The sequence below is a fragment of the Salmo salar genome, chromosome ssa16 (genome assembly GCF_905237065.1).
Source record: "Salmo salar chromosome ssa16, Ssal_v3.1, whole genome shotgun sequence".
Taxonomy (NCBI): domain Eukaryota; kingdom Metazoa; phylum Chordata; class Actinopteri; order Salmoniformes; family Salmonidae; genus Salmo; species Salmo salar.
This window is the reverse complement of record NC_059457.1, coordinates 87458618-87526036: the sequence shown is the minus strand read 5'-3', so window position 1 is coordinate 87526036 and position 67419 is coordinate 87458618. Positions and strand designations below refer to the sequence as shown.

Below are 67419 nucleotides of genomic sequence, written 5' to 3'. Positions count from 1 at the left end.
TCTGACTGTGGGGCGAGTTTCTCTCAACTGGGCACCTTAAAACGACATGAACGTGTACACACAGGAGAGAAGCCTTACTCCTGCTCTGACTGTGGAAAGAGTTTCTCTCGACCCGATGACTTAGAAACACATGAACGTATACATACCGGAGTGAAGCCTTACTCCTGCTCTGACTGTGGAAAGAGTTTTTCTCGACTGGGCCACTTAAAAACACATGAACGTATGCATACAGCAGTGAAGCCTTACTCCTGCTCTGACTGTGGAAAGAGTTTCTCTCAACTGGGTGAATTAAAAATACATGACCGTATACATATAGGATTGAAGCCTTACTCCTGCTCTGACTGGAAAGAGTTTCTCTCAACTGGACAGTGTGAAAACACATGAACATATACATACAGGAGTGAAGCCTTACTCCTGCTCTGACTGTGGAAAGAGTTTCTCTCGACTGGGCCACTTAAAAACACATGAACGTATACATCCAGGAGTGAAGCCTTAAAATGCTTCACTTCAACTCACCTAAAAGTTAATCAGAGAACACAGACGGGAGAGAAGCCTTACTGCTGCTCTGACTGTTGAAAGAGTTTATTTTGAATGTGCCAGTTAAAGAGACACCAAGGTAAACATAAAGGAGAGAAGACTTACCACTGAGCTAAAAGTTCATCAGAGAACACACACAGGAGAGAAGCCTTACTTCTGCTCTGACTGTGGCAAGAGTTTCTCCGGATTGGCAATTTAAAGACACACCACCTGATACACACAGGAGAGAAGACTTATCACTGCACTGACAGTGAGAAGAGATTCTACAATTTGGGCAATTTAAAAAGACACCAATGTTTACATAAAGGAGAGAAGCCTCATCAGTTCTCTCCGACCAGCTAAGATTAGACACTCCACTTAATTATCATCTCATAAAATAATTGGCGATGTTGAATTGGATCAAATGAAAGTGTAGAACACTCTATTGTAATCCTATAGTTTCTCACTGTGAGAGAACTGTGCAGAGGAAAGGGAGCGTTATAGAATGTTATCCTCTCTTTACTCTACTGATCAGTATGCACCTTGTCAGTTTTGGTGTGTTTTGTTAGCTTCTACTGGAAAGATATTGAGATGATCTTGGATTTGCCCTTAGGGTTGAATATCCTCTGTGAGGCGTCTCACAATGGAGTCTGATGGTTGACTGGGTGGTACTGCTTCCCTCTGCAGTTTTCTATGGGAAAGAGCTGATAGACACAACATGCACTGAGTGTACAAAACATGAAGGATGCCTGCTCTTTCCATGATATAGACTGACCAGGTGAACCCAGGTGAAAGATATCATCCTTAATAGTGTAGTTGTTGTGTATTTATTATGGATCCCCATTAGCTTTCACTAGAAAACAAGAAACTGCGGTTGCAGTGGAATGAAAACACTGGACACTGGAAAGTTGGAATATATTGCCTGGTCTGATGAATCCTGGTTCCTGCTGTTTCACACTGATGGGATGACTATGGTATGGAGGAAACCACGAGTACATGCATCCTGTGGTGGAAAAAGTAACTAACTGTTGTCATGACTGTCCTGATCAGGTCAGGGTACAGGAGACCACCACCCTACAGATTATCTCCCAAACCCCAACAGAGGAGGAGAGATCTAGGGGTCTGAAGATGTGGGGGGTTTTATGACACCTCACGCCCAAAATAAACCTTAGGCCACTGAGAAATTCCTTTGTCCTCTCACTATGGAGAACTGGCCTCAGAACATTAAACATGCAATAAAGGGACTTTGGAACAATGGTTTCCGTCAGCCACAATGGTGGTCATGACGAGAGGTGGAATATGAAAATGTATGTAACTTTTGAATTGTTATTAAAGGTTAAGAGATGACGTTATTATGAAAACATTGTACCTTTAAGAGTTTTCCCAGTATATGCCTGATGTTTATACATTGTACGTTGTGTGGAAAATATCCAAATCAAAGAGAATGTTTTGGTAAAGATGAGATGTGAAGGTAGTGTCTAAAATAGGATTTTAGTCAAAATCTAGGCCTTGCCCCTTTACTTGGTCCGCCCAGAGAATTGCCCTAAAGGCGGTTACGCCCACTTCTGACCCGAGACTATAAGACAGGAGAGTGAAGAATTAACATATGAGACTAATTGACCCCAAGCTGCAGCGAAGGTCTAACAAAGTCAACGAACCCCAAAACGAAACACAAGGTTGAAGACAAAGAAATATTTTTCTACACGAGCTACGGACGAGTAGCTGTGTCTAAGCGGGTGAATTCAAGCCGAACCACCCAGCCTCCACTCTCCATTGAATCGTGGTATATACACCGTTCGAGTCCGAAGCTGTGAGCTCTGAGCTACAGAGCTGTCTGTCCTCAGAAGACCCCTTTCAGATCAAGGGCGAGGGATCAGACCACTTAGCCAAGAAGGACACTGACATCGTGAGGACAACCAGAGAGTTGCGCCGGAGAAGTGCGTCATTGAGAAGCCTAAACGACACACGCGGAGCTTCCCACCTGAGACCTCCAACACGTAATTACATCATTATATTCTGACCCATAAGAGCGGCAGTTCGGGGCAAGGCTAGGTTTAAATAAGCATAGCTGACAAATTAACCCAAATGTATATTTCTCTCGTGTACTTCCTTTGTTTCTCTCTCTTTTAAATCCCCATTTTGGGTAACACGCGCCATAGTGTGTTGGCCCGTTATACTAAGTCCTAATCAATAGCTAGACTGTGTTTTGTGTATGTGTATTTTTATCATCATTTTAGCTTGCTAGTAAATAAATAATCAACTAAGATTGGTGTGGTAAACTCATTGGTGAAGCCCGGGTCCGTGCAGATTCCCGGATTATGCGACGTTCAGAATGAGACCGTAGAGGAAATTGATTAATTTACCGACTGTTGTAAAATCGATATTCTGATATCCTTTGAGTTAATTTGGGAAATAGAAACTCAATCAAAATACTGTTCCCATGGTGCCCCAGGTTGATGAGTTAATAATTGCTTGATTCATTGCTTAATTCATTTAATCACGCAATTATAAACCGTTAATCATTCGATGAGCAACAGTCGTCACATTAACTAATACAACGTCACGACATAGTCATACTTGAGTAAAAGTAATGATACCTTAATAGAAAATTCCTCAAGTAAAAGTCACCCATTAAAATACTACTTGAGTAAAAGTATTTGGTTGTAAGTATACTTAAGTATCAAAAGTTAAAGTATGAATAATTTCAAATTCCTTAAATTAAGCAAACCAGATCGCACAATTGTCTTGTTTTTTATATATTACGGATAGCCAGGGGCACATTCCAACACTCAGACATCATTTACAAACAGAGCATTTGTGTTTAGTGAGTCTGCCAGATCAGAGGCAGTAGGGATGACCCGGGATGTTATCTTGATAAGTGCGTGAATTGGATCATTTTCTGTCCTGCTAATCACAAAAAATGTAAGGAGTACTTTTGGGTGTCAGGGAAAATGTATGGAGTAAAAAGTACATTATTTACTTTAGGAATGTAGTGAAGTAAAAGTTGTCAACAAAATACGTAGTAAAGTACAGATACCCCCAAAAAACGACTAAAGTAAAAATGATTTAAATAACAACTGCCGTGTGTCAGCATTGCAGGCTGGTGGTGTGATGGCGTGGGGTGTGTTTTCAGGGCACACATTGGGCCCCTTGATAAAAGATGAACAATGTTTGAATGCTACAGGATGTCTAAAGAATCATTGCCAATCAGGTGCATCCCTTCACGGCAGCAGTGTATCCATCTGCAAATAGATTTCTTCAGCAGGATTATGCCCCATGCCACAAGGCTTGTCCAGGAATGGTTCCAAGAACATGACAGTGAATTCAGCTTACTGCAGTGGCCTGCCGAGTCACCAGATCTCAATCCAATTGTGCATCTGTGGCAGGAGATGGAACAAGCTATTCAGAGTAGAGATCCACTCCCAGCCGACTTGACACAATTGTGGGAAGCTTTGGAGTCAACATGGACCAGCATCCCTGTGGAACGCTCTCAACACCTTGGACACTCTATGCCCCAACGAATTGAGGCTGTTCTGAGGATAAAGGGTGGTGCAACTCAATATTAGGAAGGTGTTTGTAATGTTTTGTACACTCAGTGTATATCAGATAAAGATGGTGTGATCAGTTTTTAGCATTAGTTTGGGTGGATTATTTTATATTACTAAACAACTTTTGTTTAATGATAAACAGACTATGAACTGTATTTTAATACTGGATGTATTATTTTAGTCATTGATGAATGTATTTGAATAACTGTATTGAAGGTAATTGATCTGGCGGCAGGTAGCCTAGTGGTTAAGAGTGTTGGCCCAGTAACTGAAAGGTCGCTGTTCACCGAATCGGCTCGGGACCAATCTGTCATTGTGCCCTTTAGCAAGGCAATTAACTATTTTTTGTCCTGTAAGTCTCTCTGGATAAGAGAGATATATTATATCCATGACTTATAAACAGAGAGAAACATATTATATCCATGACTTACAACCAGAGAGAGCCATATTATATCCATGACTTATAAACAGAGGGACATATTATATCTATGACTTACAAACAGAGAGAGACATATTATATCCATGACTTACAGAGAGAGACATATTATATCTATGACTTACAAACAGAGAGAGACATATTATATCTATGACTTACAAAGAGAGAGACATATTATATCTATGACTTACAAACAGAGAGAGACATATTATATCTATGACTTACAAAGAGAGAGACATATTATATCTATGACTTACAAACAGAGAGAGACATATTATATCCATGACTTATAAACAGAGAGAGACATATTATATCTATGACTTACAAACAGAGAGAGACATATTATATCTATGACTTATAAACAGAGAGACATATTATATCCATGACTTACAGAGAGAGACATATTATATCCATGACTTATAAACAGACAGAGACATATTATATCTATGACTTACAAAGAGAGAGACATATTATATCTATGACTTACAAACAGAGAGAGACATATTATATCTATGACTTACAAAGAGAGAGACATATTATATCTATGACTTACAAACAGAGAGAGACATTATATCCATGACTTATAAACAGAGAGAGACATATTATATCCATGACTTATAAACAGAGAGACATATTATATCCATGACTTATAAACAGAGACATATTATATCCATGACTTATAAACAGAGAGAGACATATTATATCCATGACTTACAAACAGAGAGAGCCATATTATATCCATGACTTATAAACAGAGAGAGACATATTATATCCATGACTTACAAAGAGAGAGCCATATTATATCTATGACTTACAAACAGAGACATATTATATCCATGACTTACAGACAGAGACATATTATATCTATGACTTACAAAGAGAGAGACATATTATATCCATGACTTATAAACAGAGAGAGGCATATTATATCTATGACTTACAAACAGAGAGAGACATATTATATCCATGACTTATAAACAGAGACATATTATATCTATGACTTACAACCAGAGAGAGACATATTATATCTATGACTTACAAAGAGAGAGACATATTATATCCATGACTTATAAACAGAGAGAGACATATTATATCCATGACTTACAAACAGAGAGAGACATATTATATCCATGACTTATAAACAGAGAGAGACATATTATATCCATGACTTACAAACAGAGAGAGACATATTATATCTATGACTTACAAAGAGAGAGACATATTATATCTATGACTTACAAACAGAGAGAGACATATTATATCCATGACTTACAGAGAGAGACATATTATATCCATGACTTATAAACAGACAGAGACATATTATATCCATGACTTATAAACAGACAGAGACATATTATATCCATGACTTATAAACAGAGAGAGACATATTATATCCAAGACTTACAGAGAGAGACAAATTATATCCATGACTTATAAACAGAGACATATTATATCCATGACTTATAAACAGAGAGAGACATATTATATCCATGACCTATAAACAGAGAGAGACATATTATATCCATGACTTATAAACAGAGACATATTATATCCATGACTTATAAACAGAGAGAGACATATTATATCCATGACTTACAGAGAGAGACATATTATATCCATGACTTACAAACAGAGACATATTATATCCATGACTTATAAACAGAGAGAGACATATTATATCCATGACTTACAAACAGAGACATATTATATCCATGACTTATAAACAGAGAGAGACATATTATATCCATGACTTACAGAGAGAGACATATTATATCCATGACTTACAAACAGAGACATATTATATCCATGACTTATAAACAGAGAGAGACATATTATATCCATGACTTATAAACAGAGAGAGACATATTATATCCATGACTTACAGAGAGAGACATATTATATCCATGACTTATAAACAGAGAGAGACATATTATATCTATGACTTATAAACAGAGAGAGACATATTATATCCATGACTTATAAACAGAGAGAGCCATATTATATCTATGACTTACAAACAGAGAGAGACATATTATATCCATGACTTACAAACAGAGAGAGCCATATTATATCCATGACTTATAAACAGAGAGAGACATATTATATCCATGACTTACAAAGAGAGAGCCATATTATATCTATGACTTACAAACAGAGAGCATATTATATCCATGACTTACAGACAGAGAGCATATTATATCCATGACTTACAAAGAGAGAGACATATTATATCCATGACTTATAAACAGAGAGAGGCATATTATATCTATGACTTACAAACAGAGAGAGACATATTATATCCATGACTTATAAACAGAGACATATTATATCTATGACTTACAACCAGAGAGAGACATATTATATCTATGACTTACAAAGAGAGAGACATATTATATCCATGACTTATAAACAGAGAGAGACATATTATATCCATGACTTACAAACAGAGAGAGACATATTATATCCATGACTTATAAACAGAGAGAGACATATTATATCCATGACTTACAAACAGAGAGAGACATATTATATCTATGACTTACAAAGAGAGAGACATATTATATCTATGACTTACAAACAGAGAGAGACATATTATATCCATGACTTACAGAGAGAGACATATTATATCCATGACTTATAAACAGACAGAGACATATTATATCCATGACTTATAAACAGACAGAGACATATTATATCCATGACTTATAAACAGAGAGAGACATATTATATCCAAGACTTACAGAGAGAGACAAATTATATCCATGACTTATAAACAGAGACATATTATATCCATGACTTATAAACAGAGAGAGACATATTATATCCATGACCTATAAACAGAGAGAGACATATTATATCCATGACTTATAAACAGAGACATATTATATCCATGACTTATAAACAGAGAGAGACATATTATATCCATGACTTACAGAGAGAGACATATTATATCCATGACTTACAAACAGAGACATATTATATCCATGACTTATAAACAGAGAGAGACATATTATATCCATGACTTACAAACAGAGACATATTATATCCATGACTTATAAACAGAGAGAGACATATTATATCCATGACTTACAGAGAGAGACATATTATATCCATGACTTACAAACAGAGACATATTATATCCATGACTTATAAACAGAGAGAGACATATTATATCCATGACTTATAAACAGAGAGAGACATATTATATCCATGACTTACAGAGAGAGACATATTATATCCATGACTTATAAACAGAGAGAGACATATTATATCTATGACTTATAAACAGAGAGAGACATATTATATCCATGACTTATAAACAGAGAGAGCCATATTATATCTATGACTTACAAACAGAGAGAGACATATTATATCCATGACTTACAGAGAGAGACATATTATATCCATGACTTATAAACAGAGAGAGACATATTATATCCATGACTTACAAACAGAGAGAGACATATTATATCTATGACTTATAAACAGAGCGGGACATATTATATCCATGACTTATAAACAGAGAGAGACATATTATATCTATGACTTATAAACAGAGACATATTATATCCATGACTTACAAACAGAGACATATTATATCCATGACTTACAAACAGAGACATATTATATCCATGACTTACAGAGAGAGACATATTATATCCATGACTTATAAACAGAGAGACATATTATATCTATGACTTATAAACAGAGAGAGATATATTATATCCATGACTTACAGAGACATATTATATCCATGACTTACAAACAGAGAGAGACATATTATATCTATGACTTACAACCAGAGAGAGACATATTATATCCATGACTTATAAACAGAGAGACATGTTATATCCATGATTTATAAACAGAGAGGGACATATTATATCCATGACTTATAAACAGAGAGACATATTACATCCATGATTTATAAACAGAGAGGGACATATTATATCCATGACTTACAACCAGAGAGAGACATATTATATCTATGACTTATAAACAGAGAGAGACATATTATATCCATGACTTATAAACAGAGAGAGACATATTATATCCATGACTTATAAACAGAGAGAGCCATATTATATCTATGACTTACAAACAGAGAGAGACATATTATATCCATGACTTATAAACAGAGAGAGACATATTATATCTATGACTTATAAACAGAGAGAGACATATTATATCCATGACTTACAAACAGAGAGAGACATATTATATCTATGACTTATAAACAGAGAGAGCCATATTATATCCATGACTTATAAACAGAGAGACATATTATATCCATGACTTATAAACAGAGAGAGACATATTATATCCATGACTTATAAACAGAGACATATTATATCCGTGACTTACAAACAGAGACATATTATATCCGTGACTTACAAACAGAGACATATTATATCCATGACTTATAAACAGAGAGACATATTATATCCATGACTTATAAACAGAGAGAGACATATTATATCCATGACTTATAAACAGACAGAGACATATTATATCCATGACTTATAAACAGAGAGAGACATATTATATCCATGACTTACAGAGAGAGACAAATTATATCCATGACTTATAAACAGAGAGAGACATATTATATCCATGACTTATAAACAGAGACATATTATATCCATGACTTATAAACAGAGAGAGAGACATATTATATCCATGACCTATAAACAGAGAGAGACATATTATATCCATGACTTATAAACAGAGAGAGACATATTATATCCATGACTTACAGAGAGAGACATATTATATCCATGACTTACAAACAGAGACATATTATATCCATGACTTATAAACAGAGAGAGACATATTATATCCATGACTTACAAACAGAGACATATTATATCCATGACTTATAAACAGAGAGAGACATATTATATCCATGACTTACAGAGAGAGACATATTATATCCATGACTTACAAACAGAGACATATTATATCCATGACTTATAAACAGAGACATATTATATCCATGACTTATAAACAGAGAGAGACATATTATATCCATGACTTATTAACAGAGAGAGACATATTATATCCATGACTTACAGAGAGAGACATATTATATCCATGACTTATAAACAGAGAGAGACATATTATATCCATGACTTATAAACAGAAAGAGACATATTATATCCATGACTTATAAACAGAGAGAGACATATTATATCCATGACTTATAAACAGAGAGAGACATATTATATCCATGACTTACAGAGAGAGACATATTATATCCATGACTTACAGAGAGAGACATATTATATCTATGACTTATAAACAGAGAGAGACATATTATATCCATGACTTATAAACAGAGAGAGACATATTATATCTATGACTTACAAACAGAGAGAGACATATTATATCCATGACTTATAAACAGAGAGAGACATATTATATCCATGACTTACAAACAGAGAGAGACATATTATATCTATGACTTATAAACAGAGCGGGACATATTATATCCATGACTTATAAACAGAGAGAGACATATTATATCTATGACTTATAAACAGAGACATATTATATCCATGACTTACAAACAGAGACATATTATATCCATGACTTACAAACAGAGACATATTATATCCATGACTTACAGAGAGAGACATATTATATCCATGACTTATAAACAGAGAGACATATTATATCTATGACTTATAAACAGAGAGAGATATATTATATCCATGACTTACAGAGACATATTATATCCATGACTTACAAACAGAGAGAGACATATTATATCCATGACTTACAACCAGAGAGAGACATATTATATCCATGACTTATAAACAGAGAGACATATTACATCCATGATTTATAAACAGAGAGGGACATATTATATCCATGACTTACAACCAGAGAGAGACATATTATATCTATGACTTATAAACAGAGAGAGACATATTATATCCATGACTTATAAACAGAGAGAGACATATTATAACCATGACTTATAAACAGAGAGAGCCATATTATATCTATGACTTACAAACAGAGAGAGACATATTATATCCATGACTTACAGAGAGAGACATATTATATCCATGACTTATAAACAGACAGAGACATATTATATCCATGACTTATAAACAGAGAGAGACATATTATATCCAAGACTTACAGAGAGAGACAAATTATATCCATGACGTATAAACAGACAGAGACATATTATATCCATGACTTATAAACAGACAGAGACATATTATATCCATGACTTATAAACAGACAGAGACATATTATATCCATGACTTATAAACAGAGAGAGACATATTATATCCAAGACTTACAGAGAGAGACAAATTATATCCATGACTTATAAACAGAGACATATTATATCCATGACTTATAAACAGAGAGAGACATATTATATCCATGACCTATAAACAGAGAGAGACATATTATATCCATGACTTATAAACAGAGACATATTATATCCATGACTTATAAACAGAGAGAGACATATTATATCCATGACTTACAGAGAGAGACATATTATATCCATGACTTACAAACAGAGACATATTATATCCATGACTTATAAACAGAGAGAGACATATTATATCCATGACTTACAAACAGAGACATATTATATCCATGACTTATAAACAGAGAGAGACATATTATATCCATGACTTATAAACAGAGAGAGACATATTATATCCATGACTTACAGAGAGAGACATATTATATCCATGACTTATAAACAGAGAGAGACATATTATATCTATGACTTATAAACAGAGAGAGACATATTATATCCATGACTTATAAACAGAGAGAGCCATATTATATCTATGACTTACAAACAGAGAGAGACATATTATATCCATGACTTACAGAGAGAGACATATTATATCCATGACTTATAAACAGAGAGAGACATATTATATCCATGACTTACAAACAGAGAGAGACATATTATATCTATGACTTATAAACAGAGCGGGACATATTATATCCATGACTTATAAACAGAGAGAGACATATTATATCTATGACTTATAAACAGAGACATATTATATCCATGACTTACAAACAGAGACATATTATATCCATGACTTACAGAGAGAGACATATTATATCCATGACTTATAAACAGAGAGACATATTATATCTATGACTTATAAACAGAGAGAGATATATTATATCCATGACTTACAGAGACATATTATATCCATGACTTACAAACAGAGAGAGACATATTATATCTATGACTTACAACCAGAGAGAGACATATTATATCCATGACTTATAAACAGAGAGACATGTTATATCCATGATTTATAAACAGAGAGGGACATATTATATCCATGACTTACAACCAGAGAGAGACATATTATATCCATGACTTATAAACAGAGAGACATATTACATCCATGATTTATAAACAGAGAGGGACATATTATATCCATGACTTACAACCAGAGAGAGACATATTATATCCATGACTTATAAACAGAGAGAGACATATTATATCCATGACTTATAAACAGAGAGAGACATATTATATCCATGACTTATAAACAGAGAGAGCCATATTATATCCATGACTTACAAACAGAGAGAGACATATTATATCCATGACTTATCAGAGAGAGACATATTATATCCATGACTTATAAACAGAGAGAGACATATTATATCCATGACTTACAAACTGAGAGAGACATATTATATCCATGACTTAAAAACAGAGAGAGACATATTATATCCATGACTTACAAACAGAGAGAGACATATTATATCCATGACTTATAAACAGAGAGAGACATATTATATCCATGACTTATAAACAGAGAGAGACATATTATATCCATGACTTACAAACAGAGAGAGACATATTATATCCATGACTTACAGAGAGAGACATATTATATCCATGACTTACAAACAGAGACATATTATATCCATGACTTATAAACAGAGAGAGACATATTATATCCATGACTTACAAACAGAGACATATTATATCCATGACTTACAAACAGAGAGAGACATATTATATCCATGACTTACAAGAGAGACATATTATATCCATGACTTACAAACAGAGAGACATATTATATCCATGACTTATAAACAGAGAGAGACATATTATATCCATGACTTATAAACAGAGAGAGACATATTATATCCATGACTTATAAACAGAGAGAGACATATTATATCCATGACTTACAAACAGAGAGAGACATATTATATCCATGACTTACAAACAGAGAGAGACATATTATATCCATGACTTACAAACAGAAAGAGACATATTATATCCATGACTTATAAACAGAGAGAGACATATTATATCCATGACTTATAAACAGAGAGAGACATATTATATCCATGACTTATCAGAGAGAGACATATTATATCCATGACTTACAGAGAGAGACATATTATATCCATGACTTACAAACAGAGAGAGACATATTATATCCATGACTTACAAACAGAGAGAGCCATATTATATCCATGACTTACAAACAGAGAGAGACATATTATATCCATGACTTATAAACAGAGAGAGACATATTATATCCATGACTTACAAACAGAGAGAGACATATTATATCCATGACTTATAAACAGAGCGAGACATATTATATCCATGACTTATAAACAGAGAGAGACATATTATATCCATGACTTATAAACAGAGAGAGACATATTATATCCATGACTTACAAACAGAGACATATTATATCCATGACTTACAAACAGAGAGACATATTATATCCATGACTTACAACGAGAGAGACATATTATATCCATGACTTATAAACAGAGAGAGACATATTATATCCATGACTTATAAACAGAGAGAGACATATTATATCCATGACTTACAAACAGAGAGAGACATATTATATCCATGACTTACAAACAGAGAGAGACATATTATATCCATGACTTATAAACAGAGAGACATATTACATCCATGACTTATAAACAGAGAGAGACATATTATATCCATGACTTACAACCAGAGAGAGACATATTATATCTATGACTTATAAACAGAGAGAGACATATTATATCCATGACTTATAAACAGAGAGAGACATATTATATCCATGACTTATAAACAGAGAGAGCCATATTATATCTATGACTTACAAACAGAGAGAGACATATTATATCCATGACTTACAGAGAGAGACATATTATATCCATGACTTATAAACAGACAGAGACATATTATATCCATGACTTATAAACAGAGAGAGACATATTATATCCATGACTTACAGAGAGAGACATATTATATCCATGACTTATAAACAGAGAGAGACATATTATATCCATGACTTATAAACAGAGAGAGACATATTATATCCATGACTTATAAACAGACAGAGACATATTATATCCATGACTTAGAAACAGAGAGAGACATATTATATCCATGACTTAAACAGAGAGAGACATATTATATCCATGACTTATAAACAGAGAGACATATTATATCCATGACTTATAAACAGAGAGAGACATATTATATCCATGACCTATAAACAGAGAGAGACATATTATATCCATGACTTACAAACAGAGAACATATTATATCCATGACTTATAAACAGAGAGAGACATATTATATCCATGACTTACAGAGAGAGACATATTATATCCATGACTTACAAACAGAGAGAGACATATTATATCCATGACTTATAAACAGAGAGAGACATATTATATCCATGACTTACAAACAGAGACATATTATATCCATGACTTATAAACAGAGAGAGACATATTATATCCATGACTTATAAACAGAGAGAGACATATTATATCCATGACTTACAGAGAGAGACATATTATATCCATGACTTACAAACAGAGAGAGACATATTATATCCATGACTTATAAACAGAGAGAGACATATTATATCCATGACTTATAAACAGAGAGAGACATATTATATCCATGACTTACAAACAGAGAGAGACATATTATATCCATGACTTACAGAGAGAGACATATTATATCCATGACTTATAAACAGAGAGAGACATATTATATCCATGACTTACAAACAGAGAGAGACATATTATATCTATGACTTATAAACAGAGCGAGACATATTATATCCATGACTTATAAACAGAGAGAGACATATTATATCCATGACTTATAAACAGAGAGACATATTATATCCATGACTTACAAACAGAGACATATTATATCCATGACTTACAGAGAGAGACATATTATATCCATGACTTATAAACAGAGAGACATATTATATCCATGACTTATAAACAGAGAGAGACATATTATATCCATGACTTACAGAGACATATTATATCCATGACTTACAAACAGAGAGAGACATATTATATCTATGACTTACAAACAGAGAGAGACATATTATATCCATGACTTACAAACAGAGAGACATATTATATCCATGACTTATAAACAGAGAGAGACATATTATATCCATGACTTACAAACAGAGAGAGACATATTATATCCATGACTTACAAACAGAGAGACATATTACATCCATGACTTATAAACAGAGAGACATATTATATCCATGACTTACAACCAGAGAGAGACATATTATATCCATGACTTACAAACAGAGAGAGACATATTATATCCATGACTTATAAACAGAGAGAGACATATTATATCCATGACTTATAAACAGAGAGAGCCATATTATATCCATGACTTACAAACAGAGAGAGACATATTATATCCATGACTTACAGAGAGAGACATATTATATCCATGACTTATAAACAGAGAGAGACATATTATATCCATGACTTACAAACTGAGAGAGACATATTATATCCATGACTTATAAACAGAGAGAGACATATTATATCCATGACTTACAAACAGAGAGAGACATATTATATCCATGACTTATAAACAGAGAGAGACATATTATATCCATGACTTATAAACAGAGAGAACATATTATATCCATGACTTACAAACAGAGAGAGACATATTATATCCATGACTTACAGAGAGAGACATATTATATCCATGACTTATAAACAGAGAGACATATTATATCCATGACTTATAAACAGAGAGACATATTATATCCATGACTTACAGAGAGACATATTATATCCATGACTTACAAACAGAGAGAGACATATTATATCCATGACTTACAAACAGAGAGAGACATATTATATCCATGACTTATAAACAGAGAGAGACATGTTATATCCATGACTTATAAACAGAGAGGGACATATTATATCCATGACTTACAGAGAGAGACATATTATATCCATGACTTACAAACAGAGACATATTATATCCATGACTTATAAACAGAGAGAGACATATTATATCCATGACTTACAAACAGAGAGAGACATATTATATCCATGACTTATAAACAGAGAGAGACATATTATATCCATGACTTATAAACAGAGAGAGACATATTATATCCATGACTTACAAACAGAGAGAGCCATATTATATCTATGACTTACAAACAGAGAGAGACATATTATATCCATGACTTACAAAGAGAGACATATTATATCCATGACTTATAAACAGAGAGAGACATATTATATCCATGACTTACAAACAGAGAGAGACATATTATATCCATGACTTATAAACAGAGAGGGACATATTATATCCATGACTTACAGACAGAGAGAGACATATTATATCCATGACTTACAAACAGAGAGAGACATATTATATCCATGACTTATAAACAGAGAGAGACATATTATATCCATGACTTACAAACAGAGAGAGACATATTATATCCATGACTTATAAACAGAGAGAGACATATTATATCCATGACTTATAAACAGAGAGACATATTATATCCATGACTTATAAACAGAGAGAGACATATTATATCCATGACTTATAAACAGAGAGAGACATATTATATCCATGACTTACAAACAGAGAGACATATTATATCCATGACTTATAAACAGAGAGAGACATGTTATATCCATGACTTACAGAGAGAGACATATTATATCTATGACTAACAAACAGAGACATATTATATCCATGACTTAAAAACAGAGAGAGACATATTATATCCATGACTTACAAACAGAGACATATTATATCCATGACTTAAAAACAGAGAGAGACATATTATATCCATGACTTACAAACAGAGAGAGACATATTATATCCATGACTTATAAACAGAGAGAGACATATTATATCCATGACTTATAAACAGAGAGAGACACATTATATCCACGACTTATAAACAGAGAGGGACATATTATATCCATGACTTACAAACAGAGAGAGACATATTATATCCATGACTTACAGAGAGAGACATATTATATCCATGACTTATAAACAGACAGAGACATATTATATCCATGACTTATAAACAGAGAGAGACATATTATATCCATGACTTACAGAGAGAGACATATTATATCCATGACTTATAAACAGACAGAGACATATTATATCCATGACTTACAAACAGAGAGAGACATATTATATCCATGACTTATAAACAGAGAGACATATTATATCCATGACTTATAAACAGAGAGAGACATATTATATCCATGACTTACAGAGAGAGACATATTATATCCATGACTTATAAACAGAGAGAGACATATTATATCCATGACTTATAAACAGAGAGAGACATATTATATCCATGACTTATAAACAGAGAGAGACATATTATATCCATGACTTACAAACAGAGAGACATATTATATCCATGACTTACAAACAGAGAGAGACATATTATATCCATGACTTATAAACAGAGAGAGACATATTATATCCATGACTTACAAACAAAGAGACATATTATATCTATGACTTATAAACAGAGAGAGACATATTATATCCATGACTTACAAACAGAGAGACATATTATATCTATGACTTACAAACAGAGAGAGACATATTATATCCATGACTTATAAACAGAGAGAGACATATTATATCCATGACTTATAGATAGAGACATATTATATCCATGACTTATAAACAGAGAGAGACATATTATATCCATGACTTACAAACAGAGAGAACATATTATATCCATGACTTACAAACAGAGAGAGCCATATTATATCCATGACTTACAAACAGAGAGAGACATATTATATCCATGACTTACAAACAGAGAGCATATTATATCCATGACTTAAAAACAGAGAGAGACATATTATATCCATGACTTACAAACAGAGAGAGACATATTATATCCATGACTTATAAACAGAGAGAGACATATTATATCCATGACTTATAAACAGAGAGAGACATATTATATCCATGACTTATAAACAGAGACATATTATATCCATGACTTACAGAGAGACATATTATATCCATGACTTATAACAGAGAGAGACATATTATATCCATGACTTACAAACAGAGAGAGACATATTATATCCATGACTTATAAACAGAGAGAGACATATTATATCCATGACTTACAGAGAGACATATTATATCTATGACTTACAAACAGAGACATATTATATCCATGACTTATAAACAGAGATAGACATATTATATCCATGACTTACAAACAGAGAGAGACATATTATATCCATGACTTATAAACAGAGAGAGACATATTATATCCATGACTTACAAACAGAGAGAGACATATTATATCCATGACTTATAAACAGAGAGAGACATATTATATCCATGACTTATAAACAGAGAGAGACATATTATATCCATGACTTACAAACAGAGAGAGACATATTATATCCATGACTTATAAACAGAGAGAGACATATTATATCCATGACTTATAAACAGAGAGAGACATATTATATCCATGACTTATAAACAGAGAGAGACATATTATATCCATGACTTACAAACAGAGAGAGACATATTATATCCATGACTTACAAACAGAGAGACATATTATATCCATGACTTATAAACAGAGAGAGACATATTATATCCATGACTTACAAACAGAGAGAGACATATTATATCCATGACTTATAAACAGAGAGAGACATATTATATCCATGACTTACAAACAGAGAGAGACATATTATATCCATGACTTACAAACAGAGAGAGACATATTATATCCATGACTTATAAACAGAGAGAGACATATTATATCCATGACTTACAAACAGAGAGAGACATATTATATCCATGACTTACAAACAGAGAGAGACATATTATATCCATGACTTATAAACAGAGAGAGACATATTATATCCATGACTTACAAACAGAGAGAGACATATTATATCCATGACTTACAAACAGAGAGAGACATATTATATCCATGACTTACAAACAGAGAGAGACATATTATATCCATGACTTACAAACAGAGAGAGACATATTATATCCATGACTTACAAACAGAGAGACATATTATATCCATGACTTACAAACAGAGAGAGACATATTATATCCATGACTTATAAACAGAGAGAGACATATTATATCCATGACTTATAAACAGAGAGAGACATATTATATCCATGACTTATAAACAGAGAGAGACATATTATATCCATGACTTATAAACAGAGAGAGACATATTATATCCATGACTTAGCAGAGAGAGACATATTATATCCATGACTTACAAACAGAGAGAGACATATTATATCCATGACTTACAGAGAGAGACATATTATATCCATGACTTATAAACAGAGAGAGACATATTATATCCATGACTTACAAACAGAGAGAGACATATTATATCCATGACTTATAAACAGAGAGAGACATATTATATCCATGACTTACAAACAGAGAGAGACATATTATATCCATGACTTACAAACAGAGAGAGACATATTATATCCATGACTTATAAACAGAGAGAGACATATTATATCCATGACTTACAAACAGAGAGAGACATATTATATCCATGACTTATAAACAGAGAGAGACATATTATATCCATGACTTACAAACAGAGAGAGACATATTATATCCATGACTTACAAACAGAGAGAGACATATTATATCCATGACCTACAAACAGAGAGAGACATATTATATCCATGACTTACAAACAGAGAGACATATTATATCCATGACTTACAAACAGAGAGAGACATATTATATCCATGACTTACAACAGAGAGAGACATATTATATCCATGACTTACAAACAGAGACATATTATATCCATGACTTATAAACAGAGAGAGACATATTATATGCATGACTTACAAACAGAGAGACATAGTATATCCATGACTTACAAACAGAGAGAGACATATTATATCCATGACTTACACGAGAGAGACATATTATATCCATGACTTACAAACAGAGAGACATATTATATCCATGACTTATAACAGAGAGAGACATATTATATCCATGACTTACAAACAGAGAGAGACATATTATATCCATGACTTACAGAGAGAGACATATTATATCCATGACTTATAAACAGAGAGAGACACATTATATCCACGACTTATAAACAGAGAGGGACATATTATATCCATGACTTACAAACAGAGAGAGCCATATTATATCCATGACTTACAAACAGAGAGAGACATATTATATCCATGACTTACACAGAGAGAGACATATTATATCCATGACTTACAAACAGAGAGAGACATATTATATCCATGACTTACAAACAGAGAGAGACATATTATATCCATGACTTATAAACAGAGAGAGACATATTATATCCATGACTTATAAACAGAGAGAGACATATTATATCCATGACTTATAAACAGAGAGAGACATATTATATCCATGACTTACAAACAGAGAGACATATTATATCCATGACTTACAGAGAGAGACATATTATATCCATGACTTATAAACAGAGAGACATATTATATCTATGACTTATAAACAGAGAGAGACATATTATATCCATGACTTATCAGAGAGACATATTATATCCATGACTTACAAACAGAGAGAGACATATTATATCCATGACTTACAAACAGAGAGAGACATATTATATCCATGACTTATAAACAGAGAGAGACATATTATATCCATGACTTATAAACAGAGAGAGACATATTATATCCATGACTTACAAACAGAGAGAGACATATTATATCCATGACTTACAAACAGAGAGAGCATATTATATCCATGACTTATAAACAGAGAGAGACATATTATATCCATGACTTACAAACAGAGAGAGACATATTATATCCATGACTTATAAACAGAGAGAGACATATTATATCCATGACTTATAAACAAGAGAGACATATTATATCCATGACTTACAAACAGAGAGAGCCATATTATATCCATGACTTACAAACAGAGAGAGACATATTATATCCATGACTTACAGAGAGAGACATATTATATCCATGACTTATAAACAGAGAGAGACATATTATATCCATGACTTACAAACTGAGAGAGACATATTATATCCATGACTTATAAACAGAGAGGGACATATTATATCCATGACTTACAGACAGAGAGAGACATATTATATCCATGACTTACAAACAGAGAGAGACATATTATATCCATGACTTATAAACAGAGAGAGACATATTATATCCATGACTTACAAACAGAGAGAGACATATTATATCCATGACTTATAAACAGAGAGAGCCATATTATATCCATGACTTATAAACAGAGAGACATATTATATCCATGACTTATAAACAGAGAGAGACATATTATATCCATGACTTATAAACAGAGAGACATATTATATCCGTGACTTACAAACAGAGAGACATATTATATCCATGACTTATAAACAGAGAGAACATATTATATCCATGACTTATAAACAGAGAGAGACATATTATATCCATGACTTACAAACAGACAGAGACATATTATATCCATGACTTATAAACAGAGAGAGACATATTATATCCATGACTTACAGAGAGAGACATATTATATCCATGACTTATAAACAGAGAGAGACATATTATATCCATGACTTATAAACAGAGAGACATATTATATCCATGACTTATAAACAGAGAGAGAGACATATTATATCCATGACCTACAAACAGAGAGAGACATATTATATCCATGACTTATAAACAGAGAGAGACATATTATATCCATGACTTACAGAGAGAGACATATTATATCCATGACTTACAAACAGAGAGGACATATTATATCCATGACTTATAAACAGAGAGAGACATATTATATCCATGACTTACAAACAGAGAACATATTATATCCATGACTTACAAACAGAGAGAGACATATTATATCCATGACTTACAGAGAGAGACATATTATATCCATGACTTACAAACAGAGAGACATATTATATCCATGACTTACAAACAGAGAGAGACATATTATATCCATGACTTATAAACAGAGAGAGACATATTATATCCATGACTTACAAACAGGAGACATATTATATCCATGACTTATTAACAGAGAGAGACATATTATATCCATGACTTACAAACAGAGAGAGCATATTATATCCATGACTTACAAACAGAGAGAGACATATTATATCCATGACTTATAAACAGAGAGAGACATATTATATCCATGACTTACAAACAGAGAGAGACATATTATATCCATGACTTATAAACAGAGAGAGACATATTATATCCATGACTTACAAACAGAGAGACATATTATATCCATGACTTACAAACAGAGAGAGACATATTATATCCATGACTTATAAACAGAGAGAGACATATTATATCCATGACTTATAAACAGAGAGAGACATATTATATCCATGACTTACAAACAGAGAGAGACATATTATATCCATGACTTACAAACAGAGAGAGACATATTATATCCATGACTTACAAACAGAGAGAGACATATTATATCCATGACTTATAAACAGAGAGAGACATATTATATCCATGACTTATAAACAGAGAGAGACATATTATATCCATGACTTACAAACAGAGAGAGACATATTATATCCATGACTTATAAACAGAGAGACATATTATATCTATGACTAACAAACAGAGACTTATTATATCCATGACTTATCAGAGAGAGACATATTATATCCATGACTTATAAACAGAGAGAGACATATTATATCCATGACTTATAAACAGAGAGAGACATATTATATCCATGACTTACAGAGAGAGCATATTATATCCATGACTTACAAACAGAGAAGACATATTATATCCATGACTTACAACCAGAGAGAGACATATTATATCCATGACTTACAAACAGAGAGAGACATATTACATCCATGACTTATAAACAGAGAGGGACATATTATATCCATGACTTACAAACAGAGAGAGACATATTATATCCATGACTTATAAACAGAGAGAGACATATTATATCCATGACTTATAAACAGAGAGAGACATATTATATCCATGACTTATAAACAGAGAGAGCCATATTATATCCATGACTTACAAACAGAGAGAGACATATTATATCCATGACTTACACAGAGAGAGACATATTATATCCATGACTTATAAACAGACAGAGACATATTATATCCATGACTTATAAACAGACAGGACATATTATATCCATGACTTATAAACAGAGAGAGACATATTATATCCATGACTTACAGAGAGAGACATATTATATCCATGACTTATAAACAGAGAGACATATTATATCCATGACTTATAAACAGAGAGAGACATATTATATCCATGACTTACAAACAGAGAGAGACATATTATATCCATGACTTACAAACAGAGACATATTATATCCATGACTTATAAACAGAGAGAGACATATTATATCCATGACTTACAGAGACATATTATATCCATGACTTACAAACAGAGAGACATATTATATCTATGACTTATAAACAGAGAGAGACATATTATATCCATGACTTACAAACAGAGAGACATATTATATCCATGACTTATAAACAGAGAGAGACATATTATATCCATGACTTACAGAGAGAGACATTATATCCATGACTTACAGAGAGACATATTATATCTATGACTTACAAACAGAGAGAGACATATTATATCCATGACTTATAAACAGAAAGAGACATATTATATCCATGACTTACAACCGAGAGAGACATATTATATCCATGACTTACAAACAGAGAGAGACATATTATATCCATGACTTATAAACAGACAGAGACATATTATATCCATGACTTATAAACAGAGAGAGACATATTATATCCATGAATTACAAACAGAGAGAGACATATTATATCCATGACTTACAGAGAGAGACATATTATATCCATGACTTATAAACAGAGAGAGACATATTATATCCATGACTTACAAACAGAGAGAGACATATTATATCCATGACTTACAAACAGAGAGAGACATATTATATCCATGACTTACAAACAGAGAGAGACATATTATATCCATGACTTATAAACAGAGAGAGACATATTATATCCATGACTTATAGATAGAGACATATTATATCCATGACTTATAAACAGAGAGAGACATATTATATCCATGACTTATAAACAGAGAGAGACATATTATATCCATGACTTACAGAGAGACATATTATATCTATGACTAACAAACAGAGACATATTATATCCATGACTTACAAACAGAGAGAGACATATTATATCCATGACTTATAAACAGAGAGAGACATATTATATCCATGACTTATAAACAGAGAGAGACATATTATATCCATGACTTATAAACAGAGAGAGACATATTATATCCATGACTTACAAACAGAGAGAGACATATTATATCCATGACTTACAAACAGAGAGAGACATATTATATCCATGACTTATAAACAGAGAGAGCCATATTATATCTATGACTTACAAACAGAGAGAGACATATTATATCCATGACTTACAAACAGAGACATATTATATCCATGACTTACAAACAGAGAGAGACATATTATATCCATGACTTACAAACTGAGAGAGACATATTATATCCATGACTTATAAACAGAGAGAGACATATTATATCCATGACTTACAAACAGAGAGAGACATATTATATCCATGACTTATAAACAGAGAGAGACATATTATATCCATGACTTACAAACAGAGAGAGACATATTATATCCATGACTTATAAACAGAGAGAGACATATTATATCCATGACTTACAGAGAGAGACATATTATATCCATGACTTACAAACAGAGAGAGACATATTATATCCATGACTTATAAACAGAGAGAGACATATTATATCCATGACTTACAAACAGAGAGAGCCATATTATATCTATGACTTACAAACAGAGAGAGACATATTATATCCATGACTTACAGAGAGAGACATATTATATCCATGACTTATAAACAGAGAGAGACATATTATATCCATGACTTACAAACAGAGAGAGACATATTATATCTATGACTTATAAACAGAGAGAGACATATTATATCCATGACTTACAAACAGAGAGAGACATATTATATCCATGACTTATAAACAGAGAACATATTATATCCATGACTTACAGAGAAAGACATATTATATCCATGACTTATAAACAGAGAGACATATTATATCTATGACTTATAAACAGAGAGAGATATATTATATCCATGACTTACAGAGACAGACATTATATCCATGACTTACAACAGAGAGAGACATATTATATCTATGACTTACAACCAGAGAGAGACATATTATATCCATGACTTATAAACAGAGAGAGCATGTTATATCCATGACTTATAAACAGAGAGGGACATATTATATCCATGACTTACAACCAGAGAGAGACATATTATATCCATGACTTACAAACAGAGAGACATATTACATCCATGACTTATAAACAGAGAGAGACATATTATATCCATGACTTACAAACAGAGAGAGACATATTATATCCATGACTTATAAACAGAGAGAGACATATTATATCCATGACTTATAAACAGAGAGAGACATATTATATCCATGACTTATAAACAGAGAGAGCCATATTATATCTATGACTTACAAACAGAGAGAGACATATTATATCCATGACTTATAACAGAGAGAGACATATTATATCCATGACTTATAAACAGAGAGAGACATATTATATCCATGACTTACAAACTGAGAGAGACATATTATATCCATGACTTATAAACAGAGAGGGACATATTATATCCATGACTTACAGACAGAGAGAGACATATTATATCCATGACTTATAAACAGAGAGAGACATATTATATCCATGACTTACAAACAGAGAGAGACATATTATATCCATGACTTACAAACAGAGAGAGACATATTATATCTATGACTTATAAACAGAGAGAGCCATATTATATCCATGACTTATAAACAGAGAGACATATTATATCCATGACTTATAAACAGAGAGAGACATATTATATCCATGACTTATAAACAGAGACATATTATATCCGTGACTTACAAACAGAGACATATTATATCCATGACTTATAAACAGAGAGACATATTATATCCATGACTTATAAACAGAGAGAGACATATTATATCCATGACTTATAAACAGACAGAGACATATTATATCCATGACTTATAAACAGAGAGAGACATATTATATCCATGACTTACAGAGAGAGACAAATTATATCCATGACTTATAAACAGAGAGAGACATATTATATCCATGACTTATAAACAGAGACATATTATATCCATGACTTATAAACAGAGAGAGAGACATATTATATCCATGACCTATAAACAGAGAGAGACATATTATATCCATGACTTATAAACAGAGAGAGACATATTATATCCATGACTTACAGAGAGAGACATATTATATCCATGACTTACAAACAGAGACATATTATATCCATGACTTATAAACAGAGAGAGACATATTATATCCATGACTTACAAACAGAGACATATTATATCCATGACTTATAAACAGAGAGAGACATATTATATCCATGACTTACAGACAGAGACATATTATATCCTTGACTTACAAACAGAGACATATTATATCCATGACTTACAGAGAGAGACATATTATATCCATGACTTACAAACAGAGAGACATATTATATCTATGACTTATAAACAGAGAGAGATATATTATATCCATGACTTACAGAGACATATTAAATCCATGACTTACAAACAGAGAGAGACATATTATATCCATGACTTACAACCAGAGAGAGACATATTATATCCATGACTTATAAACAGAGAGACATATTACATCCATGATTTATAAACAGAGAGGGACATATTATATCCATGACTTACAACCAGAGAGAGACATATTATATCTATGACTTATAAACAGAGAGAGACATATTATATCCATGACTTATAAACAGAGAGAGACATATTATATCCATGACTTATAAACAGAGAGAGCCATATTATATCTATGACTTACAAACAGAGAGAGACATATTATATCCATGACTTACAGAGAGAGACATATTATATCCATGACTTATAAACAGACAGAGACATATTATATCCATGACTTATAAACAGACAGAGACATATTATATCCATGACTTATAAACAGAGAGAGACATATTATATCCAAGACTTACAGAGAGAGACAAATTATATCCATGACTTATAAACAGAGACATATTATATCCATGACTTATAAACAGAGAGAGACATATTATATCCATGACCTATAAACAGAGAGAGACATATTATATCCATGACTTATAAACAGAGACATATTATATCCATGACTTATAAACAGAGAGAGACATATTATATCCATGACTTACAGAGAGAGACATATTATATCCATGACTTACAAACAGAGACATATTATATCCATGACTTATAAACAGAGAGAGACATATTATATCCATGACTTACAAACAGAGACATATTATATCCATGACTTATAAACAGAGAGAGACATATTATATCCATGACTTACAGAGAGAGACATATTATATCCATGACTTACAAACAGAGACATATTATATCCATGACTTATAAACAGAGAGAGACATATTATATCCATGACTTATAAACAGAGAGAGACATATTATATCCATGACTTACAGAGAGAGACATATTATATCCATGACTTATAAACAGAGAGAGACATATTATATCCATGACTTATAAACAGAGAGAGCCATATTATATCTATGACTTACAAACAGAGAGAGACATATTATATCCATGACTTACAGAGAGAGACATATTATATCCATGACTTATAAACAGAGAGAGACATATTATATCCATGACTTACAAACAGAGAGAGACATATTATATCTATGACTTATAAACAGAGCGGGACATATTATATCCATGACTTATAAACAGAGAGAGACATATTATATCTATGACTTATAAACAGAGACATATTATATCCATGACTTACAGAGAAAGACATATTATATCCATGACTTATAAACAGAGAGACATATTATATCTATGACTTATAAACAGAGAGAGATATATTATATCCATGACTTACAGAGACATATTATATCCATGACTTACAAACAGAGAGAGACATATTATATCTATGACTTACAACCAGAGAGAGACATATTATATCCATGACTTATAAACAGAGAGACATGTTATATCCATGATTTATAAACAGAGAGGGACATATTATATCCATGACTTACAACCAGAGAGAGACATATTATATCCATGACTTATAAACAGAGAGACATATTACATCCATGATTTATAAACAGAGAGGGACATATTATATCCATGACTTACAACCAGAGAGAGACATATTATATCTATGACTTATAAACAGAGAGAGACATATTATATCCATGACTTATAAACAGAGAGAGACATATTATATCCATGACTTATAAACAGAGAGAGCCATATTATATCTATGACTTACAAACAGAGAGAGACATATTATATCCATGACTTACAGAGAGAGACATATTATATCCATGACTTATAAACAGAGAGAGACATATTATATCCATGACTTACAAACTGAGAGAGACATATTATATCTATGACTTATAAACAGAGAGGGACATATTATATCCATGACTTACAGACAGAGAGAGACATATTATATCCATGACTTATAAACAGAGAGAGACATATTATATCTATGACTTATAAACAGAGAGAGACATATTATATCCATGACTTACAAACAGAGAGAGACATATTATATCTATGACTTATAAACAGAGAGAGCCATATTATATCCATGACTTATAAACAGAGAGACATATTATATCCATGACTTATAAACAGAGAGAGACATATTATATCCATGACTTATAAACAGAGACATATTATATCCGTGACTTACAAACAGAGACATATTATATCCATGACTTATAAACAGAGAGACATATTATATCCATGACTTATAAACAGAGAGAGACATATTATATCCATGACTTATAAACAGAGAGAGACATATTATATCCATGACTTATAAACAGAGAGAGACATATTATATCCATGACTTACAGAGAGAGACAAATTATATCCATGACTTATAAACAGAGAGAGACATATTATATCCATGACTTATAAACAGAGACATATTATATCCATGACTTATAAACAGAGAGAGAGACATATTATATCCATGACCTATAAACAGAGAGAGACATATTATATCCATGACTTATAAACAGAGAGAGACATATTATATCCATGACTTACAGAGAGAGACATATTATATCCATGACTTACAAACAGAGACATATTATATCCATGACTTATAAACAGAGAGAGACATATTATATCCATGACTTACAAACAGAGACATATTATATCCATGACTTATAAACAGAGAGAGACATATTATATCCATGACTTACAGAGAGAGACATATTATATCCATGACTTACAAACAGAGACATATTATATCCATGACTTATAAACAGAGAGAGACATATTATATCCATGACTTATAAACAGAGAGAGCCATATTATATCTATGACTTACAAACAGAGAGAGACATATTATATCCATGACTTATAAACAGAGAGAGACATATTATATCCATGACTTACAAACAGAGAGAGACATATTATATCTATGACTTATAAACAGAGCGGGACATATTATATCCATGACTTATAAACAGAGAGAGACATATTATATCTATGACTTATAAACAGAGACATATTATATCCATGACTTACAAACAGAGACATATTATATCCATGACTTACAAACAGAGACATATTATATCCATGACTTACAGAGAGAGACATATTATATCCATGACTTATAAACAGAGAGACATATTATATCTATGACTTATAAACAGAGAGAGATATATTATATCCATGACTTACAGAGACATATTATATCCATGACTTATAAACAGAGAGAGACATATTATATCCATGACTTATAAACAGAGAGAGACATATTATATCCATGACTTATAAACAGAGAGAGCCATATTATATCTATGACTTACAAACAGAGAGAGACATATTATATCCATGACTTACAGAGAGAGACATATTATATCCATGACTTATAAACAGAGAGAGACATATTATATCCATGACTTACAAACAGAGAGAGACATATTATATCTATGACTTATAAACAGAGAGGGACATATTATATCCATGACTTACAGACAGAGAGAGACATATTATATCCATGACTTATAAACAGAGAGAGACATATTATATCTATGACTTATAAACAGAGAGAGACATATTATATCCATGACTTACAAACAGAGACATATTATATCCATGACTTACAAACAGAGACATATTATATCCATGACTTACAGAGAGAGACATATTATATCCATGACTTATAAACAGAGAGACATATTATATCTATGACTTATAAACAGAGAGAGATATATTATATCCATGACTTACAAACAGAGAGAGACATATTATATCCATGACTTATAAACAGAGAGACATATTATATCCATGACTTACAAACAGAGACATATTATATCCATGAGTGTCACGTCCTGACCAGCAGAGGGCGTAATTGTGTTAGTCTTGGTCAGGATGTGGCAGGTGGTTTGTGTTTGTTAAATGTTGGGTTGTTGATTGGGACTTCCAATTGAAGGCAGGTGTGTATAGTTGCCTTTGATTGGAAGTCCTATATAGGTGTGTGTGTGTTTTTCTTTGGGGTTGTGGGTGGTTGTTTTGCACTGCGTTTTTAGCCTGCAAACTGTTGCCGTGTTTATTGTTTCCTGTGGATGCTTTACTCCTTTTGTTGGGTAATTAAATATGAGTATTCACATAACTGCTGCGCCTTGGTTCATTTCTGAAGACAGCCGTTACAATGACTTACAAACAGAGAGAGACATATTATATCCATGACATATAAACAGACAGAGACATATATCTATGACTTACAAACAGAGACATATTATATCCATGACTTACAAACAGAGAGAGACATATTATATCCATGACTTATAAACAGAGAGACATATTATATCCATCACTTATAAACAGAGTAGCCTCGTACGAGCCGTACTGATCTCTTGAGCTTACATTCTGATAAGCTACATGTATCCGTGAGATCAGGATGGTTCCTACGAGGCTACAAACAGAGTCCGAAATAAACCTAGATCAGGCATTTTGCAACTGGCTCAAGAACTATCTAACGGACATAATGTGTGGTTGCTTATGTGACGGTATCAAATCTAGATTCCTCAATATTGCGAAAGGTGTTCCTGCAGGCAACGTTCTCTCTAAACTGTGCGCTGCTGCTCACTTCCTCCAGGACTGCAGTCAGAATAAATTCCATGCCGCACAGAGACGGAAGAGATTGAATTTCACGGAGTTCGCCCCATTAGTTTGCACTATATAGAGCAACGGTTTTTTCTATGATCGAACCGATATTATATCAGCCCCTTTTCAATGCAACAAACCAAAACAAATAATTTTTCAAGATTGAGTCTGTGATTTTGTTGTAGGCAGAGCCAGTCCGAACCGAGTAGAATTGTATTGGCTCGAGTAGCCCACGAGCGGTCTTTCAATCACCAGCGAGTGAATGCGCTGTTCAGATCAGAGCTGCGGGTGTTGACTATCTGTTGATATTCTTTGCTAGTTAGCGAGATATTAAACCAGTTATACATGGGTATAGGTCAGCAATGGGGAATTACTGCTCGTCTACAATTCAAGCTGTCTATGAAAAGGCTACATTTCAAACGGTCTTTGAAAAGTCAGTCTGGGAAAAAGCGTGTCTTAATTAAAAGGGCAGTGTTCTATTTTGAGACAGGCTTGAATATGCAAATAAGCCAATAAGTGCACGGTTTCGGCTGGGAAGCATGCTGACGTGTTAAAGGTTAACAAAAAGTCTGTCTTACAATGTTTTCAGTGGTCCTACATTGTACCCCTATTTAGACCTGAATTAGCAGACAGTCTAAATCCAGATTAGTGAAAATATCGGATTACTTAAACCATTTGTAGCAGAATATCAGTTAGCCCAGCATAAACCTTTCCTTTCAACACCATGGAGTGAATCCTTACCACTGCTACACCTGGCTATCAGCCACCAGAGCTTAGTCTGGCAGTGAAACAGTTAATGCCTTTAAAAAAAACATGGCTGACATGGCTGACTTGGTTAAACAAATATGGTTTCTACTGGCTCCTTGTGGATTTGTGTAAGTCGATAAGAACCGCCTAGTTAAATTAAGGTTAAATAACAATAAAATATGTACATGCTAAAATCACCACTGTAAAACACACAGGGTGTTCACTCCTTAGGCCCACCTTCCTTTCTGCGTCGGAGTTCAGCCTCATGTCTGGGGTGGAACATCAACTTCTGAAAGTACCATGCTTAGATTCATAATGACATCTCAGATTGAACTCTTTGCAAACAGCGACAGTCTCGTTACAAACAAGACACACTGGTTTGGCATTGGAGAAATACGATGAATATATTGTAGTAGAACAGGTAGGACTATTAATATAGACATTGGTGATTTTACCACTGTAATCAGATCAACATTATTATGTTATGGTCATTGAATTGATTAGTCCACTAACCACGTGTTAAATGTGAAGTGTAGCCTACACTGTGTAGGAGTATGAATTGGGCAGCTATAGGCTATTTGTTAATAGGATAATTATGTTCTGGCCCACAGACTAGCTACAAGCTCAGCAACAAACTGACTGGAGGACAAACCTAGTTGCCCCCGTTGTATATTGTAAATTCAATCTCCCCCTTCATCACCATCATCATTCAGATAATTCAAACGTGTGGATATAGTGCTAAACTTGAAGGACTCATTGTCTCAGTGAATTGAAATTATGTTCCCCACCAGTGACCTCAGAAGAGGAAACAATGATACAATGTAGTCTAACATCTCTCTCAAACAGCACAGATGTGAGATGTGTTTCACTGTAGAAGCACTGGTCCTCTTACATTTTAATTCCAGGTTGCATATTACAATATTTAAGGGCATATCAGATGGTCTACTCTGACCATAACAGTCACACCAAGCATAGGGTTGGTTGGTATAAGATTGAAATGGGTAAATAATGTACCAGTGAAAACCCTATGAAATTGCTCCCCAATACCATCTGATGTATATATTTAATGTATTACATGAATGGTGACCACATCCCTTCCAACAATACATTTGAATCGTATTTTACTGTGATTGAATACATGCAGCAGGGTGGAGACAATGTAATCCATTTCAAATGTGTCTCCCAGTGCAGCTTTACTTCTGGGCTATTATGACGCATCTGTCAGTTTCTTCCATGTTCCTAGTTCTAGTACAATAAAAAACATATTGTTTTTTGGTCACTACCATTCCACAAAAATACCATGCTATATTTTTTTATTGTACTACCATCGCACATTTTTCTAAGGGCTGTTCTTCACATCGGAGTGCTGCTGCAGGCTCTCTGTCTCTCTTGACCATGTCGGGCACAAAGGTCAAGGCGGCTCTCCACTTCTCTCCAGTAGTTATTTAACAATCCTGATAACACATCACTCCTGACAGACACAGGTAGAAACTCTTGTATAAATGTAGCAGCCTGTACACCTAATCATTAGTGATCTGACATGCTGTATTGCATGGAAACTGTAGGCTACTAACAACAGCAGCTATATAGTCTAGCTTACTATGGTCCTGTCCCTCTGACCAGGGTAAACAAAGTGGTAATGTTGTGTATTGTATATACAGTATTTCATTTAAGAGAAAAAAGTGTTTGCCCAGCATAAATTCATATACAAACATTTTTCATTACAATCTTGTCATTTAGCAGATGCTCTTATCCAGAGCAAATTACAGGACAAATAAGAGTTAATTGGCTTGCTGAAGGGCACAATGACATATTATTCACCTAGTTGGCTCGGGATTCAAACCAGCGACCTTTCAGTTACTGGCCCAACACTCTTAACCGTTAGGCTACCTGCCACCAGATCAATTAACTTCAACACAATTATTCAAATACATTCATCATCAATGACTAAAATAATGAATCAAGAATTAAAATACAATTTAATAAACAAGTCAGTTCTAAGCCTGTTTATCATTAAACAAAAGTTGTTTAACATAAAATAATCCACCCAAACTAACGCTAAAAAATGATCATCACACCATCTTTATCTGATATACATTGTGTACAAAACATTAGAAACACCATCCTAATATTGAGTTGCAGCCCCTTTTATCCTCAGAAAAGCCTCAAATTGTCACGGCATAGACTGTCCAAGGTGTTGAGAACGTTCCACAGGGATGCTGGTCCATGTTGACTCCAATGCTTCCCACAATTGTGTCAAGTTGGCTGGGAGTGGATCTCTACTCTGAATAGCTTGTTCCATCTCCTCCCACATATGTACAATTGGATTGAGATCTGGTGACTCAGCAGGCCACTGCAGTAAGCTGAATTCACTGTCATGTTCTTGGAACCATTCCTGGACAAGCCTTGTGGAACGGGGCATAATCCTGCTGAAAAAATCTATTTGCAGATGGATACACTGCTGCCATGAAAGGATGCACCTGATTGCCAATGATGTTTACATATCCTGTGGTATTCAAACGTTGCTCCACTTCTATCAAGGGACCCAATGTGTGGCATGAAAACACACCCCTCACACCACCACCACCAGCCTGCAATGTTGACATATGGAATGGATGCATGTACTCATGGTTTCCTCTATACCCTAGTCCTCCCATCAGCATGAAACAGCAGGGATTCATCAGACCAGGCAATGTTGTTCAAATTCATTCTCCAGTGCCCAGTCTTTCCATTTCTTAGCCCACTGCAACTGCAGTCTCTTGCTTTCTGCTGAAAGCTAAATGGGGATCCATAACAAATCCATAATAAAAACTACATCATTAAGGATTATAGCTTTCACCTGGGTTCACCTGGTCAGTCTATGTCATGGAAAGAGCAGGCATCCTTCAATGTTTTGTACACTCTGTACATGTTGTCTACCAGCTCATTCCCACAGAAATCTGCAGAGGGAAGCAGTACCACCCAGTTAACCATCAGAATCCATTGTGAGACGCCTCATCTCAATATCTTTACAGTATAACCTAACAAAACACACCAAAACTAACAAGGTGCATACTGATCAGTAAAGAGAGGCTAACCGTTCCTCTGCACAGTTCTCTCACAGTTAGAAAAAAATAGGATTACAATAGTGTTATACGCTTTCTTCATTTGATCCAATTCAACGTTGCCAATTATTTTATGAGATGATAATTAAGTGGAGTGTCTAATCTTAGCTGGTCTGAGAGAACTGATGAGGCTTCTCTCCTTTATGTAAACATTGGTGTCTTTTTAAATGGCCCAATCTGTAGAATCTCTTCTCACAGTCAGTGAAGTGACAAGGCTTCTCTCCTGTGTGTATACATTCATGTCATTTTAAGTGGCACAGTAGAGAAACTCGACGCACAGTCAGAGCAGATGTAAGGCTTCTCTCCTATGTCTGTTCTATGATGACCTTTTAGCTCAGCTGTTGTTTTAAAACATTTTCCACAGTCAGATCAGTGGTCCTTTATGTTTAACTTGGTGTCTTTTTAAGGTGCCCAGTCGAGAAAAACTATTTCCACAGTCAGAGCAGGAGTAAGGCTTCTCTCCTGTGTGTGTTCTCTGATGACGTTTTAGCTCAGTTGATGTTGTGAAGCATTTTACACAGAGCATATGTAAGGCTTCTCTCCTTTATGCATACGTTCATGTGATTTTAAGTTGCTCAGTAGAGAGAAACTCTTCCCACATTCAGAGCAAGATTAAGGATTCTCTCCTGTATGTATACGTACATGTGCTTTTAAGTTGCTCAGTTGAGAGAAACTCTTTCCACAGTCAGAGCAGGAGTAAGGCTTCTCTCCTGTGTGTGTTCTCTGGTGACGTTTTAGCTCAGTTGATGTTGTGAAGCATTTTACACAGTCAGAGCATAAGTAAGGCTTCTCTCCTGTATGTATACGTTCATGTCTTTTGAAGTTGCTCAGTAGAGAGAAATTCTTCCCACAGTCAGTACAGGAATACAGATTCTCTCCTGTGTGTATTTTTAGCTTTGATAGAAATTGAAAAATCTCCTCACAATGTGGGCAGTGATGAGACCTCTTAGCTCTGTGATCTTCCTGCTGTTGCTCTCTGGATGTAGAGAATGTGTCAACATGGTTTCCTATGTGAACAACATCAGAAGAACTAGTCAGTTGGTGTGATATACAGTATACAGTACCAGTCCAACGTTTGGACAAACTTACTCATTCAAGAGTTTTTCTTTATTTTTACTATTTTATACAATGTAGACTATGAAATAACACATATGGAATCATGTAGTAACCAAAAGTGTTAAAACAAATCAAAATATATTTTAGATTCTTCAAAGTAGCCACCCTTTGCCTTGATAACAGCTTTGCACACTTGGCATTCTCTCAACCAGCTTCACCTGGAAGGCTTTTCCAACAGTCTTGAAGGAGCTCCCACATATGCTGAGCACTTGTTGGCTGCTTTTCCTTCACTCTGCGGTCCAACTCATCCCAAACCATCTAATTTGGGTTGACGTCGGGGGATTGTGGAGGCCAGGTCATCTGATGCAGCACTCCATCACTCTCATTCTAAGTCAAATAGCCCTTACACAGCCTGGAGGGGTGTTTTGGGTCATTGTCCTGTTGAAAAACAAATGAGTCCCACAAAGCCCATACCCGATGGGATGGCATATCACTGCAGACTGATGTGGTAGCCATGCTGGTTAAGTGTGCCTTGAATTCTAAATAAATCACTGAGTGTTACCAGCAAAGCACCCCACCATCACACCTCCATGCTTCACGGTGGGAACCACACATGCAGAGATCATCCATTCACCTACTCTGCATCTCACAAAGACACAGGAGTTGGAACCAAAAATCTAAAATTTGGACAAATCGCACCAAATTACAGGATTTCCACCGGTCTAATGTCCATTGCTCGTGTTTCTTGGCCCAAGCAAGTCTCTTCTTCTTATTGGTGTCCTTTAGTAGTGGTTTATTTGCATCAATTCGACCATGAAGGCCTGATTCACGCAGTCTACTCTGAACAGTTGATTTGTCTGTTACTTGAACTCTGAAGCATTTATTTGGGATGAAATTTCTAAGGCTGATAACTCTAATGAACCTTTCCTCTGCAGCAGAGGTACATCTTGATCTTCCTTTCCTGTGGCAGTCCTCGTGAGAGCCAGTTTCATCATAGTGCTTGATGGTTTTTGCAACTGAAGACACTTTCAAAGTTCTATAAAATGTTCTGCTACTTTGAAGAATCTCACTTTTTTGGTTACTACATGACTACATATGTGTTACTTAAAGTTTGTTTTCACTTATATTACAATGTAGAAAATAGTAAAAATAAAGAAAACCCTGGAATAAGTAGGTGTCCAAACCTTTGACTGGTACTGTCAATGTCAATCAAATTTATTTTATAAACCCTTTTACATCAGCAGTTGTCACAAAGTGCTTTACAGAAACCCAGCCTAAAACCCCAAAGATCAAGTAATGCAGATGTAGAAGCACAGTGGCCAGGAAAAACTCCCTAGAAGTCAGGAAGCTAGGAAGAAACGCAGAGAGGAACCAGGCCCAAAGGGGTGGCCAGTCCTCTTCTGGCTGTACCGGGTGACATATGTATTCATATCAGTAGGCTGTACAATACAAAAGGGAATAAAACTATTCTAAAAAGGGGCAAAAGTCATAAATGAGCCATATCATCCTCCACTCACTATCACAAGGGTTAGTAACTACACAGACACATTTCATATCATCCTCCTCTCACTATCACAAGGGTTAGTAACTACACAGACTCATTTCATAGAACTTTAAATCACTGATAGTTTGTCTACTTCACTTCTTTATTCTACTCTCTGAACAATCCAGATAACCCAGTGAATAAAACAAATGCTGGCAATACTGGTGTCAAACCATGTAAGTGTCAGTAGCATGAAATAACATCTACTTTCTCATTGAAACAGTTCATCATGAAACAGTTCTACTGCAACTTTTCATACACAGTGAGAAGTTGGAATGAATAACAAACGTAGATAGAACCTGCTCTTACCATGAGAAACAGATGCCCCAATCTTCTCCTCTTCTTCATCTTTAATGATGACATTCAGCTCCAGTGTTTGACTGCAGTCTTCCAGCTTCACTGATGCCATCTCTGGATCCTGCAGTGCAAACTGGGCTCCACTGTCACAATCAGGACCCAGTGAATGAATGTAGGTTTGGACAAAGTCTGGAATGAGAGAGATAGGCTAGGTTTGTCCTCACTATTGATATTACCGGCCTCAGACTTATTTTCTAGTCGTCCTGTATTAACAATGAGAAACAGACACAAAAGTTAGTCTTCACAGTTCAGGCACTTTCTTTATTCTCAAGAAATATATTTCTTCTTGTTGTCTCAACCAAGATGGCATAGCAGTCAGACATCCTTTGTCGTCCTCTTGTCGTGTCCCGTGTATTTATATGTTTACATCTTTTCTTCGCATATCTTTTTAAATATTTTTTTTCTCCTAAAAACTCATCCTCAAAACACTCTCCTGCAACCCGCCTCACCAATTAAAAAAAAAAAGTATTATTTACCTCAAATCTGAAATCCACAACAGAAGCTAGCCAGAGGTTAGCCAGAGGTTGGCAAGTTCACTGGCTAACGTTGGAGTTCAGCTAGCCACGGTTGGCAGTCATCAGCTATCCCTTAGCGCAAAAAGCTATCGCCAGTTTTGTACAGCGCGACTCAGACCAGAGCATACCGGACCTATTTTTCTCTCCATATCCCCGGATTTCTACCGCAGGCTCTGGAGATTTACACCTCGATCTTGCAGATAGCTAGCTGCTACCCGAGTGACTTTTGGCTAACGTCGGTCCCGGAGCTAACATCAATTATTCAGGAGCTAGCCAGCTGAAAAATTCCATCAGCCACTCCTGGGCTACAATCACCTATCCGAACCCGTTTTACTGCCGATGCGGTGCCCCATCGGGCCTTCACGACTGGACTACCGACGTTATCTGCCCGAGGGAGTTATCCAACTGGCCCCTCTGTCGCCACGTAACCTGAACGCCCATCTGCGGCCCGCTAATCGTTAGCTGTCTTATCGTCTGCCATCTTAATAGGTCTACCGGACAATTTTCTTGGGCCACTATAACTATTTTGCCAATTGGACTGGTCCCCCCTACCACACGGAACCCCACTAATCTACAGACGGAAACACAAGAGGTGGCTAAAAACAGACCTCACTCCATCTTCTGCCAGCTTGCTACCTATGGCCCGGCTAGCTGTCTGAATCTCACTTGGACATTTATGATCACTCGGCTAAGCATGCCTCTTCTTAATGTCAATATGCCTTGTCCATTGCTGTTCTGGTTAGTGTTTATTGGCTTATTTCACTGTAGAGCCTCTAGCCCTGCTCATTATACCTTGTCCAACCTTTCAGTTCCACCACCCACACATGCGATGACATCTTCTGGTTTCAATGATGTTTCTAGAGACAATATCTCGCTCATCATCACTCAATGCCTAGGTTTACCTCCACTGTATTCACATCCTACCATACCTTTGTCTGTACATTATACCTTGAAGCTATTTTATCGCCCCCAGAAACCTGCTCCTTTTACTCTCTGTTTCGGACGTCATAAACGACCAATTCTCATAGCTTTTAGCCGTACCCTTATCCTACTCCTCCTCTGGAGATGTAGAGGTGAATCCAGGCCCTGCAGTGCCTAGCTCCACTCCTATTCCCCAGGCGCTCTCTTTTGATAACTTCTGTAACCGTAATAGCCTTGGTTTCATGCATGTTAACATTAGAAGCCTCCTCCCTAAGTTTGTTTTATTCACTGCTTTAGCACACTCTGCCAACCCGGATGTCCTAGCCGTGTCTGAATCCTGGCTTAGGAAGTCCACCAAAAACTCTGAAATCTTCATCCCTAACTACAACATTTTCAGACAAGATAGAACGGCCAAAGGGGGCAGTGTTGCAATCTACTGCAGAGATAGCCTGCAGAGTTCTGTCCTACTATCCAGGTCTGTACCCAAACAATTCGAACTTCTACTTTTAAAAATCCATCTCTCTAAAAACAAGTCTCTCACCGTTGCCGCCTGCTATAGACCACCCTCTGCCCCCAGCTGTGCTCTGGACACCATATGTGAACTGATTGCCCCCCATCTATCTTCAGAGCTCGTGCTGCTAGGTGACCTAAACTGGTACATGCTTAACACCCCAGCCATCCTACAATCTAAGCTTGATGCCCTCAATCTCACACAAATTATCAATGAACCTTCCAGGTACCACCCCAAAGCCGTAAACACGAGCACCCTCATAGATATCATCCTAACCAACGTGCCCTCTAAATACACCTCTGCTGTTTTCAACCAAGATCTCAGCGATCACTGCCTGCGTCCGTAATGGGTCAGCGGTCAAACGACCTCCACTCATCACTGTCAAATGCTCCCTGAAACATTTCAGTGAGCAAGCCTTTCTAATCGACCTGGCCCGGGTATCCTGGAAAGATATTGACCTCATCCCGTCAGTAGAGGATGCCTGGTTATTTCTTTTTAAATGCCTTCCTCACCATCTTTAATAAGCATGCCCCATTCAAGAAATTTAGAACCAGGAACAGATATAGCCCTTGGTTCTCTCCAGACCTGACTGCCCTTAACCAACACATAAACATCCTGTGGCGTTCTGCATTAGCATCGAACAGCCCCCGTGATATGCAACTTTTCAGGGAAGTTAGAAACCAATATACACGGGCAGTTAGAAAAATCCAGGCTAGCATTTTCAAGCAGAAATTTGCTTCCTGCAACACAAACTCAAAAAAGTTCTGGGACACTGTAAAGTCTATGGAGAATAAGAACACCTCCTCTCAGCTGCCCACTGCACTGAGAATAGGAAACTCTGTCACATCTGATAAATCCACTATAACTGAGAATTTCAATAAGCATTTTTCTACGGCTGGCCATGCTTTCTACCTGGCTACCCCTACCGCGGTCAACAGCACTGCACCCTCCACAGCTACTCACCCAAGCCTTCCCCATTTCTCCTTCTCCCAAATCCAGTCAGCTGATGTTCTGAAAGAGCTGCAAAATCTGGACCCCTACAAATCTGCCGGGCTAGACGATCTGGACCCTTTCTTTCTAAAATGATCTGCCGAAATTGTTGCAACCCCTATTACTAGCCTGTTCAACCACTCTTTCGTGTCGTCTGAGATTCCAAAAGATTGGAAAGCAGCTGCTGTCATCCCCATCTTCAAAGGAGGGGACACTCTTGACCCAAACTGCTACAGACCTATATCCATCCTACCCTGCCTTTCCATGGTCTTCGAAAGCCAAGTCAACAAACAGATTACCGACCATTTCGAATCCCACTGCACCTTCTCCACTATGCAATCTGGTTTCAGAGCTGGTCATGGGTGCACCTCAGACACGCTCAAGGTACTAAACGATATCGTAACCGCCATCGATAAGAAACAATACTGTGCTGCCGTATTCATTGACCTGGCCAAGGCTTTCGACTCTCAATCACCACATCCTCATCGGCAGACTCAATAGCCTTGGTTTCTCAAATGATTACCTCGCCTGGTTCACCAACTACTTCCCTGATAGAGTTCAATGTGTCAAATCGGATGGCCTGTTGTCCGGGCCTCTAGTAGTCTCTATGGGGGTGCCACAGGGTTCAATTCTTGGGCCAACTCTTTTCTCTGTATACATCAATGATGTCGCTCTTGCTGCTGGTGAGTCTCTGATCCACCTCTACGCAGACAACACCATTCTGTATACTTCTGGCCCTTCTTTGGACACTGTGTTAACAACTCTCCTGACGAGCTTCAATGCCATACAACTCTCCTTCCGTGGCCTCCAACTGCTCTTAAATACTGCTCTTAAATAAAACTAAATGCATGCTCTTCAACCGATCGCTGCCTGCACCTGCCCGCCCGTCCAGCATCACTACTCTGGACGGTTCTGACTTAGTATATGTGGACAACTACAAATACCTACGTGTCTGGTTAGACTGTAAGCTCTCCTTCCAGACTCATATCAAACATCTCCAATCCAAAGTTAAATCTAGAATTGGCTTCCTATTTCGCAACAAAGCATCCTTCACTCATGCTGCCAAACATACCCTCGTAAAACTGACCATCCTACCGATCCTCGACTTCGGCGATGTCATTTACAAAATAGCCTCCAATACCCTACTCAATAAACTGGATGCAGTCTATCACAGTGCCATCCGTTTTGTCACCAAAGCCCCATATACTACCCACCACTGCGACCTGTACGCTCTCGTTGGCTGGCCCTTGCTTCATACTCGTCGCCAAACCCACTGGCTCCAGGTCATCTACAAGACCCTGCTAGGTAAAGTCCCCCCTTATCTCTGCTCACTGGTCACCATAGCAGCACCCACCTGTAGCACGCGTTCCAGCAGGTATATCTCTCTAGTCACCCCCAAAGCCAATTCCTCCTTTGGCCATCTCTCCTTCCAGTTCTCTGCTGCCAATGACTGGAACGAACTACAAAAATCTCTGAAACTGGAAACACTTATCTCCCTCACTAGCTTTAAGCACCAGCTGTCAGAGCAGCTCACAGATCACTGCACCTGTACATAGCCCATCTATAATTTAGCCCATACACCTACCTCTTCCCCTACTGTATTTATTTATTTTGCTCCTTTGCACCCCATTATTTCTATTTCTACTTTGCACTTTCTTCCACTGCAAATCTACCATTCCAGTGTTTTACTTGCTATATTGTATTTACTTTGCCACCATGGCCTTTTTTGCCTTTACCTCCCTTATCTCACCTCATTTGCTCACATTGTATATAGACTTATTTTTCTACTGTATTATTGACTGCATGTTTGCTTTACTCCATGTGTAACTCTGTGTTGTTGTATGTGTCGAACTGCTTTGCTTTATCTTGGCCAGGTCGCAATTGTAAATGAGAACTTGTTCTCAACATGCCTACCTGGTTAAATAAAGGCGAAGTCATTTTTTTTTTTTTTTTATCGTTCAAATATCTAATTCAGTGCTTGACTTGGACTGAAATAGGTGACGGTACTCAGCTCCGGTGAGCTCCTGTCCAAGTCAAGCACTGATCTCATTTCAATAGATCTGGTAGCTAAGCACAAACAACAAAATATGGATTCATTCACATTAAACAAAGTACATGCTTTAAAATAGTCTACACAACGTGAATGCACTTAAACTATAGTAGACTCCACAAATTCACATAAAAGCCAAAATGACTCAAAACCATTTAGTTCAAAGTTGCAGTATGTTTTAGGCAGCACTATGTACTATTTTCCTGAATAACCTTGTCTTCACTGTATTATTCCAATCAAAAACCAATTGTATTTCCGTTCACACCATAGTAACATTTATAAAGATAGAAGAAACAACTGAATGTGTCTGAATATTACAACACATGATCATAATTACAATAAGCTTCAAACCTGTAGTGCGACCATGAAATTGTCTCTCTGCACCCGCACTGAAGCCCATTGGCGCAAACAGAGTGGACAGCGCCATTTTACCAGATTGTGAATTTTACACTAAACCAATAACATGCTAAACAAACTCTGAAATCTCAAATAAATGTATTCTTTATTAAAATTACCTTGAGGAAATGATGTACATCCATTCAGACAAACCCAAGGCTTCTAGCTATGTGACTTGTAAAATAGTTGATCACAATCACCTGGTTTGACAAAAAAATAAAACATCAAACCTTTATCAAACGTGATAAAACCTTAACGGATGCTACCTAGCATGGTATGACATGTTCTTTTGATATTAGAAAGTTTAAACGTGCTATTACATACCTGTATTAATAAATAGAAACCGACACAAAGGTTCTTGACTGCACAGTTCTGGCGTTTCTTTATTCTGAAGAATGGTGCGTGCCTGCCTGGAACTTCCTGTTCCCCCACTACCACAGTGCAGCTACAGATAGAACAATGAGACAGATATTTCACCGGATGTATAAATGTGAAGTATCCGCTGAACGTTTCCACTCACTACCAAATATGATAAATATGATAATAGTTGTGTTATTTAGCATGGAATGACATAACAATACCAAATATGGTAGTGAGAGGAAGCCCGCTGGCCGGCAGTGGAATAAGATGGAACTAGATGGATTTTGGCCGACATTCTGCAAAATGTTTTAATCTATGAAACACCTGATCTTAATACAGTTTCTGTTCCCAAAACTAAAATCTGTTGTGAACAGAGTGGACTAAGTTTTGTAGACTTTACCCTTTGCAAAAGTTAAATAATCACGTTATTTAGAAGGAACGTAAAGGCGAATTGAGTTATTGCACACGAGCGCTTCACAGAGGAGTTCCCTAACAGAAATATGCAGATGTGTTGTAGAATGCACCAATAGGATCTCGCTGACTGTGCTTGGCTCTGCCCACTATGACGAATCTGTTCCATTGGAAACGACCGGCTGTGGTCTAATCTTGGATTAGTTATAAAAAATCTTTGGCGCAATCGTCCATGCATTCAGGGATCCTTGGGATGGCCCTACCACATTATATGAGAAGGGTGGTGCTTAATTTGAGCCGGATCCTCCAGCACCTCTCAGTTTTGTAGTCTTTTGTTCCAGAACCCATTTGCCAGGATCAGGTAGCCTACCTCTTGTGGTATGAAACATTATGTCCACTGTTTGCAATGTAAAAATCCTCATAAAAGCAATCAGAGTAATTACATTTGGATTCCTCTGTAATTGTCATGCCTCCTAAAAAACGTATGTGAAAACGTGCCTGATATTCTAAGAATGTATTAATGTTGGGCCGTCCCTGGTTTATGGTTTATGTAACATTGTAGCCTATTTAGACCAAGGCGTGGCCATTGCTGTAGTGAGAGAGAAGCACGCCTGTATCTCTCACAGAACTACAATGAGATTCACTTTCTATGATCTCTCTCCCACTGTGCTGTTATAGACATGAGCCAGCAACTCATCTCTCCAGCATTGCACTTCATTTATTTCCTAATAGAATAATATCTGCGGGAAGTGTGTTTTTATTTATTTAACTAGGCATGTCACAAATTCTTATTAACAATTACAACCTACCCCGGCCAAACCCGGACGACGCTGTGCACCGCCATATGGGACTCACAATCACGGACGGATTTGATGCAGCCTGGATTCGAACCAGGGACTGCAGTGACGCCTCTTGCACTGAGATGCAGTGCCTTAGACCGCTGCACTACTAAGGAGCCCAAGGTGCTGCAGCACTCTGCAGTCTGCTCAGAAAGAAATGAAATAATTCCCAATACTACACCAGGATTAAGCCTAGAATTTATACACAGAGGATCAATAGCAAAAAAAAATTTAATAGACTAGTTGTGGATTGTGTGTAGCCAAATCACAAGACATGCCTACAGTTGGGAACGTGTGGCAAATCTGTCAGTGAACAGCATGCAGCCAAAATAGGCCTTTAGCAATATTTCTAATACAGTCACTGGAAAACACAGGTTGTAAAGCAAATGGATCCTGCTGAAAATAAAATACTAATCTGTCTGTATGTTACCAAGTTATCAACTTTCAAATAGGTCTTTGAGCAAACAGCACTGTTTTACAAAGTAAAGCAAGAGAGAGATGAGCTTTTGGCCGGTGAGTGAGCCGCACATCATTGGGTGAGTCAGTGAAACTGTAAAGCTTGTTTAGGACTATAACTTCCTCCTCATATTGTACAATGTGTTTCTCCTCACACCTGGCCTAGGCTATTGATGGATTAGAGACAAGGTCGTTTTTATTGATCTCAGATTCTCAGTTTGTCAGTGTCAAAGCAGCCTGTCATTTTGGTCATTTGTGAGGTATTAAACCTGGACGACGTGGAGCACAATTGGCCCAGCGTCGTCCAGGTTTGGCAGGGGTAGGCAGTCATTGTAGATAAGAATTTGTTCTTAACTGACTTGCCCAGTTAAATAAAAAATTAAATCATAATTTACCTTTTAAGATTCTGTGAAAGTCTCCAGTCATCTAAAATGTAGAATTGCATGAAATCCGTTTATAAAAGGCCACATTGTTCCAGAACTCTAGGCTACAAAAAATGAACAACTTCTGCAAGTGTCTCCACACCACTGCTCTATGCCAGTACGCTAAAGCCATGATAATGCATGCAATGCTTTATTATAAAGGTATTTTATTTGAATGTATTCTGGTACCTCAGAACCCCCCAGGTCACCCCCCTCTTGGGATCACTTTTGGTTCCGGCTCCTCCCAATTTACACAGTAAGCACTGGAGAAGTGGATAGCTGCTGCTGCCTCCTCCAGGACACATCTTCTTTACATAGAATTCATCAGGCTGTTGATTGTGGCATCTGGAATATTATCCCACTCTTCAAAGGCTGTGTGAAATTCCTGGATATAGGAGGGAACTGGAACAAGCTGTCGTACACGTCGATCCAGAACATCCCAAACATGTTCAAAGGGTCCCATGTCTGGTGAGTATGCAGGCCATGGAAGAACTGGGACATTTTCAGCATTTTAAATTGTGTACAGATCCTTGCGACATGGGGCTGTGCGTTGTCATGCTGAAACATGAGGTGATGGCGGCGGATGAATGGCAGGACAATGGGCCTCAGGATCGTGTCATGGTATCTCTGTGCATTCAAATTGCCATTAAATGCAGTTGTGTTCGTTGTCTGTATCTTATGCCAGCTCATATCATAACCCTGATACCACCATGGGGCACTCTGTTCACAACATTGACATCAGCAAACCGCACGCCCACAACGTCATACACGGCAGTCTGCAGATGTGAGGCTGGTTGGGCATACTGACAAATTCTCAAAAACATTGTTGGAGGCAGCATAAGGTAGAGAAATTCACATTAAATTATCTGGCAACAGCTCTTGTGGAAATTCCTGCAGTCAGCTTGCCAATTGCATGCGCCCTCAAAACTTCAGACATCAGTGGCATTGTGTTGTGAAAAACAAACAGCACATTTGAGTGGCATTTTTGAATTGATTAGAGATCCCCATAAGCTGCTGCAAAGCACCTACTCAGCTACTCTTGTCTCAAACACAAGGTGCACCTGTGTAATGATGATCATGCTATTTAATCGCTTCTTGATTTGCCACACCTGTCAGGTGGATGGATTATCTTGGCAAAGGAGAAATGCTTTTTTATTTTTTTTTAATCATACAAACTATCAATAACAACATTTAAATTAAACTAAATCAGCCTGCTTTTCTGTTCTAATCAGGTCCCTACACAGGCTGAGAAGGACCCTGTAAGAGCAGAACATTATCTGGTGACAGTAGTCGCAGTCTTGGAGGCCCAAAAACTTCTCAGCTGCAGATATGATGTCCAGCTTCTTGGACATCTTGTGCAGTACAATTCATAACTGTGGCTATGAATACTAAAATATCCACTTTCACAATAAGTGTATCCAGATCACTTGATTGACGTACAACATTTGCAACTGGTTGCAGTGCATCCACCATCATATCTTCTTCAGAACTGTGGCCTCTTGCCCCTATAACTCTCTTAAATACACTTAGGTTGGAGTCATTAAAACTCCTTTTTCAACCACTCCACACATTTCTTGTTAACAAACTATAGATTAGGCAAGTCGGTTAGGACATCTACTTTGTTCATGACAAGTAATTTTTCTAACAATTGTTTACAGACAGATTATTTCACTTATAATTCACTATATCACAATTCCAGTGGGTCAGAAGTTTACATACACTAAGTTGACTGTGCCTTTAAACAGCTTGGAAAATTCCAGAAAATGATGTCATGGCTTTAGAAGCTTCTGATAGGCTAATTGAAATTTGAGTAAAAATGTACCTGTGGATGCATTTCAAGGCCTACCTTCAAACTCAGTGCTTCTTCGCTTGACATCATGGGAAAATAAAAAGAAATAAGCCAAGAAGTCAGAAAAAAAAAATTGTAGACCTCCACAAGTCTGGTTCATCCTTGGGAGCAATTTCCAAACACCTGAAGGTAAAATGTTCATCTGTACAAAAAAAATAGTATGCAAGTATAAACACCATCGGATCACGCAGCCGTCACACCGCTCAGGAAGGAGACACGTACTGTCTCCTAGAGATGAACATACTATGGTGCGGAAAGTGCAAATCAATCCCAGAACAACAGCAAAGGACATTGTGAAGATGCTGGAGGAAACAGGTACAAAAGTATCTATATCCACAGTAAAACGAGTATTGAAGCAACATCTCAAGACATCAGTCAGGAAGTTAAAGCTTGGATGCAAATGGGTCTTCCAAACGGACAATGACCCCAAGCATACTTCCAAAGTTGTGGCAAAATCGCGTATGCACAACAAAGACAAGGTATTGGAGTGGCCATCACAATGCCCTGACCTCACTCCTATATTAAAAGCATGCGCGCGCAAGGATGCCTACAAACCTGACTCCGTTACACCAGCTCTGTCAGGAGGAATGGGCCAAAATTCACCCAACTTATTGTGGGAAGAGTGTGGAAGGCTACCCGAAACGTTTGACCCAAGTTAAACAATTTAAAGGCATCGCTACCAAATACTAATTGAGTGTATGTAAACGTCTGACCCACTGCGAATGTGATGAAAAATAAAAGCTGAAATTAATAATTCTCTCTACTATTATTCTGACATTTCACATTCTTAAAATAAAGTGGTGATCCTAACTGACCTAAGACAGGGAATTGTTACTAGGATTAAATGTCAGGAATTGTGAAAAATTGAGTTTAAATGTATTGACTAAGGTGTATGTAAACTTACGATTTCAACTGTAGGAGATTTGCTGTACAGTCCTGATCCTTGACACCTAAACCTCTTTCACCCTAACAGGGCACTCTGGGAATTCAGAAATATGACCCCCACCACAGTTGCATAATTTTACATTCACATACTCAACAATAACATATTCCTTCCGTCTGCAAACACTTGACATGTGGCCAAACTTTTTACATTTATTCCGTTGCATCGGGTTTTACACCAACTTTCTTATGGGGTATCTTATATATCCCAGCTTTACATAGGGTGGTAGATACTCTTCATCAAACATCAATAATAGAGATTAATAACGCTCTTTTTTCACATTCTCCATACGGGTCAAGCGATGTGCATTTGCGTTGTCCTTCTTTGGGATTTGGTTGGCGGATCGCATCCAACTCTTCGGTGCATACAACACCTACTGTACTGGTGTGAGGCCATTCATAGCCTACATACATTCAATTCATTGATACACTGATTCATACAACATTTCCCTGCCAACTATTTGCCCTCTAAAAAATGTGAGGAAAAATGTTCTTGGTTCGTGCAGTAGACTGTGACCTAGGGGGCCTGTCATGGTCTGGGGCGTTGTGTCACAGCATCATCGGACTGAGTTTGTTGTCATTGCAGGCAATCTCAACGCTGTGCGTTACAGGGAAGACATCCTCCTCCCTCATGTGGTACCCTTTCTGCAGGCTCATCCTGACATGACCCTCCAGCATGACAATGCCACCAGCCATACTGCTCGTTCTGTGCGTGATTTCCTGCAAGACAGGAATGTCAGTGTTCTGCCATGGACAGCGAAGAGCCCGGATCTCAATCCCATTGAGCACATCTGGGACCTGTTGGATCGGAGGGTGAGGGCTAGGGACATTCCCCCCCAGAAATGTCTGGGATCTTGCAGGTGCCTTGGAGGAAGAGTGGGGTAACATCTCACAGTAAGAACTGGCAAATCTGGTGCAGTCCATGAGGAGGAGATGCACTGCAGTACTTAACCTCTATGGGCAAGCGTCCCACCTACTCAACAGCCAGTGTAATCCCGTGGCGCGTTATTCCAATTCCTCAAAAATGCAAAAACTTCAATTTTTCAAACATATGACTATTTTACACCATTTTAAAGATAAGACTCTCGTTAATCTAACCACACTGTCCGATTTCAAAAAGGCTTTACAACGAAAGCAAAACATTAGATTATGTCAGCAGAGTACCCAGCCAGAAATAATCAGACACCCATTTATCAAGCTAGCATATAATGTCACATAAACCCAAACCACAGCTAAATGTAGCACTAACCTTTAATGATCTTCATCAGATGACAACCCTAGGACATTATGTTATACAATACATGCATGTTTTGTTCAATCAAGTTCATATTTATATCAAAAACCAGCTTTTTACATTAGCATGTGACTAGCATGTGACTAGCATTCCCACCGAACACTTCCGGTGAATTTACTAAATTACTCACGATAAACGTTCACAAAAAGCATAACAATTATTTTAAGTATTATAGATACAGAACTCCTCTATGCACTCGATATGTCCGATTTTAAAATAGCTTTTCAGTGAAAGCACATTTTGCAATATTCTCAGTAGATAGCCCGGCATCACAGGGCTAGCTATTTAGACACCCAGCAAGTTTAGCACTCATCAAAGTCAGATTTACTATAAGAAAAATGTTATTACCTTTGCTGTCTTCGTCAGAATGCACTCCCAGGACTTCTACTTCAATAACAAATGTTGGTTTGGTTCAAAATAATCCATAGTTATATCCAAACAGCGGCGTTTTGTTCGTGCGTTCAAGACACTATCCGAAAGGGTAAATAAGGGTGACGAGCATGGCGCAATTCGTGACAAAAAAAATCTAAATATTCCATTACCGTACTTCGAAGCATGTCAACCGCTGTTTAAAATCAATTTTTATGCCATTTTTCTCATAAAAAAGCGATAATATTCCGACCGGGAATCTGCGTTTAGGTAAACAGACGAAAGAAAATAAAGCATTCGGTCGACTCGGGCACGCGCCTAAGCCCATAGTACTCTATTCGGCCACTTGCCAAAAGCGATAATGTGTTTCAGCCAGAGCCTGCCTCGATATCGTTCAGCTTTTTCCCGGGCTCTGAGAGCCTATGGGAGCTGTAGGAAGTGTCACGTTATTGCAAAGATCCTCAGTCTTCAATAAAAAGAGCCAAGATGAAACACAATTTGTCAGACAGGCCACTTCCTGCATGGAATCTTCTCAGGTTTTGGCCTGCCATATGAGTTCTGTTATACTCACAGACACCATTCAAACAGTTTTAGAAACTTTAGGGTGTTTTCTATCCAAAGCCAATAATTATATGCATATTCTAGTTACTGGGCAGGAGTAGTAACCAGATTAAATCGGGTACGTTTTTTATCCTGCTGTATCAATACTGCCCCCTAGCCCTAACAGGTTAATGCAGCTGGTGGCCGCACCAGATACTGACTGTTACTTTTGATTTTGACCCCCCCCCCTTTGTTCAGGGACACATTATTCCATTTCTGTTAGTCACATGTCTGTGGAACTTGTTCAGCTTATGTCTCAGTTGTTGAATCTTGTTATGTTCATACAAATATTTACACATGTTAAGTTTGCTAAAAAATAAACGCAGTTGACAGTAAGAGGACGTTTCTTTTTTTGCTGAGTTTATTTTTACCTTGTCAGTTCAGGGATTCGATCCAGCAACCTTTTGTTTACTGGCTCAACGCTCTAACCACTAGGCTACCTGTACGTATTCATATAAGTAGGCTGTGCAATACAAAAAGAGAATGAAACTATTCTAAAAGTATCTCATAAGTCAAGAAAATTATGACCTATATCATCCTCCACTCACTGTCACAAGGGTTAGTAACTACACAGACTCATTTCATAGAAATTTAAAACACTGGCAGTTTGTCTACTTCACTTCTTTAGTCTACTCTCTGATCACTCCAGATAACCCAGTGAATAAAACAAATTCTGGCAATACTGGTGTCAAACCATGCAAGTCTCAGTAGCATGAAATAACATCTACTTTCTCATTGAAACAGTTCATCATGAAACAGTTATACTGCAACTTTTCATACACAGTGGGAAGTTGTAACAAACAACAAAATTAGATAGAACATGCTCTTACCATGAGAAACAGTTTTCCCAATCTTCTCCTCATCTTCATCTTTAATGTTGACATTCAGCTCCAGTGTTTGACTGCAGTCTTCCAGCTTCACTGATGCCATCTCTGGATCCTGCAGAGCAAACTGGGCTCCACTGTCACAATCAGGACCCAGTGACTGTAGGTTTGGACTCAGTGTGGAAGGAGAGAGGCAGGCTGGGTTTGTCCTCACTGTTGATGTTACCGGCCTCATACCTGAGTCGGCAAGTAGTACAAGAGAAACAGACACAAAAGTTATTATCTTGAAAGTTCTGGCAAGGTCATTATTCTCTATTAAAATATATAATATTTTTTCTTGTTCAATCATCTAATTCAGTGCTGGACTTGGACTGAAATAGTTGTTGATACTCATTTTGGGTGCCGGTACTGTTTACATTTAGGTGCAGGAGCTCCATAATACTTTTGAGCCAATACTTTACCTGTAGTAGATAAATGCATAAATGACTCAAAAACCATTTAGTACAAGGTTATAGTTTGTTTTAGGCAGCACTATGTGCTATTTTCCGTAATAACCTTGTATTCACTGTTTTACTTCAAAAAACAATTATATTTCCTGTTCACATCATTGAAACGTTTATAGATAAAGACAAACTTAATGTGTCAATATTATTTCACATGTAGAAAACCGATAATCATTACATTTAGCTTCACAATAGTAGTGCAACTGTAAAATGGTCTCCTCTGCTGCACCCTCACTGCCTGTCTTATAGCAAAGGGTCTGAATACTTATGTAAATAAGGTATTTCTGTTGTTCATTTTTTATAAATGTGAAAACCTTTCTAAAAACCTGTTTTTGTATTGTCATTATGGGGTATTGTGTGTAGATTGACGAGGAATGTTTTTTATTTAATCCATTTTAGAATAAGGCTGTAACATAACAAAATGTGGAAAAAGTCAGGGTCTGAATACTTTCCGAATGTACTGTATATATTCATATCAGTAGGCTGTGCAATACAAAAGGGGAATAATACTATTGTAAAAGTATCTCATAAGTCAATAAAATGATGATCTATATCATCCTCCTCTCACTATCACAAGGGTTAGTAACTACTCAGACTCATTTCATATCATCCTCCACTCACTATCACAAGGGTTAGTAACTACACAGACTCATTTCATATCATCCTCCTCTCACTATCACAAGGGTTAGTAACTACACAGACTCATTTCATATCATCCTCCTCTCACTATCACAAGGGTTAGTAACTACACAGACTCATTTCATATCATCCTCCTCTCACTATCACAAGGGTTAGTAACTACACAGACTAATTTCATATCATCCTCCACTCACTATCACAAGGGTTAGTAACTACACAGACTCATTTCATATCATCCTCCACTCACTATCACAAGGGTTAGTAACTACACAGACTCATTTCATATCATCCTCCTCTCACTATCACAAGGGTTAGTAACTACACAGACTCATTTCATATCATCCTCCTCTCACTATCACAAGGGTTAGTAACTACACAGACTCATTTCATATCATCCTCCACTCACTATCACAAGGGTTAGTAACTACACAGACTCATTTCATATCATCCTCCTCTCACTATCACAAGGGTTAGTAACTACAGACTAATTTCATATCATCCTCCACTCACTATCACAAGGGTTAGTAACTACACAGACTCATTTCGTATCATCCTCCACTCACTATCACAAGGGTTAGTAACTACACAGACTCATTTCATATCATCCTCCACTCACTATCACAAGGGTTAGTAACTACACAGACTCATTTCATAGAACTTCAAAACACTGGCAGTTTGTCTACTTCACTTCTTTAGTCTACTCTCTGAGCACTCCAGATAACCCAGTGAATAAAACAAATGCTTGCAATGCTGGTGTCAAACCATTCGAGTCTCAGTAGCATGAAATAACATCTACCTTTTCATTGAAACAGTTCATCATGAAATCCTGCCCTGCCTTTCTAAAGTCTTCAAAAGCCAAGTTAACAAACAGATCACCGACCATTTAGAATCCCACCGTACCTTCTCCGCTATGCAATCTGGTTTCCGAGTTGGTCACGGGTGCACCTCAGCCACGCTCAAGGTCCTAAACGATATCATAACCGCCATCGATAAAAGACTCTGTCAATCACCGCATTCTTATCGGCAGACTCAACAGCCTTGCTTTCTCAAATGACTGTCTTGCCTGGTTCACCAACTACTTCTCAGATAGAGTTCTGTGTGTCAAATCGGAGGGCCTGATGTCCGGACCTCTGGCAGTCTCTATGGGGGTGCCACAGGGTTCAATGCCATACAACACTCCTTCAGTGGCCTCCAACTGCCCTTAAATGCTAGTAAAACTAAATGCATGCTCTTCATCGCTACCCGACTTGCATCACTACTCTGGACGGTTCAGACTTAGAATATGTGGACAACTACAAATACCTAGGTGTCTGGTTAGACTGTAAACTCTCCTTCCAGACTCACATTAAGCATCTCCAAACCAAAATTAAAATCTAGAATCGGCTTCCTATTTCGCAAACAAAACCTCCTTCACTCATTCTGCAAAACATACCCTTGTAAAACTTACTATCCTACCGATCCTTGACTTCGGCGATGTCATTTACAAAATAGCCTCAACAAATTGGATGCAGTCTATCACAGTGCCATCCGTTTTGTCACCAAAGCCCCATATACTACCCACCACTGCGACCTGTATGCTCTAATTGGCTGGCCCTCGCTTCATATTCGTCGCCAAACCCACTGGCTCCAGGTCATCTATAAGTCTTTGCTAGGTAAAGCCCTGCCTTATCTCAGCTCACTGGTCACCATAGCAACACCCACCTGTAACACGCGCTCCAGCAGGCATATTTCACTGGTCATCCCCAAAGCCAACTCCTCTTTTGACCGCCTGTTCTTCCAGTTCTCTGCTGCCAATGACTGGAACAAATTGCAAAAATCACTGAAGCTGGAGTCTTATATCTCCCTCTTGAACTTTAAGCATCAGCTGTCAGAGCAGCTTACCGATCACTGCACCTGTAAACAACCCACCTGTAAATAGCCCACCTAACTACCTCATCCCCATAATGTTATTTATTTTTGCTTTTTTGCACCCCAGTATCTCTACTTGGACATCATCATCTGCACATCTATCATTCCAGTGTTAATGCTAAATTGTAATTATTTCACCACTACAGCCTATTTATTGCCTTACCTCACTAATCTTACTACATTTCCACACACTGCATATAGATTTTTCTATTGTGTTATAGACTGCACGTTTGTTTATCCCATGTGTAACTTTGTGTTGTTGTTTTCGTCGCACTGCTTTGCTTTATCCTGGCCAGGTCGCAGTTGTAAATGAGAAATTGTTCTCAACTGGTCCACCTGGTTAAATAAAGGTGAAATAAAATAAATAAATAAAACAGTTCTACAGCAACTTTTCACAGTGGGAAGTTTTAACGAATAAACAACTTAGTTAGATAGAACCTGTGCTTACCATGAGAAACAGATTTCCCAATCTTCTCCTCCTCTTCTTCATCTTTAATGTTGACATTCAGCTGCAGTGTTTGACTGCAGTCTTCCAGCTTCACTGATGCCATCTCTGGACCCTGCAGTGCAAACTGGGCTACACTGTCACAATCAGGACCCAGTGACTGTAGGTTTGGACTCAGTGTGGAGGGAGAGAGGCAGGCTGGGTTTGTCCTCACTGTTGATGTTACCGGCCTCAGACTTAATCTGAGTCGGCCTGTAGTAATAAAGAGATACGGACACAAAGGTTAGTGCCAAAACTGTCAAGAATGTCGTTATTCTCTAAAAATATGGTTTATATATAGGTGCAGGAGCTCCACAATACTGTTGAGCTAATATTCTATATGAGGAACATGAGCTCAAACAGTAGAAATTTGAGGTGACGGTTCTCAGTTCCAGTGAGCTCCTGTCCAAGTCAAGCACTGATCTCATTTCAATAGATCTGGTAGCTAAGCATTGACAACAAAACATTAATTAATTCACATGAGACAACATATACACTTTAAATTACGCTACACAACTTAAATGCACTTAATCTATAGTAGATTTCCTGAATTCACATAAATGCCTCAAAAAACATTTAGTACAGGGTTGCTGTATGTTTTAGGCAGCACTATGTACTATTTTCCTGAATAACCTTGTCTTCACTGTATTATTCCAATTAAAAACCAATAGTATTTCCGTTCACACCATATTAACATGTATAGATAGACAGAAACAACAGAATGTCTTTGAATATTAGTACAAATGTAGAAAACTGATAATCATTACATTTAGCTCCAAAACAGTAGTGCAACCGTAAAATTGTCTCTCTCTGCTGCACCCTCACTGCCTGCACTGAAGAACGTTGATGCAGACCGAAGGGGAACCGCCATTTTACCATCTCGTGAATTTTACACAAAACAAAAAACGACATGTAAAACGAACCAAGAAATCTAAAATAACTGTATCCTTAATGAAATTACCTTGACGAAATGATATACATCCACTCAGACTAACCCAAAGTCTATGTGACTTGTAAAAAAGTGATCACGTTCACTCATGCGGTTTGACGCAAAAACAGCACATAAACCCTTTTTCAAACGTGATAATCACTTGACGTATTTGTTACCAAGCATGTTATGACATGTTCTTTCGATATTATAACGTGCTATTACATACCAGTAGTTATACATTTGAAACGGACACAGAAGTTGTTGTCTCGACCGCACAATTCTGACGTATCCTTTATTCTGAAGAATGATGCGCGCCTGCGCGGAACTTCCTGTTCCCCCACTACCAGTTTCTAAACCCAGAGACGTAACAACGCGAGACTTCAGAGAACGCCTGTGAAGCAGACCAAGCCGGGGTTTGAGAAGTCAATGAGAGAAGTGAATAATTCTGATACATTTGCAGCGGCTAATGGGGATCCTAATAAATACCAAAAAGATTCCGTCGGCACACACTTGAAACATGGCCATTCTTTTATCAATTTCAAAACTGCAGTGGTTTATTCACAATAGCTCTCACTGCGTATCATACATATTCCAGCATCACAGGTAGCCTAGAGCGTTGGGGCAAGTAACCGAAATGTTGCTGGATCGAATCTCCGAAATGACGAGGTAAAAATATATCTCTCTGCCCCTGAACAGTGCAGTTAACACACTGTTCCCTGGTAGGCCGTCATTGTAAATAAGAATTTGTTTTTAACTGACTTGCCTTGTTAAATATATATATATATTTTTTTTTTTTTTTTTTAAATCACATGAGTAGGCAGACCGAGGTAAAGTTGATTTTATATTAATTCATTCACCAAAAGCCATTTATAATTGAAAAATCAATAACTAATTCATTGATGGTCACAAAAATAGATATGGTTTATTCTATAAATGTCTCGCATACTTTTACAACCTTTTTTTGAGTAGAATTTCCTGTTTTGACTTGATAGAAATACATAATCTGTCAAATGTCAAAACTGTATAAAACAACTAATTCACCGTTTGTCACAGAAACAAACTACGTATGATTTGTTCTATAAATGTCAAATATATAGTCTAGTAGATTGTCGCGAAAGAAAAAAACGTGTTATAGACGAGATAAAAACGTTAAGACAGGAGAGAGAGAGAGGTACGTTTACCATTGAATTTGTTTAGTTTTCTTTTGGGGATAAATGGATTCTGCTGGGCGATTTAGCATTGGAAGTTAGCGAGCAGGCCAAAATTCTAGCTAACTGCAGTGCCATAACTGTAGCTCGCAAACGTACCTAGCTAGGTAGCAAACGTTACCTGGTGTTATTGTTAGGCCTGCTAACTAGTTACCATATCACATTGTACAGAATATACTTTCCATGTCGTATGTTGAGTTTTGTTTGGATTAGCTAGGTAGTTTTCTAACCTCGACTAGCTACTGTAGCTAGCTGATTTACCTAACCTAAATCTGACAAATAGCTATGATATGGGCGCTACTCGCTAGCTAGCTGGGCTCACCTTGTGTGAAGCTAGCCACAATAACGATTATGCTAATCAGTGGAATTTTACGGCTCGCCTTCATAATAAAAGTCCCCCATTGGAAACAACAGGGTGTGGTCAATCTTGGGTTAGTTATACAAATATTTTGTGTTAGTGTAACAGTACTCTTCTTGCGTTGTGTACAATCAATCATCGACACGAACTCCAACTTATAACACCAGTCATGGAGCTTTATTCTGATAGGAACAGCACAAAATTGCACGTCATGCAATGCACGGCTCACCATCCAACTCTGCACTCACGCACTGTACAACATATACAACCCCCCCCCCCCTCCCCCACCAGACACAGTAAGTTGCTAGCTAATATTAGCTGGAATTCTCTACAACAAAATGCACAACAAATATGCACCAAAAAACGCTATATCTTATGTGTGGTGTTCTAGTAACATTTACAAACATATTGATATAAGTTGTACATTTAAATCATCACTTGGGAGTATAAAAATAACTTTTGACGTACAGTGCTTTACAACCAACAACTTACCGCTGGTTTGGTGCTTGTTCACTGGGACGATTCTAACTGAAACATCCTCCCTCGTGAGCAAGCTACGCAAACCAGCCAATAAGATGCCATGTTGAGTAGGTGAAGGCAAGACAAAACTAAAACCAAAAACCAACTGGCTTAACAATAAAGTGGCAAGGGGAATCACCAATATAACCCTGATACACTAGCATGCACTTTTATAGCTAGCTGGACAACACAAAAACTAGTTAGCAAGGCCTAGCGAAACTATAGACTTAACTATGGAAAGCATGATGACGATAACTACTATAGGGTAACGTAGTGTCTAAATTGTCATACATTCTTCTCTACCAATGATTTCCACAACGTCTCAGACTCCAGGATGGGAAAGGCTTACTAGAAAGAAACATATGCCGACAGAGTTGTTGATTTCCATTGTTATTTGTAACATTAAAAAGTAGGACACAAAGACAATCCCGTTTTTCTAAATTAACTACAGTGCTTTCGAAAGTATTTAGACCCCTTTGACTTTTTCCACATATTGTTACTTTATAGCCTTATTCTAAAATGTATTAAATAAAACGTTTATCAGCAATCTACACACAATACCCCATAATACCAATGAAAACAGGTTTTTAGAAATGTTTACAAAAAAACACAAATTTAAATAGAAATACTTATTTACATAAGTATTCAGACCCTTTGCTATCAGACTTGAAATTGAGCTCTGGTGCATCCTGTTTCCATTGATTATCCTTGAGATGTTTCTACAACTTGATTGGAGTCCACCTGTGGTAAATTCAATTGATTGGACATGATTAGGAAAGGCACACACCTGTCTATATAAGGTCCCACAGTTGACAGTAGATGTCAGAGAGATTCTTGATGAAAACCTGCTCCAGAGTGCGCTCAGGACTTCAGACTGGGGTGAAGGTTCACCTTCCAACAGGACAACGACCCTAAACACACAGCCAAGACAATGCAGGAGTGGCTTCTGGACAAGTCTCGTAATGTCCTTGAGTTGCCCAGCCAGAGCCCGGCCACTGCTCGGAGCCTGGTTCCTGTCTAGGTTTCTTCCTAGGTTCCTTCCTTCTAGGGAGTTTTTGCTAACCACTGCATTGCTTGCTCTTTGGGGTTTTAGTCTCGGTACCTGCACCCTCAGTGGAGTCAACAAACACCGGAAGCATCCATTTTTCAGGGAAAAGGCAGAGAGGAAGCCAAAGCCTGAAAACCGCAAGCTTGTGGTGTTTCTTCTACGCCTGATACGTTAAGTTAGGGTATCTGTAGAACACTTTGTGACAACTGCAGATGTAAAAAGGGCTTTATAAAATATATTTGATTGACATGTATGTCACACCAACTGACTTGTTCTTCTGATGTTGCTCACACCGGAGACCATACTGAGACATTCTCTACATCCAGAGAGCAACAACAGGAAGATCCCAGAGCTAAGAGGTCTCACCACTACCTACATTGAGGAGATTTTCCCAATTCTATCAAAGCTTAAAATACACACAGGAGACAATCTGTATCCCTGCTCTTACTGTGGGAAGAGCTGCAAAATGTCAAGGGACCTGACAGTTCATAATTCAACACTGGAGAGAAGCCCTACTCCTGTTCTGACTGTGAGACTATTTTCTCTCAGCAGAGCAACTTAAAAACACAACATATACACACAGGAGAGAAGCTTTACTCCTGCTCTGACCGTTGGAAGAGTTTCTCTCAACATGGTCACTTAAAAAGACACCAACATATACATGAATGTGAGAAACCTCATCTGTTCTCTGACTAGTGAAGATTAAAGTCATTCCATCATTTAATTCTCAATAAATTGTAACACACTACTGTAATCCTATTGTTTCTCACTGTGAGAGAACTGTGCAGAGGAAAGGGAGCATTATAGAATGTTAGCCTCTTTACTTTACTGGTCAGTTTTGTTAGCTTCTACTGTAGAGTTATTTAGAGCACCTTAGATTTGCCTAATTCATGGCATTCAAATTAACAACAGGAATAGCTGTGTAAGGGCTATTTGACCATGAAGGACAGTGATGGAGTGCTGCATCAGATGACCTGGCCTCCACAATCACCGACCTCAACACATTATTAAGATGGTTTGTGATGAGTTGTACTGCAGAGTGAAGGAAAAGCAGCCAACAAGTGCAAAGCATATGTGGGAACTCCTTCAAGACTGTTGGAAAAGCATTCCAGGTGAAGCATGTGCAAAGCTGTCATCAAGTCAAAGGGTGGCTACTTTGAAGAATCTAAAATATATTTTGATTTGTTTAACACTTTTTTGGTTACTACATGATTCCATATGTGCTATTTCATAGTTTTGATGTCTTCACTATTATTATACAATGTAGAAAATAGTAAAAAATAAAGAAAAACCCTGGAATGAGTAGGTGTGTCCAAACTTTTGACTGGTATTGTATATCTGTATTTATCTACTCAATACATGTCACGACACCTCTACACACTGGGACAAGACAATTTGCTAGTCACCAATATTCTCTAAATCAAAATCAAGTATGACTGGCCCAGCTTTGATGCACCTGTACTGTCTCCACCTGATAGATGGTAACAGGGTGAACAGGCTGTGTCTCTGGTGGCTGAGATTCTTGATGATCTTCTTGGCCTTCCACAGAGATAATCTACAATACATATGTAATGGATGAAAAACTTAGACACTAAAACAGACACCCCTTTAGTTTTTTAAACCAAGTTTTATTTGTGTAGCTAATCAATCTCACTTCTATATTCTACATGATTTAGCAGAAGTTAGTCCATCAATCCAATAGATGTCTCTGTTGCACTTTGGTAGTGGGGGGAACAGGAAGTTCCGGTAGGCTGGCACCATTCTTTAGAATTTATAAAACGCTTAAACTGTGCTGTCCGTTTCTCTTTATTACTACAGGTATGTAATAGCACGTTTAAACTGTCTAATGCCAAAATAACGTAATAACATGTTAGATAACACACCTGGCAAGGTATTATCACGTTTGGGAAAGGTTTTGTGCCAAACCGAGTGAGTGAAGAATGTTTTTTTTTTAAATCGCAAGATGCGGAGTCCACCACGCGTTCATTTGTGAGGCTTTCCAGTTTCGTATATAGCTCAGTGGGTTTCGCCTGGAGATGTTAAAGAACAAAAACGTTTTGGAAAGTTGCAGATAGAAATCCTCTGAATAGAACTGACATGAATCCTTAGGATCAGAGGCATGTTTGTTCTATATAATACATTTATATCTGATCGTGGCCAACGTCTCAGTCCTTCTGCTGGACTCAGCCCTGGTACTCGCTTGTCCCTACCTATGTGAAGATAGCAACATTAACGATTAGCCACAATAGTGGAATTTGCGGTTCGCCCTCAAAATAAGTCCCTCGTTGAAAGTGACGCAAACTGATACAAAATAATGGAATCATGCCATATTTGGACTAGATAACGCTAAACATGGTTTGAATGGTGTTACTTAATTTTAAATTAATTACAATAATTAATTCGTTTCATTATTGAGTCCCATAGGGCGGCACACAATTGGCCCAGCGTCGTCCAGGTTTTGACCGGTCTAGGCCGTCATTGTAAATAAGAATTTATTCTGAACTGACTTGCCTAGATAAATAAATGTTAAAAAATGCAATAAAAAAGTTTGAAAATAACCAGAAAAAAACTGTTGAAATCACACGGGTGGTTTTAGACCGCAAAATTGCTTTGGGGTCATTCATATATGCACTTATGAATCGGGTTGGATTGTGCACCCATGAAACGGGTGACACCCACAGAAAACAATTACCAATAGTTTACACAAATATTAGCGTCTTAGCTCTTATTGCAGGACTTTGACTGAAAAATCACCTTCCCAGTCAGTCTATTGCAGGGATACTCCAGTACTATTTGAGAAGGTCCAGTCACACAAATGTCCTAGGTGGCAAAGGTCCAGATGGATATTGTCATTTATTGGCGTAGTAACAAACCTCAAACTTGCAACCCCAAAATCTAAACAACCCTCTAATTGGCGGAGAAAACATTTAGCTGTTTTAAAGCTAATTTCCTGCAATTCAATTCTAAACCTGTTTTGTGTGTTTATATGATACCAGGGGTCGAAGCCCAATGGCAAAAATTAGGGTTTCCGTATTGACCCCATTCTGTATCCGGACCGCGGTCCGCCAGTTGAATATGGAGGGTCTTTTGTTTGTGTTGGACATTCATATTGCACTCTACAGCCTTACCTATGGATTGTTCAGTCTACTCAGTGACACCCACAGAACACAACTATGTCGAGTTTACACAAATATTAGCATCTCCGCTCTATTGCAGGACTCTGAAACCACAGTTGTCCGGGAGTTTAACCCCGTCAGCTAAATTGTCATGATAATCAGTCGTTTAAAGTTTCTCTGTACATTTTTGACGATATAATCATGGCAAAAAATTATTACTTCTGCATTTCCCGCTGTGTAAATGCATTGATTCTCATTGCCAATAGGCTCAGGATAACTCCTGATAAAGTTGGGTAGCTGATGGGTCTATTCAGAGCTTAAATAGACAAAATGATTAGTCACAGGAACCAGGACTAATAAAGCCAATGCAACTGGCTGTTTTACAAACGCTAGGCCTACCACATGGATGGACATTTATAAAATAAAGTTATAGGCCGACACTGTAGGATACACCCCAGTAAGCACGGACTGACGTCGACGTCTTTGGATGTCTTTTTTTTTTTTACTTGACCCAAACATTAGACCTGACCAAGTATGAACCACTCACTCAGACATCATTAGGCAGGTTTCCATTGACTCGGGTGAATTCAACAAAAGCTATGTGGCAAAAACAGTATTTGCGACATGTGTAATGGAAACGCCAGATATAGGAGAAATATTTTAATGCTCGACAACATTTTTATCTGTTTGACGGGTGGATCTTTCTTTTGTCAAAGTTTCTTTATTCTGACAAATGAGGAAGAAAACAGTATTTATGAAATAAATGATCATTGCCAAATCATTTTGATAATATGGAGTGCGTCATTACGTCCAGCTGTTTTTATCAACACAAGATAGTTAAATGGAAACAACCTAGCGGGCAATTGTCTGATCTATTTTCTATTCCAACTTTTTCTAAATGTCAAAAAAAAAAAATCACTGGATAACTTGGAAACATAGCTACTGTTTCACAAAATTGGGAAGCACTGTACAGTAGAGTACAGGAAAGTAAAGTAACGGTTAGTTCAGTACAGTACAACAGTACAGAGTATACTACAGTATAACGTATCTTCAGTTTTTCAAACTTCTAGGCGATTCACGATATATATCTCGATTTAGTTTTTCTCTATATAAGCGTTGTGCAATTAAAGGTCAAATACACTGCCTTTCAAAACAGTCAGCAATAATGGAATGAATTCAGGGCTTGTGAAGTTATACCGAGGCTAAATATAAGCCTTCCACAACCATAACACCCACTAATAATTTGTTATTTGATAAAAATTGTTTAACCTGTTTTTTTGTTGTTGTCGCAATAATCACTGATCTGTCGTTCAAGTCTATTAAAAAGCCCTTTTTTTGTTACAAATGTAACTAGCAATGACTAACTTATTGTAGGCATTATAGAAAATTAACACAGGTCTCAAAAATCTCTCAAGCTCACGTGCTAGTGACTAGCCAGCTAATCATTTTATTTCAAGTTTAGCCAACTTGGATCTATTTGCTAACAAGGTTGAACAGTTGAATTGTTATGAACACACCCTTCTTTCTGTCTCCAACTGTTTGAAAAGCTTGTTAGCCTGTCCGCTTTGTTCAGATGTTAAAATCAAGTGGTCTACCTTATTTCTCAGAATGAGAACGAGTTGCCAATTCCTTACAGTGCATTTGGAAAGTATTCAGACCCCTTCCCTTTTTCCATATTTTGTTACGTTAGCCTTATTCTAAAATGGATTAAATTACATTTTTCCTCATCAATCTGCGCACAATAGCACATAATGACAAAGCGAAAACAGAATTTTTGATTTGTTTGCCAAAAAAAACCAAATGCTTTATTTACTTAAGTATTTGGACTCTTTGCCATGAGACTCAAAATTGAGCTCAGGTGCATCCTGTTTCCATTGATCATCCTTGAGATGTTTCTACAACTTGATTGTTGTCCACCTGTGGTAAATTCAATTGATTGGACATGATTTGGAAAGGCACACACCTGTCTATATAAGGTCCCACATTTCACAGTGCATGTCGGAGCAAAAACCAAGCCATGAGGTCGAAGGATTTATCTGTAGAGCTCTGAGACAGGATTGACTCTTCCTAGAGCTCGCCGCCCGGCCAAACTGAGTAATTGGTTAGAAGGGCCTTGGTCAGGGAGGTGACCAAGAACCCGATGGTCACTCTGACAGAGCTCCAGAGTTCCTCTGTGGAGATGGGAGAACCTTCCAGAAGGACAACCATCTCTGCAGCGCTCCACCAGTCAGCACTTTATGGTAGTGTGTCCAGATGGAAGCCACTCCTAAGTAAAAGGCACATGACCTCAGTAAAAGGCACATGACAGCCCGCTTGGAGTTTGTCAAAAGGCGCCTAAAGGACTCTCAGACCATGAGAAACAATATTCTCTGGTCTGATGAAACACATCTGGAGAAAACCTGGCACCATCCCTACGGTGAAGCATGGTGGTGGCATCATCATGTTGTGGGGATGTTTTTCAGCGGCAGGGACTGGGAGACTAGTCAGGATCGAGGGAAAAATGAATGGAGCAAATTACAAAGAGATCCTTAATGAAAACCTTCCAAGGACCTCAGACTGGGGTGAAGGTTCACCTTCCAACAGGACATCGACCCTAAGCACACAGCCAGATCGAACATCCCTGAAGAGACCTGACTATGGCTGTTTTGCGATGCTCACCATCCAACCTGACAGAACTTGAGAGGAAATGCAGAGAAGAATGGGAGAAACTCCCCAAATGCAGGTGTGCCAAGTAGAGGTCGACCGATTTATGATTTTAACACCGGTACCGATTATTGGAGGACCAAAAACAGCCTATACCGATTAATCGGCCAATATAATGACAATTACAACAATATTGAATGAACAATGAACACTTATTTTAACTAAATATAATACATAAATGAAATCTATTTAGTCTCAAATAAATAATGAAACATGCTCAATTTGGTTTAATGGTTTAAATAATGCAAAAACACAGTGTTGGAGAAGTAAAAGTGCAATATGTGCCATGTAAAAAAGCTAACGTTTTAAGTTCCTTGCTCAGAACATGAGAACATATGAAAGCTGGTGGTTCAATATTCCCAGTTAAGAAGTTTTAGGTTGTAGTTATTATAGGAATTATGACGCATTGACTATTTCTCTCCATACCATTTGTGTTTCATATACCTTTGACTATTGGATGTTCTAATAGGCACTTTAGTATTGCCAGCCTAATCTCAGGAGTTGATAGGCTTGAAGTCATTAACAGCGCTGTGAAGCAAGCATTGCTAAGAGCTGCTGGCAAACACAGTAAAGTTTGAATGAATGCTTATGAGCCTGCTGGCGCCTACCACCGCTCAGTCAGACTGACCTATCAAATCATAGACTTAATTATAATATAATAAACACAGAAAACGAGCCGTTGGTCATTATGGTCAAATCCGGAAACTATCATTTCGAAAACAAAACGTTTATTCTTTCAATGAAATACGGAACCGTTCCGTATTTTATCGAACGGGCGGCAATCGTAAGTCTAAATATTGCTGTTACATTTTTGTACCTTTTTTTGCACAACCTTCAATGTTATGTCAGAATTATGTAAAATTCTGGGAAATTAGTTTGCAACGAGCCAGGCGGCCCAAACTGTTGCATATACCCTGACTCTGCGTGCAATGAACGCAAGAGAAGTGACACAATTTCCCTAGTTAATATTGCCTGTGTAACAGTACTCTTCTTGCTTTGTGTAAATCAATAATCGACACGAACTCCAACTTGCAGCACCAGTCATGGAGATTTATTCTGATAGAAACGGCACAAAATTGCATGTCATGCAATGCACGGCTCACCATCCAACTCTGCACTCACGCACTGTACAAAATATACAACCCCCCCCCCACCAGACACAGTAAGTTGCTAGCTAGTATTAGCTGGAATTCTCTACAACAAAATGCACAACAAATATGCACCAAAAAACGCTATATCTTATGTGTGGTGTTCTAGTAACATTTACAAACATATTGATATAAATTGTACATTAAAATCATCACTTGGGAGTATAAAAATAACTTTTGACGTACAGTGCTTTGCAACCAACAATTTACCGCTGGTTTGATGCTTGTTCACTGGAACGATTCTAACTGAAACATCCTCCCTCGTAAGCAAGCTACACAAACCAGCCAATAAGATGCCATGTTGAGTAGGTGAAGGCAAGACAAAACTAAAACCAAAAACCCATTGGCTAAACAATAAAGTGGCAACGGGAATCACCAATATAACCCTGATACACCTGCTAATATTAATATCTTTAACTAAATATGCAGGTTTAAAAATATATACTTCTGTGTATTGATTTTAAGAAAGGCATTGATGTTTATGTTTAGGTACATTCGTGCTATGATTGGGCTTTTTTCGCGAATGCGCTTTTGTTAAATCATCCCAGTTTGGCGAAATAGGCTGTGATTCGATGATAAATTAACAGCCACCGCATTGATTATATGCAAGGCAGGACAAGCTATTTAACCTAGTAATATAATTTACCATGTGTAGTTAACTAGTGATTATGTTAAGATTGGTTGTTTTTTATAAGATAAGTTTAATGCTAGCTAGCAACTTACCTTGGCTCCTTGCTGCACTCGCGTAACAGGTGGTCAGCCTGCCACGCAGTTTCCTCGCAGAATGCAATGTAATCAGCTATAATCCGTATTAAAAATGCCAATTACTGATTATGAAAACTTGAAATCGGCCCTAATTAATCGGCCATGCCGATTAATCAGTCGACCTCTAGTGCCAAGCTTGTAGCTCATACCCAAGAAGACTTGAGGCTGTAATCGCTGCCAAAGGTGCTTCAAAAAGTACTGAGTAAATGGTCTGAATACTTAAGTAAATGTGATATTTCAGTTACATTTTTAATAGATTTTCAAAAAATTCTAAAAACATGTTTT

General features: G+C 36.8%; 1 protein-coding gene across 7 annotated transcripts; it reads right to left on the bottom strand.

Moving 5' to 3' along the window:
* Nucleotides 1-33023: 33023 nt before the first annotated feature.
* Nucleotides 33024-56673, bottom strand: LOC106593839 (zinc finger and SCAN domain-containing protein 2). Of its 7 annotated transcripts, XR_006759617.1 has the most exons (7): nucleotides 56496-56673; nucleotides 55303-55551; nucleotides 51811-52041; nucleotides 43763-43883; nucleotides 43558-43638; nucleotides 38008-38184; nucleotides 33024-36106 (listed from the first exon to the last, which is right to left on the bottom strand). XR_006759617.1 is itself a non-coding variant. In XM_045696780.1 (5 exons), exons 2-5 carry the CDS (start codon nucleotides 55403-55405, stop codon nucleotides 35712-35714), a joined length of 906 nt encoding a protein of 301 aa, XP_045552736.1. In that variant the 5' UTR covers nucleotides 55406-55551; nucleotides 56300-56647; the 3' UTR covers nucleotides 33024-35711. The 7 variants fall into 7 exon arrangements, 5 of the variants coding, with proteins under 5 accessions (XP_045552736.1, XP_045552735.1, XP_045552734.1 ...); XM_045696780.1 differs by lacking the exons at nucleotides 43558-43638; nucleotides 43763-43883 and having other exon boundaries at nucleotides 56300-56647; XM_045696779.1 differs by lacking the exons at nucleotides 43558-43638; nucleotides 43763-43883 and having other exon boundaries at nucleotides 56496-56645.
* Between the last annotated feature and the right edge of the window lie 10746 nt (nucleotides 56674-67419).

Bases quoted from the DNA above. Each gene is read 5' to 3' on its own strand.
- LOC106593839 (XM_045696778.1), bottom strand. From the start codon at position 56,250: ATGTCGTTTTTTGTTTTGTGTAAAATTCACGAGATGGTAAAATGGCGG. The intron at 52,042-55,302 runs GTAAGCACAGGT...TTGCCGACTCAG, and splicing joins TGGGAAATCTGTTTCTCATG to GTATGAGGCCGGTAACATCA. The intron at 36,107-38,007 runs GTAAGAGCAGGT...TTGTTCACATAG, and splicing joins TGGGGCATCTGTTTCTCATG to GAAACCATGTTGACACATTC.